Below are 72089 nucleotides of genomic sequence, written 5' to 3' on the forward strand. Positions count from 1 at the left end.
CAAGATGCCTACATGGAAGCCGTGCTACACATAAATATTGTTGTGCTCATAGCCAATAGATATGCTGGTTGTTTTCCTTGACAAGGACGGTGCTAGTTGCCTTGCTGAGACCAGTTGTCCTGAAATTACAAAGGAAAAACTGCCCAAAACTGGCTCCTAGCCATATTTACTAGCAAGTGAGAGCATATTCCAAAATGCAAGAAAACCTTGCCAAATACGAAGGACCAAGATCATAAGGAAATCCTTAACCGTAAGTATTTCTTTTTCTCCATGAGATCTTGGTCTTGGCATGATAATTTTCCTATCGCGAGTGTGGTTCGTAGCCACCGAGCGTCTTACGCGAGCGAGAGAAAATTCCATAGTGCAAATATTATGAAAGAAGTAACACAACATTAAACTACACAAGCCTTGCTCATTAGAACCCTTGTACGGAGCCTTGCTCCCTTAGAATACAAGGCACATGCCACCCATATCTGGCCTTTATTGTCAATTTGTATTAGCGATGATTGAAAGCAGCAGATGAAAAGAATAAAAGAAGTTACCTGGATTCCATTCTTGCTGGAGCTTATTACTTGCCTCAAATTTTCCAAAGTTTCTCTGACTAGCCTTACCGTTGTACCATTACATCTATTATTTGTCAAGGGATGTCCTACTTCCTGGTGTCAAGGGCCTTGCCGCAGAGAGAGTTCCACTTTCTGGTGTCAAGCAAGGTGTCCAAATTTGCCATGATTCTACCTTGAACACCTTGGAGCTTTCACTTCGACCGTCCGCACATGCACCTTGCATGCCAGTGGTGATTGCTTGTTGAGTCATAACTCCAAGCTATGTGTGAAATGCTGGCAACCATGGTTGTGTGCAAGGCTGTGTTCCTTGAATAGCTTGAGGGTTGCAATCGTGTCCAAATGTCGAAGCTGCTAAAACTATTTGGACTGGAACCGTGGGCCAAAGCCCTTAATTGGGGGGTGCCCAAAATTAGGGTTCCACCTTAAAAAAAAACGTGAGAAGCAACCATGGATGCAGTGCAGTGAGCGAGAGAGAAAGCAAGAAGATACTTCCATCTATACTGGTTGAATCCATTTGTGGTAGAGACGAAAAATAGTGTTCTCCCTGTTGCGCATCCATCAAGCCCGGCTGTGCTGATTTTCGTGCAGGTCGGTCTTGTCACCGCCATGTATATAAGCGGTCCTGCACACAGCCCGGCCCCGATCCTCTCTCATCCTTGCAAGCAATCATTCCTGCCGCCATCTCCTTTCGGCTCTACAGGGGACCGTGCCCACGGGCATGCCTCATCCTTGCTCCTCAACATGCAAAAGCATACAAGCACATTCTGAGAGATAGATGATGACTTAAGGAGAGAGAGAGAGAGAGAGAGAGAGAGAGAGAGAGAGAGAGAGAGAGAGAGAGAGAGAGAGAGAGAGAGAGAGAGAGAGAGAGAGAGAGAGAGAGAGAGAGAGAGAGAGATAACATGCAAGATCATGCAAGTCTTTCCCCTCTCCTCCATAGCTACATAATGAAGATTCTTTGCCCAACCCCCCATTATATAGCCCTTGGCGACTGAATAGAATCTCCCTGTCCACCTTTAGCAGTCGGCCCTTGGCCCGAGTCCTACTCGCCTGGGTTTGCCCTTGGCATGACAGTAAGATGGAGATATGATAAGATTCTTCAAACCAACAAATGTATAGACAAGCAAATGAAAGAAATTTTGCTTATTTCTCCGTCAAGGCCACAATCAAAGGTGAAGATTGTGGAGGTCACCCATGATGGGAATACCAGGCCCAAAGCTGAGCAGGAAAATCGTCCTACAGAGAAGATGAAGAAATTGAAAGAGAAAAGAAAGCAGCAAATTCTTTTAGAAGAGGAGATTAAGAGCTACCACACTGTCACACATGAAATCGCTGTCAGCAACAATGAAATATTATCATCTATGAAGTCAAGATTAATAGCAGTATCATATGGTTCAAGGAAACTTGCAATAGATTCTTTTGATATTAATATATTCCATGATCCAGATGCTCAAATAACAACTTCAATTGTCTATATATGCCTAAAGTAAAATGCTTTGACTAGCTTCATCATACTTTTATTCAGTCTTTAGATTAGAGAATAACTTCTCATAATTGTCTTGTAGTTTGATCTAGAGATAGCTACCTGCACAAAGTCAACGAGAAATATATATCATGGATCCTCAAATGTCTCTCTTTCTATAAAAAAAAACACCCCTCAAGGCACATTCGAGAAGTGGTTTGCCGATTTTAAGTTACAACCATAATTTTTCCATACGAGAGCAACCACCACTGTAGCATGGTTTGCATTGAGCTTGACAAGCCAGTTGTATGGATTCTAAACTCAATTCGAGTAACACATCCAAGATTAAGACTGTGAGTATTGAGAATTAGAATCTGGATTGATGTGGAGTAAGGTATGCATACAATGATTATGTTGGTTTCATACCAAACTTGTCTGCTGGCAGCTGCATAAAAGGACAACTCCTCAAATATGGCAAGCTGTGCGAAAGTTACAAACTGTATATGTCAGAAATTAAACAAGTCAGTACATTTACTAAACAGACAGATGCCAACCTGTGTGGATGGACGTGTCTCCTTCATGCTAAGTACATACTGCAGAGATTCTTTGCACTACAGCCATTCGATCATGTCAATGGTAGGCATTTTGCAAAGCATTACTTTAACATGGTGATTGTAGAGTGCATTGGAAAAGTATACACTATTGTATTTGCACCGATCATGCCACCTTGATCAAGCATCTGCTTTCTATTTCACATCCTCAGAGCATGGATGTAGAAGACACCCTTTTAGATAACCATATTGTAGAGATAACAATGATGGTAGAGGGACACAATCAAACAGATTTTGACATGAGGAAGAGGACGTACGAACTGATGAGAAGAGAAATCATGCAGAGGGAGGGTTTGATAGGGATGTTGGATGAGGGAAAGGACAGTGCAAGTGCAGAGCCAGATCATGCACATGGAGGGGATGCGGAACTCTCTCTGTTCTTGGAGGGTTTCAGAAGGAAGAAGATAGTGCAGAGGGAGGGGCTAAGGAAGAACACCCCAACCCTCAAGCAGAGCATACCACTGCCACGATTCCATTAGTAGAGCATGAAAATCATCAATAGTCAACGATGCATGACCCACAAATAGAGCATAGCATGTTAGAAGCTAATTCATCTGCTATGGACCACTCTACACTGGAGACACAAGAGTCTCGGACAACACAAGAACAAGGGAGTGGTGAGAAAAAGCTCAAAGATGTCAACACTGGATTGGAGAACCTCCACAGCTACCAAACCCAATATGGACCTTTGCTATATACATTGACATGATTGTTCCAGTAATAACCAATGTGAACAAATATGAAAGTAATCCTATCGTCTAACTACTTATCTATTTTACAAAAGGTTTGCAGAGACTAATTATTTTAGACATCAACAAATTGTTGATGTTTTGAGAGGCATATGATTCAAATGTAGAATCTCTTAACGTGTGCAACTTCCTGAAGCCGAACACAGAACCATTTTATGGCTGGGCACCAAGGAATTTCTGCAATTTCTTTTTCCAAGGTGATATGGTCTTCTATGTAACCTCAACCCCCTCGTAAGCCATAGTTTGTAAATAGCCAAAATGGATTATTGGCAATGTAAATTTGTGTATTGCCAAACACAGTGTGTTGTCAATGGCCACTACCATCCTACAAAACCAAATGCCCAGCTTTATTACAAATTACCTTTTTCTCAAATCCATGTCCCATTTGATGTTGACAACACTTTGTTGATAGACGACACACCACATAAGGGATTACTTAATTTATCGAGCATAACTCCCTCCCCGCCCTCATTTGAAGGGCATGAGCATGACTTCTACCTAGAGGAAAAAATTAGATTCCTTATCTGCAAAATTTGTATTTACAAATACTCTCCAAAATGGTAACTATGTATATTATTATAATTCTTTGTACTTGTCAATGTGGTGCCATGGAAGTAAGTGTGTGTGTGATATATATATATATATATATATATATATATATATATACACACACACACACACACACACACACACACACACACACACACACACACACACATATATATATATATATATATACATATATATATATATATATATATATACATATATATATATATATATATATATCGAGAGAGAGAGAGAGAGAGAGAGAGTAGACGTCAAACAATGCTTATGTTGTACAAAATGTAAAGATATGACACAAACTTTCACAAAAGGAGAGAGATAGGCAGACAATTTCATCTTACTATTGAAATAAAGATACAAGCAAATGGTCGGAATCATCTCACAGTTGGAATAGAAAAAACATTACAATGGAGGTCATGAATACATATTTCAATTAAAGAAGAAGTTACACCCAATGGAATTCATCCAAGTTACATTGGCATGATTTGAACTTGGCCAGTTATCTCTCTACACACAATCTGTTTTTCCCTTCGTTCCATTACTTTGTGTCCACCTGGTAAGAAATAGAGCTACGAGGGCTCGTTGTCCACGGTCTCGTCCACTATGTCGTGCTGGAGCTGCATAAGGTTGGATTTCTCCCTTATAGTGACCATTGTCACAAGGTTGAGCTCTTTGTCCAATACCTCCACATCTATGACATCATTGTTCTCTAGGCTTGCCGACTCTTGATCAATATACACAAACTGAGAGCAGCTTGCAACAATTTGAGAGCCCTTGTACCAGAAGGAGATGAGAATTGATTGTGTGCCAATCATGTACTTGGCCACCAAATTGTCCAGTGCAACCTCACAACGTACGCTGCCCACCTCTTTAACATACCACCCTCTATCTCAAGAAGGTTGTCACAGAAGCAAGTGTCTAGAGATTTACATAGTAGCATTGTCTTTGCAACATGTATATGGTAGGTGTGATATAGTTCAAGAAATAAATTTATAGGATAAAAATTAGCAATCTTCACCAATTTGGTGGGTACATAATTTTGTATGGACCTCTGCAAATTCCTAAACAGCTTGCTTTGCACACATAGTGGTGTCCGAGACTGGCCAGTCAATACAGCCCCAATTTGTAGTGAGAGGGAGTTTAACCAAAGTACCTTTTTGATTTCTCTAGTTGAGCTGGTAGAAGTGCTCGTAGAAGAAAATTCCCTCATCTGCAAGGCTCTTGCTAGTTCTTCCAACATACTGTAAAGCACCAATGTCAGTGTGGATTACAGATATGAGACCTACAATACACTCCACTAGCTCCTATTCCTTCTATGATGAAGGATAGACATGTGCAATCTCAATAACTAAAAGTAAGCATCCACTTAGTCTAACAACTAAATATAATTTAGGAATACTTTAGAGAACTAGATCTACCTCTTTTAATATAGTTCTACCTCTTCAAAAAGAAAAGAAAGTAAGAGACCAACAAGGTATGAAAGGAAGAATACAAAAGGAGGGCTAAGTAAGCACTTATAGTTGCATCATGGATGATAAACAATGAGACATCTCCAGCATTTGCAATCACGTCAGAGTGACAGCAGACATAATGAACCAAAACCTCCTTAACCGTTTTCTTGCCGACCTCCACTTTGAAATCTAGCCACTCGTGCTTTCCATGCTGAACAAAATAGATTTGATGTAAAGGATCTTTTCGTACTTCTTGGTTGCATAAGAACCCAAGAACCTCTCTATATTGATGAGTTTGAGATGGTGATAGAGCATATGGTGCTACTTGGAATCGTTGGTGGCAGACTAATGGTGAGGCTAGCTGGGGAGAGAGTACAACAACCCCTAGAGCTATTAGGATGGGAAGAAGAAGAAGAAGAAGAAGAAGAAGAAGAACAAGAAGAAGAAGAAGCCATGGCTCTTTTTAACTGGAATAAAAAATCTTGAACTTTCTTTCAATGGAGGGAATTTCAATTTTGAACGCTTGCTTAATGGAGCTAGAGCTTTTGGTGGTGGGAGTATGATAGATTTTTGTACCTTTCTTTCAGTACCTTTACAACTATTAGACTTTGTTTATAGCGAGTCCACATATGGATACCGTAAACCCCGCTAAAACATGATGCTACCTCATGTTTGTTCATTTTTTTGCATTTCATGATTTATTTCTTCTATTTTCTACGTTATGTTGCCTTGCTGCTCATTAGACGTGCCTCATTTTCTCTCTCCTCAATAAGGACTTCTAAAAGGCCTCTGAAATATCCTAATGATACTATGCAGTTATCTTTTAGACAACTCATTTAGTATGTAACTTTTCACATATATGGTTCATCTATGGTTATTGTTCAGCTATAACTTGAGATTTAAAGTGGTTGTATGTTATAGTTGTTTATTTCTTCCTTTTAAATCAAAGCACTTTCAATTTTGCAAAGTAATGGAGCCAAAGATATTGGGTATACTCTTTGATTACAAAGCCTTAAATTCTATGTGCAAAGTAGGTGGCACATATAAAATATAAAAATTGGTCTCTATACAAAAGATACTCGGGCAAAATGTTTTCAAGGAGTTCTTGGAAATTCCTTTAATCTATTGAATCATTTGTGCATATAAGATAGCATGGGGTTGTGCTAATACTACATATATCATATGTAGGGGTTATATTAGCGCTTTAATGTCCATAGATAGGGGGTTGGGGGTTACCACGTAAGGGACCGTATATAGGGGGGTTTTCCTAAGGGATGCACACAAGTGGTATCTTCTCTCCGATATTAGTGAATCCCTCGAGAAAATAATATTGCAATATCAACAACAATAATTTTTTATGAAAACATCATTTTCAAATCCTTGAGGATGCCCATGGAAATAATCTCAAATCAGGGTACAAGAAATGAAGTTGATTGTAGTTTGTAGATTTTTTTTTCCATAGGACTGTTTTTATGCTATATATGCTATATAATAGCTCAAATAGGATTCCATGTATTCATAGCAATTTGTTTCAGAATTAAATTGGCAAGGTACGTAGTTGATGTTTATCCATTTGGAATGTTCTCAACATAAATGTTTATTTGCAACCAACTACCGCAATCAATGCTTGACGATTTGGGATAAGTGATTTTTTTTATCTTGTTCGGTGAACTTATCTTACATCAGTTACATTTCTCTCAAAGTTAGAGACAAATTGCACCTTCAATTCAACACAAAAGGCTAAAAAATGTAGGTTAACTAAACCTTATAAGTATTCTCTTTGGTGTTGTGTGTAAAGCTCTAACTATACATGGATAAAGTTTAAAATAAACATGTTATGTTTCCAAGTGTTATTATTTAAAAAAATGAAGCCTATCTTATGGGGTGCAATATCATTAATTTTTTTATTGATATAGTGAATATGCATTTGCAACACTTTATAAGGAGTCGATACATTGGAGGCAATGGAAAAGCCAAGTTATGGTTGCTTTTTAGCTTTTACTTGTGCATGAACGCATCAATGCTTGTGGAAACACATATAGATTCAGTTAGCAATAATTTTTTTTTGTTTAAAAACACATACAAATATTTCAACATGATAAAATAATTATACGATATTCTTGCTTGTAATTTGATCTTTCTTTTGTTATTCAATACAAACATAGAGACTTTACATTCATATTGTTGTGAGAGTCCTTGACAAAGTGACGTTCCCTATGATGAGAAATCGTTTGTTTCTTTTTACAATGAGAAATCATCACTATAGAAAGTGAAAATTCATAAGTTGAAAGTGTATGCCAAAAAGTGCATATTTTCATCATGGAAAAGTGTTTTTACTACAAGGCAAAGTAAAATTTGTTATCATCATTTTCATATGAAAACATCATTGATGTCCATTGAAATCATGTCAGATCAGGGTACACACGTTTAATGAATGAAATGATTTACACACTGATAGGTGCAATGGACACATGGAGAGCGGTCTCAAAACGATAAAGACGATTCTGGAGCCACATCAGTGTGGCTTATCAAACTACATTATGGGCTTATCAAACTACTTACAAAGGCGCCACCGGAATGATATCTTTCAGAATGGTCTATGGCACATAAGTAGTGGCCTGATGGAGTTTGTAGTCCCAAGTCTAAGGTTAGTAGTTGAGCATGGCATGGACTTCAACACGAATCCCAAGGAACGATTAGATAAATTATTGCACTTAGATGAGATTAACTAGCATGCCACGCTGAAGCAAGAAGTGGTCTAGCAATAAAGAAAGCATTGGCATGACAAAAAGATCAAAGCTAGGGAATTTTGACTTGCAAGTTGATCAAAATTCTTAGAAGGTAAGTCTGAACCGATTGAAAAATGTGCAAAATAACTCTTTAAAATTGACATAGATTTTTTTTTTTGAAACTTATGAATGTGATTCTATAAAGAGAGAGAGAGAGAGAGAGAGAGAGAGAGAGAGAGAGAGAGAGAGAGAGAGAGAGAGAGAGAGAGAATTAAGGAGAGATAGAGAGACTATAGTCTAGAAAAAGATGATTGTTCAAATGGTACGCGGGGAAAACCTAAAGAGACTCAAAAAGCCACCCGCGTGCCATAATGCCACTTCTTGAGAGAGAGAGAGAGAGAGAGAGAGAGAGAGAGAGAGAGAGAGAGAGAGAGAGAGAGAGGCTATAGTCTTACAGGGAAATGGCAAGAACAAAGGTGACTGCTAGGAAGGCAAGCAAAGGTCCAAGTTTGGTTGCTAAAGCAGGGGGAAGGTCTGCCAATAAGATGAAGAGACGTGCAAAGCCCACGAAGGTTTTGAAAGCTGCAAGGATGAAGAGGCTACAAAGACACATCAAGTTAATGTTTAAGGAAATTGGGAAGGCTAAAATATGCATTGAGCTTCTTGTACTGGAAAGCTTCCATTTCAGAGGCTAGCTAGGTCAATATGTGAAGAGGCATGTTTTAGCACAATGAAGTGGAAACTTGTTGCATTGTTGGCACTTCAAGAGGCAACAAAATATTTTTTGCTTGAATAGTTCAATGATAACTATTGTTGCAGCACATGCATGCACACATTGTAACCATTATGGGCAAGGAAAGCTAAACCTAGAAAAGAGTGAGATGGAGATATGATAAGCTGCTTCAACCCAATGAATGTATAGACAAGAAAATGAAGGAAAGTTTTCTTATTCCTCCATCAAGGCCACAATCAGAGGTGAAGATTGTGGAGTTCACCCATGATGTGAATACCAGGGCCAGAGTTGAGCAGGAAAATTAGTGTGCAGGGGAGATGAAGAAACTGAAAGAGAAAAAAAAGTAGCAAATGCTTTAGAAGAGGAGATTAAGAGCTGCCACACTGTTACACATGAAATTGATGTCAGCAAGAATGAAATTTTATCATCTATGAAGGAAGGATTAATAGCAGTATCAGATGGTTCAAGGAGACTTGCAATAGATTCTGCTAATATTAACATATTGGAATATCCATATGGTCAAATTACAAATTCAATTGTCTATATATGCCTAAAGTAAGCTGCTTTGAATAGTTTCAACATACTTTTATTCAATATTTAGATTAGAGAATAACTTCTAGTAACTGTCTTGTAGTTTGATTAAGAGCCAGCTACCTGCACAAAGTCAGTCATAAATAAATAACATGGATCCTCAAATGTCTATGTTCTTAGAATGAAAAATACATACCCCTTAGGGCACATTCGAGAAGTGGCTTGCCCATTATCCGATGCTCCAAGTCACAACCATAATTTGTCCATAAAAGAGCAACCACCTCTGGAGCATGGTTTGCATTGAGCTTGACAAGTTAGTTGTTTGGATTCTAACTCAATTTCAAAAACACATCCAAAATTAAGGCCGTGAGTATTAAGAATTAGAATTTGGATTGATGTGGAATAAGGTATGCATATACATTGATTGTGTTGGTTTCATACCAAACTTGTCTGCTTGCAGCTACATAAAAAGATCGTTGCTCACATATGGCAAGCTATGCGAAAGTTACAACCTGTACAAGTCAGAAATTAAAGAAGTCATAGTTCCTAAACAGATGGATTCCAACTTGTGTGGATGGAGGTGTCTCCTTCATGCTGAATACATAATGCAGAGCTTCTTTGCACTACAACCAATCATGTAACTGTAGGCATTTTGCAAAGCATTACTATAACATGGTGATTGTTTCAATAAAAGTATATCTCAGTTCCTTTTTGTTTTCATTTTTCTTTTGTAGACTGCATTGGAAAAGTATACACTATTGTATTTTCACCGATACCGTGCCACTCTGATCAAGAATCTTTTTTCTATTTCACATCCTCACAGCATGGATTTAGAAGACACCCTTTTAGATAACCATATTGTAGAGATAACAATGATCGTTGAGGGACACCAGCAAAAGATTTTGTAAGATGAGTTGAGAAGAGACAGGAGAAAGAGGAGGGATGGACTGATGAGAAGAGAAATCATGCAGAGGGAGAGTTTGCCAAGGAGGAGATGCAGGATGAGGGAAAGGGTAGTGCGAGCACAAAGGAGCCAGATCATGCACATGGAGGGGATGAGGAAGATATTAAGATTGAAACTCCCTCTATGCTTGGAGGGTTTAACCAAGAAGAAGATAATGCAGAGGGAGGGGTTGAGGAAGAACCACCCAGCCCTCAAGCAGAGCATACCACTCCCACGATTCCATCGGTAGATCCGGAAAATTATCAATAACCAACGATGTCTGACCCACAAATAGAGCATAGCATGTTAGAAGCTAATTCATCTGCTATGGACCATTCTACATTGGAGATACAACAGTCTCAAACAATAGAAGAACAAGGGAGTGGTGAGAAAAAGCTCGAGGATGTCAACACTAGACTGGAGAACCTCCACAGCTCCCAAACCGAGTATGGACCTTTGCTAGACATTGACACGATTGTTTCGGTAATAACCAATGTAAAAGAATATGAAAGTATTTCCTATTGTCAAACTACTTATCTGTTTTACAAAATGTTTGCAGAGACTAATTATTCTGGACATCAACAGATTGTTGATGTTTTGAGAGCCATATGATTCAAATGCAGGATCTCTCAACCTACGCAACTTCCATGTCGCTGAATGTAGAGTTATTTCATGGCCGGGCACCAATGAATTTCTATAATTTCTTTTTCCAAGGTTCCGCATCACGATATGGTCTTCTATGCAGCTAAGAAACTTTAACCCCCTCGTAGCCATAAATTGTAACAAAGCCGAAATTGAGTGTTGGAAATTTAATTTTGTGTATTGCCAAACGTAGTGTGTTGTCAATGGCCACTACGACCCTACAAAACCAAAAGTACAATTTTATTACAAACCTTTTTCTCAAATCCATGTCTCATTTGATGTCGAAAACACTTTGTTGATAGATGACACACCACATAAGGGACTACTTAATCCATTGGGCAGAACGCTCTCCCCACCCTGATTTAAAGGGCATGAGCATGACTTCTACCTAGAGTAAATTTTGATCCCTCATCTCCAAAATTTGTATTTTATCCCATTGACTAGTTCAGATTCTGTACTTTCAAATACTCTCCAAAATGCTAACTATGTACATTAATATAATTCTTTGTACTTGTCAATGTGGTGCCATGGAAGTAAGTGTGTGTGTGTGTGTGTGTGTGTGTGTGTGTGTGTGTGTGTGTGTGTGTGTGTGTGTGTGTGTGTGTGTGTGTGTGTGTGTGTGTGTGTGTGAGAGAGAGAGAGAGAGAGAGAGAGAGAGAGAGAGAGAGAGAGAGAGTAGACAAACTCTGCTTATGTTTTACAAAAGGTAAAGAAATGATACATACTCTCACAAAGGGAGAGAGATAGACAGACAATTTCAACTTACTAGTGAATAAAGGTAGAACCAAATGGGCGGAATCATCTCACATTTGAAATAAAAGATCTCAATTGAAAGAAACGTTACAATGGATGTCCTGAATATAGATTCAAAATTAAAGAAGAAGCTACGCCCAATGGAATTCATCCAAGATACATTAACATGATTTAAACTCGGCTAGTTCCAGTCAATACAGCCCCAATTGGTAGGGAGAGGGAGTTTAACCAAAGAAAATGCTGGTTGAGCTAGTAGAAGTGCTCGTAGAAGAAAATGCCCTCATTTGCAAGGCTGTTGCTAGTTCTTCCAGCATACTGCAAAACACTAATATCAGCATGTATTACAGATATGACACAGGTACAATACACTCTAGTGGCTCCCATTCCTTGTATGATGAAGGATAGACATCTGCAATGTTGCAATAACCACAATTAAGAGGCAACTTAGTCTAAAAACTTAATATACTTTAGGAATACTTTAGAGAACTAGATCTACCTCTTTTGATATATTTCTACCTCAAACTTCAAAAAGAAAAGAAAGTAAGAGACCAGCAAGGTTTGAAAGGAAGAATACAAAAGGAAGGCTAAGAAAGCACTTACAGTTGCATCGTGGATGATAAACAATGAGACATCTCTGCCATTTGCAATCACGTCAGAGTGACTGTAGACATGCTGAACAAAAACCTCCTTAAAAGTTTTCTTGCCGACCTCCACTTTAAAAACTAGCACTCATGCTTTTCATGCTGAAGGAAATAGATTTGTTGTATTGGATATTTTCCTCCTTCTTGGTTGCATAAGAACCCAAGAACCTTTGCTTATTGAATGTTGTTGCCATTGAATATCTATATTGATGAGTTTGAGATGGTGATAGAGCATGTGGTGCTACTTGGCCTCCTTAGAAGACTAATGGTGAGGCTAGCTCGGGAGAGAATACAACAACCCCTAGAGCTATTAGGGAAGGAAGAGGAAGAAGAAGAAGAATCCATGGCTCTTTATGAGTGGAAGAAGAAATCTTGAACTTGATTGCAATGAAGGGAATTTCAGTTTTGATTGCTTGCTTAATGGATCAAGGCTTTTGGTGACGAGAGTATGATAGATTTTTGTACTTGTCTTTCAATACCTTTATGACTAGCAGACTTCGGTTACAGCGGGTCCACATATGGATACCATAAACCCCGATAAAATGAGATGCTACCTCATATTTAATCATTTGTTTTGTATTTCATGATTTATTTCTTCTATTTTGTACGTTACGTTGCCTTGCTGCTCATTGGACGCGCCTCCTTTTCTCTCTCCTCAATAAGGCCCTCTAAAGACCTCCGAAATATCTTAGTCGTACTATGAAGTTATCTTTTAGACAACTCATTTAGTATGTAACTTTTCAGATATATATGGCTCATCTATGGTTATTGTTCAGCTATAACTTGAGATTTGAAGTGGTTGTATGTTATAGTTGTTTATTTCTTCATTTCAAATCAATCACTTTCAATTTTGCAAAGTATTGGAGTCCAAAGATATTGGGTATACTCTTTGATTACAAAGCCTTAAATCCTATGTGCAAAGTAGGTGGCACTTATAAATTTGAAAATTTGGTCTCTATACAAAAGAAACTTTGGCAAAATGTTTTCAAGGAGTTCTTGGAAATTTCTTTAAGCTATTGAATCATTTGTGCATATAAGGTAGCCTGGGGTCATGTTAATACTACTACAAAGATCGTATGTAGGGAGTTATAGTAGTGCTTTAATCTCCATAGATAGGGGACTGGGCTACCACGTAGGGGACCGTATATAGGGGGGGTTTTCCTAAGGCATGCACACAAGTGGTATCTTCTCTCCGATATTAGCGAATCCCCCTGAAAATAGTACTCCAAAATTGACGACAATATTTTAGTATGAAAACATCATTCGTAGATCCTTAAGGATGCCCATTGAAATAGTCTCAAATCAGAGTACCCACTTTGATGAATGAGAGGATTCCTATATTGATAGGTGCAATGGACATGTGAAAAGAAACTCAAAAAAATAAAGGCGATCCTGACGAAGATAGATCAGAAGTAGCCACATTAGTGGGATGCAAAACTTCAGACTAATGTAGATTGGAAACTTTGGAAATACTTACTTTTAAATTTGTGTGATCTAGATTGATTTTGTAAAATTGTACTAAGAGTTATTATTTAGAAAACTCATTTAGTACGTAACTTTTCACATATATGGTTCACCTATGGTTATTGTTCAACTATAACTTAAGATTTGAAGTGGTTGTATGTTATGGTTGTTTATTTCTTCATATTAAATCAAGGCACTTTCAATTTTGCGAAGTATTGTAGATATTGGGTATACTTCTTGATCACAAACCCTTAAATCCTGTGTGCAAAGTAGGTGGCACATATAAATTTGAAACTAATTTGGTCTCTATAGAAAAGAAACTTTGGCAAAAGAATTTCAAGGAGGTCTTGGAAATGCCTTTAATTGGGGGGTGAAATCATGGAATGGTTGCTCAAATGGTTGAGTCTATGGATACCTGCTAGCAAAATTTGAGGCCTACAATTAGAGACGATTTCACGTAAAATTTCCTTGATGATATATGTCAATGGATAGCTCTTAAAGAATACAATCTAGGAGTACATCACCAATAAAATTGATTTTAGTTTGTAGATTTTTCACAAGACTGTTTTTATGCTATGCTATATAATAGCTCAAATAGCATTCCACGTATTCATAGCAATTTGTTTCAGAATTAAATTGGCATGGATAGCTCTTAAAGAATACAGTCTAGGAGTACAATCACCAATAAAGTTGATTTTAGTTTGTAGATTTTTCACAAGACTGTCTTAAAGAATACAGTCTAGGAGTACAATCACCAATAAAGTTGATTTTAGTTTGTAGATTTTTCACAAGACTGTCTTTATGCTATGCTATATGATAGCTCAAACAACATTCCACGTATTCATAGCAATTTGTTTAAGAATTAAATTGGCAATGTACATAGTTGATGTTTATCCGTTCTGAATGTTCTTAACATAAATGTTTATTTGCAACAAACTATTGTAGTCAATGCAAACTATCTTTCTTTTGTCCTTCAATACAGGCATACAAACTTTACATTCATATTGTTGTAAAAGTTCTTGACAAAGTGATGTTTCCTATGATGAGAAATCATTTGTTTCTTTTTACGATGAGAAATCGTCATCATAGAAAGTGGAAATTTACGAGATGAAAGTGTATGCCAAAAAGTGCACATTTTCATCATCCAAAAGTGTTTTTACTACAAGGCAAAGTAAATGTCTTATCATCCTTTTTGTATAAAACATCATTTGTACATATGAATGCCCATTGAAATAGTTTCAAATCAGGGTACATACATAATTTTCACGAATGAAACAATTCAGACATTGATAGTTGCAATGGACACACGGAGAGTAGTCACAGAATGATAAAGACGATCTGGGAGACACATTAGTGGGATGTGTACATATCCAACTACTTACAAAGTCACCACCGGAATGACACCTTTTAGAATGGTCTATGGCACATAAGCAGTGCTCTCGAGGAGTTTGCAATCCCAAGTCTAAGGGTAGCAGTTGAGCATGGCATGGACTTCAACACGAATCTCAAGCAATGATTAGATACATTATTGCACCTAGATGAGATTAGCTAGCGGGCCATGCTGAAGTAAGAAGTGGCCCAACAATGAAGAAAGCACTGGCATGACAAGAAGATCAAAGTGAAAGAATTTTGACTTGCAAGTTGATCAAAATTCTTAGAAGGTAAGTCTGATCCGGTTGAATCATGTGAAAAGTAACTCTTTAAAATTGACATACTTTGAGTTATTTTTGAAACTTATGAATGTGATTCTATAAAGCGAAACAATATTTCATGTGATGCAAATAGCTAGCAGCAAATCTTTCATAGTCTATGGTGAGAATGTGTTGGAATTAGGGTTGCATAGAAATGCACAGAGCTTGGAGAAGAGGAAGGAAGCTCAAGGCACACAATAGAGAGTGTATTACTTAGTGTGCAATGGAAAGATAGATAGCCCTAGAGTCATGGGCGTATATACAATGCTCGGGGGAAAAAACCTCCTAAAGAACCAAATGGTCATAATCATCTCACATTTGAATTGAAAGATCTCAATTGAAAGAAACGTTACAATGGAAGTCATGAATATAGATTCAATTAAAGAAGAAGCTATGCCCAATGGAATTCATCCAAGATACATTAGCATGATTTAATCTCGGCTAGTTCCAGTCAATACAGCCCCAATTGGTAGGGAGAGGGAGTTTAACCAAAGAAAATGTTGGTTGAGTTAGTAGAAGTGCTCGTAGAAGAAAATGCCCTCATTTGCAAGGCTGTTGCTAGTTCTTCCAGCATACTGCAAAACTAATATCAGCATGGATTACAGATATGACACAGGTAAAATACACTCTAGTGGCTCCCATTCCTTGTATGATGAAGGATAGACATCTTCAATTTTGCAATAACCACAATTAAGAGGCAACTTAGTCTAACAACTTAATATAATTTAGGAATAGTTTAGAGAACTAGATCTACCTCTTTTAATATAGTTCTACCTCAGACTTCCAAAAGAAAAGAAAGTAAGAGACCAGCAAGGTTTGAAAGGAAGAATACAAAAGGAAGGCTAAGAAAGCACTTACAGTTGCATCATGGATGATAATCAATGAGACATCTCTGCCATTTGCAATCACATCAGAGTAACTGTAGACATGCTGAACAAAAACCTCCTTAAAAGTTTTCTTGCCGACCTCCACTTTAAAAACTAGCACTCATGCTTTTCATGCTGAAGGAAATAGATTTGTTGTATTGGATATTTTCCTCCTTCTTGGTTGCATAAGAACCCAAGAACCTTTGCTGATTGTATGTTGTTGCCATTGACTATCTATATTGATGAGTTTGAGATGGTGATAGAGCATGTGGTGCTACTTGGCCTCCTTAGAAGACTAATGGTGAGGCTAGCTTGGGAGAGAATAAAACAACCCCTAGAGCTATTAGGGCAGGATGAAGAAGAAGAAGAAGAAGAAGCCATGGCTCTTTATGAGTGGAAGAAGAAAGCTTGAACTTGATTGCAATGAAGGGAATTTCAGTTTTGATTGCTTGCTTAATGGAGCAAGGCTTTTGGTGACGAGAGTATGATAGATTTTTGTACTTGTCTTTCAATACCTTTACGACTATCAGACTTCATTTACAGCGGGTCTATATATGGATACCATAAACCCCAATAAAACGAGATGCTACCTCATGTTTAATCATTTGTTTTGTATTTCATGATTTATTTCTTCTATTTTGTACGTTAGGTTGGCTTGCTGCTCATTGGAAGTGCCTCCTTTTCTCTCTCCTCAACAAGGCCCTCTAAAAGACTTCCAAAATATCCTAGTCGTACTATGAAGTTATCTTGTAGACAACTCATTTACTATGTAACTTTTCACATATATGGCTCATTTATGGTTATTGTTGAGCTATAACTTGAGATTTGAAGTAGTTGTATGTTATAGTTGTTTATTCCTTCATTTCAAATCAAATCACTTTCAATTTTGCAAAGTATTGGAGTCCAAAGATATTGGGTATACTCTTTGATTACAAAGACTTAAATCCTATGTGCAAAGTAGGTGGCACTTATAAATTTGAAAATTTGGTCTCTATACAAAAGAAACTTTGGCAAATGTTTTTAAGGAGTTCTTGGAAATTCCTTTAAGCTATTGAATCATTTGTGCATATAAGGTAGCCTACGGTCATGTTAATACTACTACAGAGATCGTATGTAGGGAGTTATAGTAGTGGTTTAATCTCCGTAGATAGGGGACTGGGCTACCACGCAGGGGATCGTATATAGGGGGGGTTTTCGTAAGGCATGCACACAAGTGGTATCTTCTGTCCGATATTAGCGAATCCCCCGTGAAAATAGTACTCCAAAATTGACAACAATATTTTTGTATGAAAACATCATTTGTAGATCCTTAACACTAGGTTGGTAACCTAACAGGACATAAAAGTGTCCTTTCAGGGTTTTGAAAAAAACCTCCAAAAATGAGGGTTTTGATCCACTCATTTTGTAAAATCCTTTCATGAGGTTATAGTTCAAGGCCTACTACACATGGGAAAAATAAGAAACTTGTAAAATTTCTCATCTTTTGGTCACACCAAGCCTCCAAAGTTGATGAACCAATGCATTTTCATCAAAACAATCATTTCTTACGTTTTGTTGCATAAAAATAAGATTAGGGATTTTTGTAGGACTTGATATAAATTCCCTAGTTAACTTCAATGGCTTGGTGATCAGAACATATGATTGCTTCTCACTCACTATTTTTTGTTTTGCCAAAATAAATAGGTACAAAAAAGTTGAATTTTTACCATTCCGCAAACCTATCATCAAAGTTTCTATTGCCACGCTCAATACAAATAATATATGCATGTTTTCTTAGTTCCCTATTGTCCTTTATGTTCATAAGGAGCCATGGAGCATGTCAAAAGAATAATACATCTCTTACCAAGGGGAATCTTGGGGAAAAAGATGAAGTGCTAAATACAGCAAACATGAAAAAACTCGGCTCAACATTATGAGTTGTAGAATCCCATAGAAACTATTCAATATATATCTAGCCAAATTTGATCCTTATGACTAGAGATTGTTACTAACTACAAAATGCATGTAGTTGTCACAAGAAACTAACAATATTGAAAAAGCTATAATTGATATACTAGAATGTTTCGTTTTCTTATATAATTGAAAAAAACAACCATCGTTGTGTACCATGCAAAATAGGGTATTAGGTGCCTCAAAACTTAAGGAATATTAGCTTTATGTTACAATATGTGACATAGGAAATCAAAAATGGATTTGGATATCATGAAATCCACCAAAAAAATCATAGAAGAGCTAAAATTGGCTAAAAAACAGGATTTGGCAATTTTTGTAATTTGGTCATAACTTACAACTTTAATATTTATTTCTCCCTAGAAGCATCAGAACATGTTGAGGACTACTAAAGATAGTTCTCTAGCATTATAGACCTCACAAACATGAATTCTAAAGTGGTATAGTTTCAAAAAGTTGAAAAAAGGCAAGAACAGGACCCGTTTTTTCACACAGTTTAGGTTGTGAAATGTTGTGCAAGGACAAGGTTAAAGATGGAATTGATATTCCAAAAAAATGTTTTTTTCAGATCATGCGACAACTTTCTAGATAGATAGCACCTCAAAATCCATTTTGAAACTCTTGACCTAATTCAAGGAAAATGGTTATTTAACAGGACATAAAAGTGTCCCAGGACATAAAAGTGTCCCATTACCAACGTAGTGTTAAGGGTGCCCATTGAAATAGTCTCAAATCAAAGTACCCACTTTGATGAATGAGAGGATTCCTATACTGATAGGTGCAATGGACATGTGAAAAGCAGCTCAAAAAAATAAAGACGATCCAGACGAAGATAGTTCAGAAGTAGCCACATTAGTGGGATGCAAAACTTCATACTAATGTAGATTGGAAACTTTGGAAATACTTACTTTTAAATTTGTGTGATCTAGATTGATTTTGTGAAATTGTACTATGAGTTATCATTTAGAAAAGTCATTTAGTACGTAACTTTTCACATATATGGTTCACCTATGGTTATTGTTCAACTATAACTTGAGATTTGAAGTGGTTGTATGTTATGGTTGTTTATTTCTTCATATTAAATCAAGGCACTTTCAATTTTGCGAAGTATTGTAGATATTGGGTATACTTCTTGATCACAAACCCTTAAATCCTATGTGCAAAGTAGGTGGCACATATAAATTTGAAACTAATTTGGTCTCTATAGAAAAGAAACTTTGGCGAAAGAATTTCAAGGAGGTCTTGGAAATGCCTTTTATTGGGGGGTGAAATCATGGAATGGTGGCTCAAATGGTTGAGTCCATGGATACCTGCTAGCAAAATTTGAGGCCTACAATTAGAGACGATTTCACGTAAAATTTCCTTGATGATATATGTCAATGCATAGCTCTTAAAGAATACAATCTAGGAGTACATCACCAATAAAATTCATTTTAGTTTGTAGATTTTTCACAAGACTATTTTTATGCTATGCTATATAATAGCTCAAATAGCATTCCACGTATTCATAGCAATTTGTTTCAGAATTAAATTGGCATGGATAGCTCTTAAATAATACAGTCTAGGAGTACAATCACCAATAAAGTTGATTTTAGTTTGTAGATTTTTCACAAGACTGTCTTTATGCTATGCTATATGATAGCTCCAACAACATTCCACGTATTCATAGCAATTTGTTTAAGAATTAAATTGGCAATGTACATAGTTGATGTTTATCCGTTCTGAATGTTCTTAACATAAATGCTTATTTGCAACAAGCTATTGTAGTCAATGCAAACTATCTTTCTTTTGTCCTTCAATACAGGCATACAAACTTTACATTCATATTGTTGTAAAAGTCCTTGACAAAGTTATGTTTCCTATGATGAGAAATCATTTGTTTCTTTTTACGATGAGAAATCGTCATCATAGAAAGTGGAAATTTACGAGATGAAAGTGTATGCCAAAAAGTGCACATTTTCATCATCCAAAAGTGTTTGTACTACAAGGCAAAGTAAATGTCTTATCATCCTTTTTGTATAAAACATCATTTGTAGATATGAATGCCCATTGAAATAGTGACAAATCAGGGTACATACATAATTTTCATGAATGAAACAATTCAGACATTGATAGTTGCAATGGACACACGGAGAGCAGTCACAGAATGATAAAGACGATCTGGGAGCCACATTAGTGGGATGTGTACATATCCAACTACTTACAAAGTCACCACCACAATGACACCTTTTAGAATGGTCTATGGCACATAAGTAGTGCTCTCGAGGAGTTTGCAATCCCAAGTCTAAGGGTAGCGGTTGAGCATGGCATGGACTTCAACACGAATCTGAAGCAATGATTAGATACATTATTGCACCTAGATGAGATTAGCTAGCGGGCCATGGTGAAGCAAGAAGTGGCCCAACAATGAAGAAAGCACTGGCATGACAAGAAGATCAAAGTGAAAGAATTTTGACTTGCAAGTTGATCAAAATTCTTAGAAGGTAAGTCTGATCCGGTTGAATAATGTGCAAAGTAAATCTTTAAAATTGACATACTTTGAGTTATTTTTGAAACTTATGAATGTTATTCTATAAAGCGAAACAATATTTCATGTGATGCAAATAGCTAGCAGCAAATCTTTCATAGTCTATGGTGAGAATGTGTTGGAATTAGGGTTGCATAGAAATGCACACAGCTTGGAGAAGAGGAAGGAAGCTCAAGGCACACAATAGAGAGTGTATTACTTAGTGTGCAATGCAAAGATAGATAGCCCTAGTGTCATGGGCGTATATACAATGCTCGGGGGAAAAATCCTCCTAAAGAGGGAAAAAATGCCCCGGAGGTCCTAGTGTGTTCACACACATCACTACCACATATATATGGTAACAAATCCCCCGTGGAGTGATGCGGTGAATGAGAGCTGGCACATGAGTAAAGGGAAGTGCCATGCCCTGAGGACATGGTCAGTCCACAAAGGGGAGTAAGCCCAAAGCTTTGCGGAAAGATTCAAGCTTCTCACGAGACAATGACTTTCTGAAAAGATCTGCAAGGTTTTCCTGTGTTGGCACATAAGCCAAGCTGATCTCTCCTATTGAGAGCCTCTCCCTAACATAGTGGTAATGCACCTCAATGTGCTTTGTGCGAGCATGAAAAATTGGGTTCTTCGCAATTGCCAATGCGCTCTGACTGTCAGTGTAGATAGTGTTGGCAGTGTCCTATCCAACACCCAAATCAGCCATAAGGCGTCTGATCCATAGACACTCAACTGTAGCTGTGAAGACTGCCCTGTACTCAGCCTCACAACTCAAAGTGGCCACAGTAGGTTGCTTCTTGCTCAACCATGATATACATGAACTGCCAAGCATGAAACAGAAACCACTTGTGGACACTCACATGTCGAAACAACTAGCCCAATCTGAGTCCGAAAAAGCATGTAAGTCTGGTGGCAATGATACCCCCTTGGGATAAAACAAGCCAAGATGTAAAGTGCCACTAAGGTAGCGGAAAATACTCTTGATAGCCTGCCAATGCTTAGACCCTGGGCTATGCATAAATCTACTGACCTGTGAGACTGCAAACTGAATATCTGGCCTCATGTTGCATACATAAATGAGGCAGCCAACAATAGTTTGGTAAGGAGTGACATCAACAAGATCGCCAGCATCATGTAGACTGAACTTCAAACTTGTTTCCATGGGAGTGGCAATAGGTTTGCAATCCTCAAGTCCAAACTTACATAGTAATGTCTCTATGTAACTTTTCTGACACAAGGCAATACCACCATCACACTGCTTAAACTGTATACCCAAGAAATGATGCAACAACCCCAAATCTTTCATCTTGAAAGTAGCATTCAAATCAGCCTTAAATCCAGCAATATGTCTCTCATTTGGTTTAGTGATGAGAAAATCATCAACATAAAGAACCACAATGAGAAGTACATCACCCTCACACTTTACATACAATGTGCTTTGTGTTGGACTGTTACGAAAGCCTAGTTTAACCAAATGAGTGTCAGCTTTCTCATACCAAGCATGAGGAGACTGCTTCAACCCATACAAAGCCTTCTTACATTTGCACACTTTGTCCTCTTGTCCTTTTATGAAAAAACGGCGAGGCTGTGTTACATAAGCTTCCTCAAATATGTCACCATTCAAGAAAGCAGTAACAATCTCTGATTGATGTACATCCCAATCAAAATGAGCTGCCAATGCACATAGAAAACGCAGTAGTCATACGACAAGTGGGAGCAAAAGTCTCTTCATAATCTATTCCTTTTTGCTGTGCATAACCCTTTGCAACAAGTCGAGCCTCATGGCGATTGATCTCACCATCCGGCTTGTGTTTCAACTTGTAAACCCACTTCGTACCAATGGCCTTTTTGCCAGGAGGCAAATCACATAACATCCATGTGTCATTTTCTATAAGTGCATCATATTCTGATTGCATGGTAGCCATCCAATTTTCTGAATTCTGTGCTTCATCAAAAGACAGAGGCTCATCAACATCATGTAAGCTAGACACAGCCAAAGCATAACAATCTGATGCATAAGATGCATGGCAAGATCCTCAACGAGTACGACTAGACAAAGGTGCATCCAATTTACTGTCACGCAAAGTGTGCACCAGCCATTTTGGCATACCTCTAGCGTGCTCATTTTCAGCCCTTTCCTAATCAAGTACATCATGTACATCTGCATCAGTAATAGACTGATCTGTAACATTTTCAAAAACCCCCATACCCTGTACATTTGCCTCATTGGAACTTACATTCGTATTTCCACCACTGAAAAGAGGCAAAAAAGTGTCATAAATGTCCCGTGAGCTTACATTACAGTCTCTAGTACATGACAGCAAGGGATGAACAGAATCTTCCACAAACACTATATCCCGTGAAACCAGAATATGTTTTGTTTGCGGATGATACAACCTGTAACATTTGCTTTCAGCACTATAACCAACAAAAATACATTTTATAGCCTTATCATCCAATTTTCTGCGCTGCACTTGTGGCACCAAAGCATATGCCAAATAGCCAAAAACACGCATGTGCTCAATAGAAGGCTTTCTATCATACCATGCTTCATATGGAGTAATAGACTGCAAAGCTTTCGTAGGACACTTGTTAAGTACATAAGTGGCACACATGATGGCCTCAAGCAAAAAAGAATGTGGCAAAGCTTGACTTTTGACCATACATCGTGTCATTTCCATAAGTGACCTGTTTTTCCTCTCAGCAACACCATTTTGTTGAGGTGTATAAGGCACTGTACTGGTGTTTTATCCCACGACTAGCCAGAAATGCATTAAATTCATGAGACATATGCTCCCCCCCTCGATCGGAACGGAGGGTGTCCATACTATATTTCGAGACATTTTCAACCATAGCCAGAAATTGTTTGAAGCACATAAAAACTTCGTACTTCACTTTAAGCGGAAATACCCATGCATGCCTGGAGTAATCATGAATGAAAGTCACGAATTACAGGTAATTGCCCAAGGACGGAGTTTGCATGGGCCCACAAACATCACTATGCACAAGCTGCAACCTGCATGTGGCCCTAACTGAACCATCCTTTGGAAACTTAGAACGGTGCATTTAACCCAAAATACAGCCTTCACAAACATGTTTGACAGGTGCTTCAAGAGGCGGCAAAGAAGCAACCACATCATATTTCTGCAAACGCAGCAAATTGGCAAAATTCAGATGACCAAAACGTGCATGACAAAGTTTTGCATCTGAAATAGCCCTTGAATCTGCAACAGCATTTGCAAAATTATGTCCACACTTGTCATACAAAGTGAGCTTATACAGCCCATGGCACAAAAGTCCAGATGCAATAATTTCATCACCAAAACTGAGATCATGAATTGTACATCTGTCATCCACAAATTTGACTACAAGTCCAAGTCTAGCAAGTGCGGATACAGACAAGAGATTCTTCTTGATCCCAGGTACATAAAGTGCATCAACAAGTGTGAAGGAACTGCCATATGCAGCAGTAAGCACAATCTTTCCAACTCCCTGAACTGGATAAGAGGCATTGTTGGCACAAGTGACAGAATTCCCATGAGGGACAGACGAGAGAGAGGTGAACAATTCACGATGTGACATAATGTGCTTTGTAGCACCACTGTAGAAATACCACACATGTGAATCTGTAGCAACTGACAAGCATGCATCATGGACAACAGGTTCTAAGTGCACTCTACGCTAAAAGCCCATTCCGCATCAACATCGGCAACACAGTCTCCTTTCACAAAAGACTCAACAATGGCTGCATTTGTAGTGGAACTAGCATTTGCAGTGGAACCACCCTCTTTCTTCTTAGCCTCTTTGGCCTTCAACTTAGGACACGACTTGATCAAGTGATCATTAGCTTTACAATAATGGCAACGCATCTTCTTTCTGCCCTTATCATCAGAATTTCCAGACAAATTGTTGCCAGCAGAAGCATTGGGAACAGAATTTTTGCCACTCGTAGTAGAACCATAAGAAGTGGTTGCATTGCTGTTACCACCCTTTCTTTGAGAAGCAATAAAAGCTTGTTCAACAGCACGCTGCCTAGTCCTGTTTTTCCTAGAAAGTGACTCTTGCAAGAGCAATGTGCATAATGCATCAAACTTGACAACTTCATGATTTCCTTGGGTCATCAGTCTCCAAGTACTAGCAAAAGTTTGGTAGGAATCTGGTAAGGCATCAAGAACAGTCTGCACAAGGGAAGTGTCTGAAATGACTTCACCTGCAGAAATAAGTTGCTCATTGATATCCTTGACACTAGCAAGGAAAGTGTCCATATCATCTTCCTCATGCATAATCTTCGACTCCAGCTCTTTACGCAGCAAAGCAATTTTAGCCTCATTGCGGCTTGTATAAAGACCAACCAAAATATCCCAATTCTGTTTTGCATATTTTGCAAAACGGAAAAAAAAAAAACAATGGTATGCTTCACAGACAATGCACTCAATGCATGAGCCTGCGCATTCTTTACATCCCAACAAGGTTGTTATGCTGTAGGCAAAACAACTCTAATAGCAGCAATCCTTGTAGCAAGACCTACAACATCCTCAACATCGCCTACATCGTCAGAACCAGGACGTACATCAATGCCCTGCACAATGTTCCAGACGCCCTTTGACACAAGAACATGTTGCATCATATAAGCCCACATAGGGTAATTGTCCCCATCCAACCTGTCCTTAGCAGACAACAAACATCTTGAACACATCTGTGTTGTTGTTGTCAGCCATGGTAAATGTTGCACCTGATGTGAAAACTGCCCGAAAATAGGAGATACAGAGTGGGAACAACATGTGCTATATAGCGCAAATCGTCGAAGACTCTAAGGCACCTGTTATGCAGAAAATGACACTGACAAAAATTCTGCACAAAATGACAAAATAGCCTGTGCAGCACTGCTTGTAGTGAAAACGGAGCCAGAATTGAGCCCGAATCAAAAATCTGAGCAGACCAAGCTCTACGACTTTTCCCGAAATATTTGTCGACCTGTGAACGCTCGCGAAAGCTCACTGAAATCGGAGAAAGTGAGCAGGCATGTACTGGAGCAGCTGGCGACTAAGCTCGGGAGGACGCAACCTGCTTTGATACCAATTGTTGGAATTAGGGTTGCAGAGAAACACACACAGCTTGGCAAAGACGAAGGAAGCTCAAGGCACACAATAGAGAGTGTATTACTTAGTGTGCAATGGAAAGATAGATAGCCCTAGAGTCATGGGCGTGTATACAATGCTCGGGGGAAAAAACCTCCTAAAGAGGGAAAAAATGCCCCGGCGGTCCTAGTGTGTTCACACACATCACTACCACATGTATATGGTAACAGAATGATCATAATTGGACTCCTTTTTGTTTTCTTTTAATGCTCAATTTTGGTATACTTTAGTAATTTTTACATAAGAGAATCATTTAGACCATACCTTGCATGATGCACTTTTGAGTATTTGCCGTGAAATTGTGAGTTGCATTATAGAGAAATGTTAATGAACTTTATTAATTTGGTAAAATAAAAATGTTTCTTTTGAAATATAGTTCAATTGTGAGATACATTAATGCACTTTGTTAATTTGGTCAAAGAAAGATGTTTCTTAATTTGAAAATATACACTTGATCAATTGTCAAATGTGAGTGGAAGATCGTAAGATTTCTTCTCGAGTATAAAGTTTAATTTTGTTAAACGGTAGCAATGTGTGGCAATCTGTGTCACCCACAAAGAGGAAAGATTTAAGCTATAATCAAACTATGTAGCCACCCATAGAAAACCAGATGCAATTTGTTTCAGAATTAAATTGGCAAGGTACGTAGTTGATGTTTATCTGTTTTAACCTGCTTATTTGCAACAAACTATCGCAGTCAATGCTTGACAATTTGAGTTAAGTTGCTAGACGTTGAATTTATCTTGCATCAGCTACATTTCTCTCAAAGTTAGAGACGAATTGCACCTTCAATTCAACACAAAGGGCTAAATAATACAGGTTAACCAAACCTTATAAGTATTCTCGTTGGTTTTGGGTGTAAAGCTCTAGATATACATAGATACGATGAAATTAAACATGTAGTCATGAATATGTGTTGTTTTGGGTGTAAAGCTCTAGATATACATAGATACGATTAAATTAAACATGTAGTGAATATGTGTTTGCAACACTTTATAAGGAGTCAATACAGTGAAGGAAATGGAAAAGCCAAGTTATGACCGTTTTTTAGCTTTTACTTTTGCATGAACACATCAATGCTTGTGGAAACACATATAGCTTTAGTTAACAATAAAACATTGTTGTTTAAAAACATGTACAAATATTTCACCATGATAATAAATAAATAATTATACGATTATTCTTGCTTGTAATTTGATATTTCTTTTGTTATAATATTCAATACAAACATGTAAGAGACTTTACATTCATATTGTTGTAAGAGTCCTTCAGGAAGTGACGTCATTTGTTTCTTTGTACGATGAGAAATTGTCATCATGTATGCCAAAAATTGCACATTTTCATCATGCAATAGTGTTTTTACTTCAAGGCAAAGTAAAATTTCTGATCATCACCATCTTTTCCAAGTAAAGTATGACTTGTGAATGTGCCTTTCTTTGTTCTGCAACATGAAAATTTTACACAACGTGCTAGGGTAGAGGGGCCAATAACGGGACGAGGGCCAAAAGAAACACAATTATGAGACACAACCCAGCTGTATTAAAAGTTCGCAAAAAACCCAAAACAGGGTATTTTTACGTGGCATTCTCTTTCTCTCTCAAGAATAATCAGTGCCATATAGTTTCCCACGTAGAACTACTTGCATGGGCGCGCGTTCTCCAACTAGTACTCGATCAACTTCATCCTGGAACGCACTCATGGCACGTATAAGTCACCTTCCTGCTCTCCTAGTAACCAATGCTATCCTTCAATACTTGCATTAAACAACCTGATTTTCAGCAATCAAGAAAAATTTGAAAAAAACATGATATAAATACATAGAAATCCAGAATTAAATCATAACCATGCGTGCAACTCTCAACTCACGCTACCAACACCTCTTTAGCATAGTAACAACTCTTCAATGAAGTAAAATCATAATCCAGTGTGTATTAGATCCTTCACTCATAGTTCCGACGAGCATCAGCTAAAATGTATCGATTACAACAAACGTGAGAAGCTCAAACATGCTATACAACCAGAATCATTTAAACAAGAGAGCACAGAAGAGCACAGAACATTCTGTCTCCTTCCACACTCCTCCACATCCCTCCCTTCAACAAAAATACCCTTCTTTCATAGCCAAACCATTCACAGCAAGCTAGAAAGAACACCTGCACATCAATCCCCTTGAATGCACACATATGAAACACTTACAAAACCAAACTAACCATATCGACTCCAAAGATCACCAACACATCTATCCCATTGCATGGACAGTTCAATTCTGATCTGCAAGAACCTTCATTCTCAATGCAACCAACCAGTCCAACAAAAACAGTTCAACAATTATGCTCTACATCCCTGAATGGCTACTATAAAAGCTCCTTGTGAATGCAAGGCATGCCTACTAGAGAGGCACCCTCAGCTTGAAGGTTTTCTTTGCACGTCATTGTTATTACACAAGAATGGTGGCCGTGTATGCTGTTGCGGAAGAGTAAATGTGATTCCCATCTTCCTTTGAAATATTCCACGCAAGAAACCGCCTTTTATCTGTCCGAAACCAAGCACATCATCAAATTCAATACAGAAGGTGGAAAGCCCTGAGAAGAGTCCTCCAAAACCAGCGCCGAAGAGGAAATTTTCACTCAAGGAATACTCTTACCTGCTTGAAGACAATCGAGACTAGCTTTCTGCATGTAAGACGATTTCTGTGTTTTGCTTGGGTATATCCACCAATTAAATTTATTTACAGCTATTGTTCGATTTACATCAGTTCAAATTGTGCTCTATAACTTTTTAGAACCATCTTTGCACTTCTTTTGAGCTTAACTTATTCATTGCTTTTTGCTAATGTGTAAACAGCATGATGAAGAGAAAACAAACCTCGCAATCACCACGGAGAACAAGAACAAGCAGACCCAAAAATCTTATTTCAAAGAGATGCTTGCCTCTAGCATCCCCCTCTAAAGAACCTGATGACAACATTGCTGCTACATTTGCACCTCGAAAGCGCTCTTCGAAATTCAACAAATCGTCAAAGAAACCTCCCCTTGCTCTACAAGCTAAACCCACCTTCCCTAGACCAAAAGCTCACAAAGAACCCAACCTTGCTGCTACTCCAACAACCCTTTTGAAACCTCTCTCTCAAAATATTGAAGATGCACCAAACACACCCCAAAGAAGTAAAAAGTGGACACAATTATCATGGACAGAAGAGGATATGGCCAAAGCTTTACAAGCTAGAAAAAATGGCCTCTCGTTAGAGCAATGCTCACTTCAATATGGAATTAGCAGAACAACAATCTCTAATTGGGAGGAAGGAAGGACTCAATCTAAGAAGAAAGGCCCACCTACACAATTACTGGCCGAGGAGGAAGAAGCTTTGTTACAGTGGATTTTTTTAAAATGTGAATCTGGGCATGGCGTTTCGGTATTGGATGTCAAATTGAAAGTAGCAGAGCTATGCCAAACAAGACATACCTTATTTACCAATGGCATACCGGGCAAAAGCTGGTGGGAGAGCTTCCGCAAAAGACACCCTAAATTAGTTTTTAGAGTTTCAGAGGGCCTAGAACAATCAAGAGCCAACCGGTTTAGACCAGAGATAGTAAAAACTCTCCATGATAACCTCCAAAAGCTATATGCTGAAAATAGCTATCCTCCTACAAACATATGGAATGCAGACGAAACAGGCTTTCAAGGCTCACGCGACAAGGGCATGAAAATTCTTGCCAAAAAGGGTGCAAAGGCAGTGTACAGCATCACATGTGATTACAGAGAATGGATGACAGTTTTGTGTTGTGTGAATGCAGCAGGTAAGGAATTATTCTTCAAGCAACATTTGAATAAGAACAACCAATTGGCAAATACTTATATTTAGCATTCTATTTTAGTAGATTGTGTTGTGACATTGAAATATTGCAGGCAAAGCAATTCCTTCACATTACATCTTTAAAGGCAGACGAATAACAAGTAATCACATTCAACATTGTGAAGATGGTGCAGTGATGGCCATGCAAAAAAAGGCATGGATGACAGGCGAGCTATTCCAAGCCTGGCTTCAACATTTTGATAAAGAAATTAGTGAGAGCATTGGAAAGGAAAGCATACATCTTCTTATAATTGATGGCCATGGAAGCCATGTTTCCCTCAAGGTTGTTGCTAAGGCCTTTGAAGCAGGTATAGACATTCTCACATTACCTGCCCATACCTCTCATAAACTTCAACCTTTGGATGTTTCCGTCTTCAAATCCCTGAAGGTTCAATTTCGAAAGGAGAGGGCCATTTGGCAACAAAGAGCTTCATCAAGGCAAGCAAGCAAAACAGAATTGGCATCTATTGTGGCGAAGGCAATAAAATCTTCCTTCACAGAGGCAAATATCAAGGCAGGATTTAGAGGCATAGGTATTTGGCCATTAAACCCATCCGCAGTCAAATTCGAAGGGATGCCTTGCAATCATATCAATGTTTTAGAGGACACAACTACAGTAAATGAAGACTTACCCCAAGTATCGACTACACCAATGAATGACATTAATGAGGATGAGGCTGTTGAAGCCTTAAACCATATGGCAACTCAATTTGAAGAAGAAATGTTTGCTGCTCATGAGAGCACTTCTTATGGTCTGTCCTTCACTCAGCTCCTAGAAGAAGATGAAGCTACTGGTCTTGCCTATAGATCGAGCATTCAACTAGAAGTGACTACAGCTGAAAACCAACAAGATTTTCTCCCCTTTCAAGATAGATCAGTACCCTCACATTCTAGCCCATCATTAGAAAGAAGACTACAACATTCTAGCCCATCATCAAAAAGAAGAACACAACATCAGCAACTTGAAATTGAAGAAGTATTTACTCCAATCATGAGAAGGTCAAAACTCTCACATCCCACCCCATTGCAAAATATGTCGCGACTCCCACATTCCATAGAAACACTAGCAACAAGGAACCCAAAGCATAAAGAGAAGCAAATGGGAAATGAAATGCTCCACCCCTTGCAACGAACCAGGTAAAAGGGTTAGAAGACAACAATCGAATTATTGACATGCTACGAGTGCCGGCTACAGAAGTCTGCATTAGACAAGTCAATCGTGAGGCCTTCGTTGATTACACAAACAATTTAATTCTAACATCAGATCAATATATTGAGAGTATGAGAGCAAAGAATGCAAAGAAAGAGGAAGTAACAAGAGCAAAGGAAGAAAAGCGGCTCGAAAAAGAGAAGAAGAGGCAGCAGGCAATTGCAGAGAGAGATGCAGCCAGACAGCGGAGGATAGAAGCTCAACAAGCAAAGGTTTTAAGGAAGAATTGGGAGGTACAGCAACAGTTTTTTGAGAATCACCCACGTTCTATTTTATGGGAAGGTGGTTCTGTACAAGGTCTGCATTTTAAACCACTCCACATCGATACACCCTATCATGCTTATGCACGAAAGCATCGAATGGAAAAGTTAAACCAATCACGTCGACCTTTTCAAGATCCTTCATTTCATATCTGACCTCTACTTGCAGCTCACCTCCACTCTTAAGGATTTTTCTATGGCTCACTAGGCCTATACCTAGGATCCTTTCATATAAGGCATGAACATCTTTAAACCCTTATTCCTATCTACCTCTTAGCCATTTCCAACAATTTTGCTTCTGTAAATTGCACCCTTTTTTGTATGTCCCTTAGTCAGTTCCAACATTTTTGGTATGGCTCATGTATTATCCGCAATCCGATTGTACTGGTCCTTCTTAAAACTTAAACAATACCTTTCCATGCTTCCTTCATCTATTGCAACCTTCCAAGGGTACATAAGTTTTCAAAAGAATTTTTTAAAGTATTTATCAATAACCTAGCAACAGTCTTTAAATTGCTGTAGAATGTTTTTCAAGAAATAAATGGCATGCAATTTTTTGAACTGATTGCGAGTGAGGTCATAGATCCTCACCTGTGCACTCACGTAGTCATTAAAAACAGGCCCAACGAATAGATATGCATCTGTTGACTCCACAATCTCCAAGCAAAATGGGGAGTTGACAGCACCCCAGTATGTCCCAATGAAATGCGAGTGCGTCTCAGGAAACAACCCTTTGGCTGATGGCATCAGAGAAACCGGATAACCAGCTGCATCTGCAACCTCTAGAAAAGCTTTTTCTGCTTTAGAAGCTCTCAATTTTGGACCCCCCCACTAGTATAGGCTTTACCGCCATATTTAAGAAACCTGCAGCCACTTCTACTGCTGCCTCTAAACTTTGACAGTTGCTGAGCCTATGGCATTATAAAGATACATTAGGATTAGAAAAAATCATGTAAGATTCGTGTTATAATAAGCTTCCAAGTACTGATTCAGAGCCAAAATAATGTACCTGGGTGAAATTGCATAGGGTTTGAATGTATGAAACCAGGGTCGTGCCAACCAAAATTAGCAGACTGGACTAGGGATTACCCTCTGCCACAAGCAAATTCAAACATGAGAACTTGACAGACACTAGTACTAAGCACAATGTCACACATCTCCAGTGCATGCAACCAAAAACCATCACATTCACACAACCTAACCAGATGCACTCGAGACAGTGTGATATGAACCTAAACATAGACATGAATTCTAAGACAGAACTTGGCATACAAGTGCTCCAAAAGTGAACAGTCTGAGGCTTAGAGTCTCCACTAACCCATTTGAGTTTGACCTGAAAAAAACGTACAGAAAATGAGACTAAACATAAAAGTTGGAGAGGAAGCCCTGCCAAATTGCAGCTCACACTCATATATACAGATTAATTTCTTGATCTGCTCTCATCTCATGAATGTTGGCGCAAAACACTTGTGCAAAGCCATCCCGCCTTCACTGTCTTTGTCTGCAAGAATGCAAAGCAAGGGCCAGACGATGCCATGCATGTAGAGGGGAGAGCTGAGTTTCAAGCAAGAAACGTCCATTGAATGTCTAAATTCAATGGAGGGAAACTTACCCGACGTAGCTCGTAATTAACAGTCCATGCTCGCATTCGATGGCTTGTACCTACGTGCTGGTAGCCACAGGACGGAGTGAACGGGACACCAAGGCAGGTTGGACGAGGAGTTTAAAAGGAGGGCAAGCCGTGCGGTCTGCAGAGGGAGAGGATGGGCCGGCTGAGCCAGCATACTTTGCGCATTCAAAGAAGGAAAGGTCTTTGATGGGTGCCTGGCGTAATCTGCACAGTCCAGAGAACGAGAGCCCTGCTGAAGCAAAGAGCAGACATTGGCAACGCCTGCAAGAGCTAGCTTTGCTCGTGTGGAAATGAAGAGTGTAGGTAGGTGAGGGGCGACTGTCAAGGATAGCACTCGATAGCTCGTATCCATGTGCATGCGAGTCAATGGCCCCAAAATGAGCACCACCCAACTTTGGATTGGGTAGTTACCTCTCTAGCACTAATCGGGTGTCGACACATCCAAGGGGAGTGACCATCCCGGCATTCGCGCTTATTTTTGTAACAAAGAAATTTTTAAAAGCCAGAATTGACCCACCTACCCTCATCAAAATCCCACCATCTTACCCTCCCTTGTAAAGCAACACGTGGCGCTCCTAGCCAAATTTCAAAATTTGACCCCCTAAACCTTCTCGAGACCTTAGGTGTTCCCCTATTGGCCCCTCTACCCTAAAGGAGGTGCAAAAGTTCCATTAATGTTTCCCATCATCGTGAGAACAAATCTAAAACTCCAGGTGTTAAGAAGTTTTACTCGGTGGAAGGAAAAGTCAAGAAAATGGGAGCGGCGTGAATTTGTTTCTTTCAAACCTTGGCCAAGTATAAGTCAACAGATGTATTTATAGCTGGCTTGGGCTTGGTCTTTTATAAAGCTGGTGCCGAGCCGCAACTGATCAGCATCTCCCCGCACACCTCTGATCAGCACCTCTCCCCACCTCTTTCTCCCCTCCTTCCATTTTTTAAGCTCCGCGTACGTAGTACAGCTAGCTTGCTGCTGCGTCCATACTCCCGATCATCAGCTCGTCCACGCCTAGAGCGTAGCCTATATTGGCCATGAGCTATGGAACTCAGCTTCTGGCATGCGCCGGCGCCGTAATAGCCCTACCATAAGGGCCAGCTGCTGCAGCGTAAGAGCATCAGTACTACTACTTCCGCTGTTGCTTTACGTCGTTGCAGCTGCGGCGGCTCTTTCTTATGGCGTCGTCGGCGCCGAGGCGCAGCTCACCATCTCCGCCACCACGCCATCGGCGGCCGCTTCGTCCGCCACCCCCAACACCTTCATCGGCACCGTAGGCAACCAGATCGCCGCGTCGCTCTTGGCCAGCAACACGCCCGTCTTGCTATGGGGGGCCGTGTCCGCCGACGACATCAACACCGCTTGCCACTACATCGTGGACACCGGCAGCCTCACCCTCACCGCCAGCGTCTCCAACGACTGCGGCGGCTCCGAGGATCCACCATGCAGGTAATTCTTGTTCTTGCTATGTTGTGATCTGTCTTCTCATTTTGATGCGAGAACCAGAAAACTAACGGGTCATGCACTGTACAGGTCCAAGCAACCGGGGGCTGCCTCGCGGCTAGCGACGCATCAGGGACGGAGTTTGTCTTCACGGACAACTACGGGCGCAAAAGCGCTGTGAGTACAGCAGGTGGCGGCTCATCTGCTAGAATTATATTATAAGTTAATTAAATGATCGCTCCTTGTACTCGCCCCTAATGATTGAATTGGTGCAGGTGGTTTGCCCAAGCAACGCTGGCTCTTCCGGCTGCGGGGTTTACGTCACCGGAGACGACGTCAACAACCTCTACAACTCCTTCAACAACGGCGGCTCCAAGCGCAGGCTGCTAGGGATGAACACTCGAAGAAGAATGCTTGCAGACGATTGTCAGAGCGGCGCTGCAGAAGGCAAGCTTGTAGCTACTAGTATCCTTGATGATATGCCATTCAATACTACGTATACTGCTGATCGACTGGTTGCTGATTCAACCCTAATTTTCTACGTTATGTCCATATGATTATACAGGCGCCATCACTGGTGCCGTCACTGGAATCTTGGGTACCGCCGAGTGCTTGGCCTTGGGTCCTTTGGCACCCTTCTGCATCATCGGTGTGGTGGGGGTGAGTGCGGAGCTAGGGGCTACCGGCGGACTCATCGCCAGCTGCTTCCCAGGCGATGCAACCGTCCAAAGTCGTCACGGTCCTCTCAAGCACATGTCCCAGCTCGATGTTGGGGACGAGGTACCAGCGACTCATCTTATTATTGCATGTCGTGTCATGTTATATCCATGTCCACTAATTATACGGTAGCTGGCGTGCGGGCATCGGCAATTGCCACGTCGGTGCTATAAAAGCTGACCCTGCCTGTGTGCATGATATGCAGATAGTTGTTTGGGGCGAGGACAACCGTCTCACATACCAGCCTGTATATGCATTTGGCCACAAGGATGCCACTGCTATCGCTAAGTCTACGTCAGACGTCACCGCAGCTACTAGGACTCTTCGCCTCACTCCCATGCACTTTCTACCCAGTTAGCATCAACCACATCGACGCATTGTATAAGCGCTCATTGTGTGGGCCGCTAAGGAGCAACAAGAACCTCTCAGTCCTTGCTTGGTGAAAGGTGAGTGCGTGCAAATGCCATTTCAATATTACAACACTTGTGGTGGACTTACCTCCACATCGAATGACACTTTCCTCATTGCAAAACACAGTCACTTTCTTGCTGCCCTTCTTCTTTTGCAGAGATATCCGTGACGAGGAGCCAAGGCCTCTACAACCCCCTCACTATGAGTGGCACCATAGTTGTGGATGGGGTGGTGGCTTCCGTGCATAGCGAGTGGTTCCTCGACCCCTTTCTAGATGCCATGGGTCTTACACACTGGCTGCCATCTACGTAGCAGATCCTTCTCTCACCGGTGCAAATGCTCTACCGCATCATTGGAGACCACACATACATTGCCACATACAAGTGGCTTGATGATCACCTTGACATCCCAACATTTGGAACCAACTATGGGGTTCATGTCTCCATGGCCACATTGGGTGCCACAACTATACCTCTTCTGATGGCCCTTCTAAAGATGTGCTCTAGGAAAAACGTTCACTGATCGACTTTACCTACTCGTTTGTTCACGTATACTTGGTGTGTCCATGAGCCAACCTTATTCTCTTACACCACCCATAGCCAATCCCGGTTTACTTCCCAATGAAGTCCTTAATCAGCTCCTTCTCCCTCTTCCATTTTCTTTTTAATTTACATAAAACATACCGATGTCCTTCTCCCATAATCATTGCTCACTGCGGCAAACTCGTCACCCATAGAATGTCTAACATTACACACACATGTGTGTTGTAAATAATTATTTAATGATTACCTTTTCTGTTTGAATAAGCTCTATGCATCATCCATAACTTTCTTAATTCATAGCCAAATCTACGCTCAATATTTTATTGTCCTCAACATAGTGTACCTAATGCAATCATAGTTTGCACTTAGAAAATGAGTTTTTTTTTTTTTTTTTTTTTGGGGGGGGGGGGGGGGGGGGGGGGGGTTGTAAAGCTTGAACTCAGGAGGAATATGTTCAGTTTATTGGCCCCTTCACTACTGAGTATCTCACTAAAAAAATTGTATATTGGGGGTACCTTGTGTATATACCTCAAAGGGTGTACTATGCAATCATGTTAATGTATCAAATGAATTCAGTAGGAGGGGTTTTATTGTTGGACATAGCATTGCAAGAAAACACACACAGCTTGGAGAAGACAAAGCCTTAGGAAGCTCAAGGACACAATAGAGAGTGTATTACTTAGTGTGCAATGAAAAGATAGATAGCCCTAGAATGATGGGCGTATATGCAATGCACGGGGGAAAAAACCTCCAAGTGAGGAAAACAATGCCCAGCGGTCCTAAGTGTGTCCACAGACATCACTACCGCATGTATATGGTAACAAACCCACCCCCCCCGAGAGTGATTCGGTGAACGAGAGATGGTACATAGAGTAAAGGGAAGTGCCATGGCCTTAGGACATGATCAATCCACAAAGGGGAGTAAGCCCAAAGCTTTGCGGAAAGCTTCGAACTTCTCACAAGAGAATGCCTTTGTGAAAAGATCTGCAAGGTTGTCCTGTGTTGGCACATAAACCAAGCTGATCTCTCCTACTGATAGCCTCTCCCTGACATAGTGGTAATGCACCTCAATGTGCTTTGTGCGAGCATGAAAAACTGGGTTCCTCGCAATTGCCAATGTGCTCTGTTTGTCACTGTAGATAGTGTTGGCAGTGTCGTGTCAAGCACCCAAATCAGCCATAAGGCGTCTGAGGCATACACACTCAACCGTAACTGTGAAGAGTGCACTGTACCTAATGCAATCATAGTTTGCACTTAGAAAATGAGATTGTTTTTTGGGTGTTTTTCTAAAGCTTAAAAGAAGGAGGAGTATGTTCATTTTATTGGCCCCCTTCACTACTAAGTATCGCACTATAAAAATTGTATAATGGAGGTACCTTCTGTACATACCTCAGGGGGTGCACTATGCAATCATGTTAATGTATCAAATGAATTTAGTAGGAGGGGTTTTTTACTACAAACATCTTAGGTTCATTGATAGACTTCACCCACTGGGTTGTTCATGTATACTTGGTTTGTCCATGAGCTGCCTTTAATTTATTACACCACCCATTGTTGGAATTAGGGTTGCAGAGAAACACACACAGCTTGGAGAAGACGAAGGAAGCTCAAGGCACACAATAGAGAGTGTGTTACTTAGTGTGCAATGGAAAGATAGATAGCCCTAGAGTGATGGGCGTATATACAATGCACGGGGGAAAAAACCTCCTAAAGAGGGAAAAAATGCCTCGGCGGTCCTAGTGTGTTCACACACATCACTACCACATGTATATGGTAACACCCATAACCAAACCCTAATTACTCCCCAATAACATCCTTAATAAAATCCTTCTCCCTCTTCCATTTTCATTTAATTTTAAACAAAACATAGGGACATCCACAAAGGAACTCCCAACCACGATATTGGCTTACTAAAACCCCTACACCACAATCACTACATGGATATCTTTCCATATATCCATGGCACCAATGGCCGCATAGGAACTTACAATGCATGAATAGGTCTTCAACCTGAGAACATATGCTAGATGATTGGATCATATCCATGAAACCAATGGCTAGGATCTCACAAACCATGAGTAACAATGTCTGGCTAATGTACATCCCAACCAAAATGTGCTGCCAAAGCAAATAGAAAACTCACAGTAGTCATACGACAAGTGGGAGAAAAAGTCTCTTCATAATCTATGCCTTTTTGTTGTGCATAACTCTTTGCAACAAGTCAAGCCTTATAGTGATCAATCTCACCATCCAGCTTGCGTTTCAACTTGTAAACCCACTTCGTATCAATGGATTTTTTGCCTGCACGAGGAAAATTCAATTCCATGTGTCATTTTCTATAAGTGCATCATATTTTGATTGCATGACAGTCATCCAATTTTCTGAATTTTGTGCTTCATCAAAAGAGAGAGGTTCTTCAACATCACATAAGCTAGACACAACCAAAGTATAACAATCTGATGCATAATATGTATGGCGAGAACCTGAACGAGTACAACTAGACGAAGGTGCTACCAATTTACTATCACGCAAAGTATGCACCGGCCATTTTGGCATACCTCTAGCCTGCTCATTCTCAGTCCTTTCCTCATCAAGTACATCATGTACATCTGCATCAGTAATACGGTGATCTGTAATATTTTTTGAAACCCCCATAGGTTGTTCATTGGCCTCATTTGAATTTACATTTGAACTTCCACCATTGAAAAGAGGCAACAAAGTGTCACAAATGTCCTGTGAGCTTACATTACTGTCTCTAATGCATGACAGCAATGGCTAAATAGAATCTTGCAGTAGAACCTTGGCAAGGATAAGAAACCTCCAGAGGGTGTGCCTAAAGGGATGGTTAAACCATGTCAAAACTAGTCCTTGACAAATTTTCAAATGGCCATAACTTGCACTTAAAGCCCTGAATGGTGATCCGAGAAGACCGGCATCCTCCACAATTTGAGCTCTTCAATACTATATGCTGACGTCAACTCTAACCATTTGGCCCCATCTGCCTTGCCCATCGGGGATCTGCAAAGGCTTCTAAACTAGAACTTTGATATCTTTCACACCAGGGCTCTGTTTGACAAGTCATCTGGACCACTCGACTCAGCATCTCAAACTCTACATCCTCGAGCAAAAAATGAGCATTTCACACCTTTGGAACTTCCATCCTATGTAGATAATCATGGAGCAGTCTTGGCATAAAAAAGGCCATCAAGCATGCATGACAAAGCACCCAATTGCATATGCACCGACAACTCCGCTTCCTTACCGTAAACCAATGCAAAAGGTGTAAAATTGGTCTCCACCTTGTAAGACGTCCTGTACGCCAGCAAAAAAATTTCGAGATTCACTTTCCACTCTGCCTCCTGTTTGTAAACATACTTTGTCAGCATCTTTATGATTCGGCCATTTGCACTTTCTACCAAACCATTGCATTGAGGATGATAAGGTGAAGAAAACCGGTGTCGAATACCCAACTTCTCCACTAAAGCCTTCATAAGTTTACTCCTAAATCCCTATCCTCTATCCGACAGAGCACCCATGGCACTCCAAAATGACAATAGATGCTCTAAAAAACAAACTGAGCGACCACATGAGCATTTACCTCCTTCATAGCTTTGGATTTGACCCACCTATTAAGGTAGTTAGTTGCAACTACAATGTACTTTTTCTCGCTTGCCGACTTTGTGCATGTGCCACCCTCCCTTATTCTCTTACACCACCCATAGCCAATCCCTGTTTACTCCCCAATGAAGTCCTTAATGAAATCCTTTTCACTCTTCCATTTTCTTTTTAATTCACACAAAACATACCGATGTCCTTCTCCCATAATCATTGCTCACTACTGCAAACTCCTCACCCATAGAATGTCTAACATTTACACACACATTTATTTTGTAAATAATTATTTAATGATTATCGTGGTTGGGAGAGGAAGGTTTGTAGGGAGAGCTCATGGTTGAAGATAATATGGGGAAAAAAGGACCTAATGTGGTCAAAAGATGAGCACTCAAGTAGTGTGTGGTACTCACTCTCTCACACTTGATGAGGGCATAAGGTGCAAAGTTGATGAGACTCCTCGCCAGTGCCCCAACGTCCTATCTCACAGCGTAGAGAATGGGAGCTAAGATGAATGGAGGCAATGGTGCAGATCACACTCAATGGGATGGGCTCAAGGATGTAGGGATGCGTTCGGTTACCTCATTCCAAGAAGAAGAGAGATTTGTAGTTTGGGGCAATGTGTGTGGTGTGATGGCTGAAGCGAGACTCTCTGAATTCCTCCCAATCCGTGATACATTGGCATTGTAAGAAGGCCACATTAACTTGGGAGTGGATCCATGCGTCCTTGACCAAGTGACATGTATCCCATCTTCCAAACCATTTCTGGATGTTAAACATCCACCCCAAACTTAGTATTTTTCTTTTGCGTGTCTTTTGGACCTTTTGGCTTGCTTCATATGCAATTCTAGGAAGTCGATACAAAGGGATACGTTGTGTCACACACACACACACACACACACACACACACAGACTACAACTCTATCTCAAAGAGGGTCAAAACTGAATCCCATGAGGTTAGATAGTCCAAACGAAGGTCTTGTTGTCCTTCACAGTAACTCAGAGGCTACATTTACTTGCAAGTATGAGAGAGAGAGAGAGAGAGAGAGAGAGAGAGAGAGAGAGAGAGAGAGAGAGAGACACTATAACATATGTGCGATATTATCGCTCACATTACCGCAAAAAAACAAACAAACTTGAAATATAAAAATTCCCATATGCGAAAAACACTGCGGAAAAGTTTGCGATAATGGTCTAGTGGTAACTTCCGCGGTAATGATCGCGGAAATATAGCCGCAACAGTTACCGCGTTTTTTGCTGCAAAAATATCCACAAACATTACGGCGTCAGACTTATCGCGGGCATTACCACGGCGGGATTTATTATAAAAAAAGAGATGACCGTTTGGATTGTCCTTTGCAGGACCATCCAAAAGGTCATCTATTTTATTTATTTTTTAGTTATTTTACAAAATTATTATTAATTACAACAAAATATCACAATTGGACATTACATTGAGCCAAAAAAAGATTTATAATTTCATTTACATAAGTGGAATTACAATTGGGGGAGGTATTGAGCCAAAAAATGATAGGTATTGCATTTACATAAAGGGCAAAAAAAGCCCGCGTGTACAAAATAGAGTATGGTCATGTGGGATAGGGCAAACGGGACCCGCATATACAAAATAGAGGATGCTCATGGGGGAGTTGGCGGCATTTCGCATGGAACTCCTTGACTCTGCAAAACCATAAAAAAGAAACAATTAACACTTTGTTATTTAATATTTGATATAAAATCAACAATTTGATTATTTAAATAAGATTAAACTTACATGTTGCAGACTTCTGCACGCATTTTCGAACTCCTCTCGAGAGATCATTTGATTTTCAAACAACCAACACCAAGTTTGATACTCGGTATGGTTCTCTCTATATCTCTGCACATCTCTGGTCGGGCGACTCATGGTAATGTTATACTGACAAAAAATAGCAACCAATTAATTAAATAAAAAACAATAGATTTTTTACAATAAAACTAATATTTTTACTTACATATTTGTCTTTCCAAGCCGTTTTTCCTCCCGAACCATAATGCATAGGAGTCTGATGGGATCTGGCCTCAACTTGACGCGTATACATCCTCGCACCCGTTGCCCTTTCGTCCTCTTTCTCGCCCATAGCGGTCTCCCACTCCACATCATGGACATTTCCTAGCCGATAGCTATGCTCTGGAGACTCCATTGTCTTCTTTGCAGCTCTCCTCACACTAGATTTTTTGTTCTTCAAAAATGTTTTCACATGCTCTTGCAACCATTGCCTTGAGAATTATTGCCCCTCAGGGTTGGGGAAATGCATGTGCATGGTTGTCTATATATATGTGAGGTTGTAGGGATCTTGCTGATCAAATTTGAGAAAACAATTGATATATGTGGAGTGGATTAATTGGTTGACGTGTATGCGGAATCTCCTGCCCTGCGCTGTCCCGAGATCCACCATACCTCCTCTATGAACCAGGTAGTATAACCCGCGAGCATCGGGTGAAGGCATGTCATGGTCCTCATCTTCTGCTGGAGCAGGGAGCGGTGACTGTGGAGGAGAATCTGTAGTACTCCCCCCCCCCCCCCAAAACAACAACTAGCTCCGCTCCCTCGTCAAGATCGACCGGCGCTAGCGCGTGAGCTGCCCTGACGCTGTCTGCCAGAAGAGCGCCGATGTGAATCTGGGGCAGAAGGTGGGATAGATGATGGATAGGTGGATGCCCGTGGCGTCGGACCCTGTGGCGTCGCACCCAACGGCGTCGGATCCTGGGGCGTTGGACCCTGTGAAGGAAAAGTTGAACCTGGAGTTGTAGCTGGAAAACTCTGCAGGTATGGAGTGCCACCAGTCGGAGTAGAGACCTCTGATAATCCAAAAGCTGCTAGCTATGCCGGTGAATAGCGTTGCGTAAGGGTCTGCTACGAACCTAACCACTCAGCCCGAAGACGCAATGCTCTCTCCACATCTGGATCGGTCATAGGTACGGCAGCGGACCCACCTAGAGCGTCCCGAAACCAACCGAACCCTAATGATGACTGCTGAGGCGATGGCTGTGAATGATAAGCAGAGAGAGCGTCGCGATATGACATCCCGTCTGCCATGAAATCCTCAATGCTGCGAAAGCGTGGTGTGGAAGAAGAAGACATGGTCTGCATTTATTAGGACAAAGATTAAACTAGGGTATAAAATTTGAATATATGATTAAAAATTTACACATTGATTTTTTTCAAACATTGGATTTTTTAACATTGGATTCTCTATAGTATCCAATGTTGAAAGAATCCAATGTGGAAAGAATCCAATGTGTGTCTACAACCTATAAAAGAGTCTTGCAAAGCCTTGAGTGCTAATAAGATATTAGTGTGTGTATTGACTAATAAGAGATTATTGTGTTTATGATTAGTGTGACCGATTGCGTGATCACTTGGACGGCCATTGGGGCCTAATACGTCACCTACGACTTAATCATGGAGGTATGTTTCTGTTTTTGTGTTGATTGTTGTTTAATTTAACATAATTAGTGTGTGTTTTAGTGTTGGCCAATGTAATTGGCTTGTGCACACACTAATTAGTGTGTGTTTTAGTGTTGGCTTGTGTAATTGGCTTGTGCACACACTAATTAGTGTGTTTTAACATACACTAATTAGTGTGTTTTAACATACACTAATTAGTGTGTGCATTGTCTTGTGTAATTGGCTTGTGCACACACTAATTAGTGTATGTTAAAACATACACTAATTAGTGTGTGCATTGGCTTGTGTAATTGGCTTGTGCACACACTAATTAGTGTGTGTTAACACACACTAATTAGTGTGTGCATTGGCCAATTACACAAGATAATGCACACACTAATCATACACTAAATAGTGTGTGTATTGGCCAATCCAATTGACCAATGCACACACTAATTACACACTAAATAGTGTGTGTATTGGCCAACCCAATTGGCTTGTGCACACACTAATCACACACTAAATAATGTGTGTATTGGCTTGTGCACACACTAATCACACACTAAATAATGTGTGTATTGATCAATAATGTGTGTATTGGCCAATCCAATTGACCAATGCACACACTAATCCAAACTAATTAAGTGTGTGCATTGACAATCACATTGGCCAATGCACAAACACTAATCACACAAACTTAGTGTGTGTTCACACACATACTAATTAGTGTGTGAATTGCCAATCCCATTGACCAATGAGTGCAAAACTAATGCACACACATAAACTAGAGTGTGTGCATTGGCACATCAATTGACCCAATGCACACACTAATCACACACTAATTAGCATTGACAATCACATTGGCCAATGCACACACTAATCACAAACTAATTAGAGTGTGCATTGATCAATCATATTGGTAAATGCACACACTAATCACACACAAATTAGTGTGTGTTTAGGGTTACTAATTAGTGTGTGAATTGGTCAATCCCATTGACCAATGCACACACTAATCACACACTAATTAGTGTGTACATTGGCCAATGCACACACTAATCCCAAACTAATTAGTGTGTGCATTGACCAATCACATTGTCCAATGCACACACTAATCACAAACTAATTAGTGTGTGCATTGACCAATCACATTGGCCAATGCACACACTAATCACACACAAATTAGTGTGTGTTAACACATACTAATTAGTGTGTGAATTGGCCAATCCCATTGACCAATGCACACACTAATTAGTGTGTACATTGACCAATCATACTGGCCAATGCACACACTAATCACACACTAATTAGTGTGTACATTGACCAATGTGATTGGTCAATGCACACACTAATCACACACAAATTAGTGTGTGTTAATGAGCACTAATTAGTTTGTGAATTGGCCAATCCCATTGACCAATGCACACACTAACCACACACTAATTAGTGTGTGCATTGACCAATCACATTGGCCAATGCACACACTAATAACACACTAATTAGTGTGTGCATTGACCAATCACATTGGGCAATGCACACACTAATCACACACTAATTAGTGTGTGTTAACTAGTGTGTGCATGGCCAATCCCAAATTTAACATATTAAGTTATGCAAGTAATAAATTTAACAAATTTGACAAATCTAACAAGTTTATATTTTGTAAGTAACTAATAATTAACAAATTTAGGTTTTGGTGTGTCTTTACTTACACTAATTAGTGTGTGCATTAGAATAATGCACACACTTATTAGAATAATGCACACACTTATTAGTGTGTGTAAAGAACACATGCACTAATTAGTGTGTGTATGAATGTGTGTGCATGCGTGTGTATGAGTGTATGCATGTGTGTGTATGCGTGTGAAAAAATCAAAAAACATAACAACAAAACTTACATGGAACTTGGAGCGTTTATTGGGAGAGGGTAGGAGAGGGTAGGAGAGTGGAAGAGTAGAGATGGTGGAGAGTAGAAGAGTAGAGATGGAGGTAGAGCTCAAGGTTGTGAGGTTCGCGCTCTCGACTTCTGTGGAGAAGACGATGAAATTTGAATTCTAGGGCTTTGAACTTCGCGGGGCACGCGGGTGCCCTTATTTATAAAAAAATTTGAAAATTGATTTGCCGCTCCTATTACCGCGAGCATTACCGCGTGTCTTGTCGCGCTGATTACCGCACCTATTGCCGCTGCGCAAATTCGGGCCATATACACAGAGCGCCACATTCTGACATTATTACTATTGATCCTCAAAATCTATTGGTACTATGTTTTTTATAAACTATATATAAAATGAAAGTATTCCTAGTACTTTGAAAATGACATTTTTACCTAAAAGTTTAATTTTTACTTTTTATTGATATTTTATTAACATTCTTTGGTAATTTGATTTTAATTAGTGTATGTAATTTATTAATGTAGGGTGCTTGGGATGATTTTGACCCGTCCACTGAACCGGATAGATCATGGTGGTTGGCCGAGCGATTACCATGCCCATGCGTGCGGTGCAAATGCGCCATTGCTCGACTTCGACGGATATGCTTGAGCCATGTAGAAGATTATGGACTATGGGACGATCCTCGCAAACGTGCATGGATGGTTGAGGATCTCTTTGCACGAGAGGAGGAGCATGAACCAGAGTGTGCATGCGAACAAGCTTCCGAAAGAACGAGGAGTGAGCTACTCGATTCATCACACACCGCACTATATGATAGATGCTCTTACTCCATTTAAGGGCATCTCTCGAAGTCCTTAACCTTCAGGCAATGTTTGGATAGAGAAATGCTAGTGTCGACGCACTTTTGAGGTATGTATACAGCTTGTGAAGGATGCTTGTGGAGTGCATAAATTAGCTTCTAATGTACTTTCTTCTTGTGATAGGTTGCTAGGAAAGATGATGCCAGCTGGCAATCACATGCTAGAGAATAGACAAAAAGACCGCGAAGTGGTGACTGCATTAGGGATGGATTATGATCGCATTCATGCTTGCGTGAACGATTGTGTGCTCTTTCGTAATGAGCATGCCGATTGTGACACATGTCCATCGTGCGGGGAGCTTAGGTTCAAAGAAGGAATGCAAAGCAACAGAATTCCACGTAAAGTTTTGAGGCATTTTCCACTCATCCTTCGCATCCAACACATGTTTAGATCGAAGGGTACGAGCGAGCTTTTGAGTTGGCATGCAAAAAATCGCTCCACAGATGGTATTATGAGAGTGCCAGCTGACTCACTAGCGTGGAAGCACATAGAGGACACATGGACAAAGTTCAGGGATGAGCCTCGTCACTTGAGGATTGAGTTAGCTAGTGATGGAGTGAATCCATTTGGAAAACACTCTACTTCATGGAGCACTTGGCCGGTGGTGGTTGTAAACTACAATATTCCGCCTTGGGAGGCAACAAAAAAGGGAAACATTTTACTATCACTTCTCATTCCAGGAAAGCAGAAGGTAAAAAACATGGATGTATATCTGCAGCCTCTTATTGATGAGCTTCAAGAACTATGGAGAGGCATAGATGTCATTGACATTTCACGGCCACCACGAGACCGCAAAGCCGTCATCAAAGTGCATCCTCATGTGGACCATGCATGATTACCTAGGATTTGGAGAGGTATCTGGTAAGTATGCACATGTTAATTGTACTCTTTGCTTTAGGTTTATCATCTCATGTGTAACGTTTGTTTACCTCTTGGCAGGATTGGCACCATCTGGACATAGTGCGTGTCCCACGTGTGGCCCTTCCCTTGTGAGAGAGAGACCTCCTCTTCTTGGGAAGGTGATCTATCCCAACAACCATCGCTTCCTACCTCCTTCACATCGTAGATATGCTCCCCCTATCAATGGAGTGCAGCCGTTCCATTGGAACATGGCTGATTGGGCGAAGCATTGGGAGGAGCATCATGATACCTCCCCGCCTCCCAATGGGTTGCCAAAGGGTATGTCGAGGTACTCAATCTTCTTGTCGCTCCCCTATTGGGCTTTGTTGAAAATTCAGCACTTATTGGACCCTATGCATGTATTCAAACATGTTGGGCAAGCTATATGGGATCACATAATTGGCAAGAAGGATTCATTGGGTGATAGGGAAATTTAAGAGCCATTAGACATCTCCCCCCTTCAGCCACGCCCCGCATGGGGGAGCGGGGAAAGATGATTCTCCCAAAAGCACCGTGGATAATGTCAAAGGCAGACCAAGAGCGGTGTACAAAGCAAGTTATTGCATCCATCAGAACTCCAGCAGGAAATATGCGGTCACTCAAAGGTGCTTTCACAAAAACCAAAAAGGGTGGCTCCACTCAATTGTATGGATTGAAATCCCATGATTGGTATAAAATCCTTCAGGTAAGAGTAGAATAGTTTGTGGTGTCTATGTGTCCTTATATATAGGTTGGCATTCACTAAGATGTTTTATTGTTTCTAGTTTGTACTTCCCATAACTATTCGTGGTTATGGGACACTAAGGTGAAGGCTGCAATATTCAAAGTGGGTGAGATTGTGAGGTAATGGGTTTTTTTCAAGTACTATATCATGTTGTGCATGCATGAACTTTGGAATTTTTTTTCATCTACTATATAACGTTTGCCCTGTAGATTTGTGAGCTCCAAGGAGATAGAAGTAGAAGCCATACCAGTAGCCCATCAGCTAGCAGTAGAGGCAGTGTGTGCTATTGAGGATGCATTCCCACGTACAATCCTTGTTAGCCAAATACACCTATTGCTTCACCTTGTTGAGGAGATTGCCATTTGTGGGGTGGTTCACTCTAGATGGATGTTCTTCTTGGAGAGATTCTTGAAGACTTTAAAGGATTTTGTTAGATTGAGGTCACAACCGGAGGTATGCAAAATCAATACAATATAGATAGCATTTATACGCTATGGAGTTACTAATAAAAATATGTGGTTTTAATGTTTTCAGGCGAGCATGGCAGAAGGTTGGGTGGTGCAAGAGGCATTTGTGTATGTCTCACAGTATCTCATCACAGTGGATCCATCATTGCCTCGTCTGTGGAGTGAAGAAGAGGATCCTAGGAAGCACTCAACCATTCCCAGTGGAAAAGGCTCACTCTTGGTCATGGATAGAGAGTTTCATGCCATAGTCAACAACTAATCTTTACTCAATGCCACTATCATGACCAAATCGGTCAATATGTACTTGGAAGCCCGCGCAGCTAGAGAAATGGATAGAGATGCATGGAAGAGGTCCCATGGAGGTAGACGTGCACCTCCTTTTCCTAAAGAGCTTGCAAAATATCCTAATTTGATTCAAGTAGAGTGGATCCATAATGCCATGACCAATGCCAAAGCACAAGGAGAACAAATAAGCCCTAAAGAATGGGAGTATGCACGAGGATGCTTGCGCAAGGTGAGTGTGTATATGTTATGTATGCATGTATGCAAATCACTTAATGAAATGCGATGAAACCTCTTATGCATTGTTATTGTAGGGTCTCATTTTCAACTCCATTTGGTTCGAAGGCCGACATTTTCGCACCCGCAAGATAGAGGAGCGCTGGACCACTAATGATTGTGGTGTGATGGGAAACTTTGACACAACAACAACTGAGGTCAGATATTGTGGTACTATAGAGAGAATAATCAAAGTGGATTTCAGATCTTTTCACAAATTCCTCTTTGAGTGCCGATGGTTTGCGAGTGAGTTCAAAAGACATGAAAATGGGCTCATTATGGTGGATTCCACCCAATTCCATCGGGGAAAAACTGACAACTTGGTGTATCCTAGTAGTTGCGAGCAGGTAATTTAGGCTATGTGCAATTAACTTAAATTAAAAATTTAAGTTATGTATATTAGCTTATTCTTTGTGTGTGACGTACAGGTCTTTTATGTGCCATGTATATATCAAAGAAGACTTTGGTATGTCATTCCAGTCACACCGCGGGGTAGATCTATCTTTGCAAAGACGGACATTGAGCCAGTAATTAATCCCATCATACCATCACCACAAGATGCAGAGGAAGATGTAGTAGAAGTTGAAGAAGGTCAACCAAACCTTGCAAATAGTCATCTTGAGGAGGAGGAAGAGGGAGAAAGCGATGATGATTCTACAGGAGGTGATGGAGAGGAGGAAGAATCTCTAAATATGTTTATTGATTTGAATACTATGGGTCTAAATATGGATCCTAGTGCTTGTAGAGATCTTATACAAGATGAGAATTAATAAAACTCTCCATTCTTTCACTTGGTGTAGTATATGATTAATTTGCAAATGTTTCGTTCTGTGCTTATGAATAGTATTTGTAATGGTTTTGTTGTGAGTTCAATGATTTATGTATAGAATTTTTAGAGTGAAAGAGAGATTAAGTGAAGTGAGCAAGCATTCTGGAGAGTGTAGGAGTTGTAGTGTGTAAATACATTTTGAGTTGTATTGAATTTAAATGGAAACCCGCGGGAGAGGGAGGGGGAAGGGGGTCCAGCCTTAGCGGTAATGTGCGCGGCAATATGCGCAGAAATGCATGCGGTAATATTTGCGGTAAAGTGCCGCTTGAGCATCAAAAGGATTTTCTCTCCTCATTTTGAATTCCTCTCTCTTGTTTTTCGGTAATGGCCCGCGGTAAACACCACGATCTCTCATAGTGAGAGGTGGAGGGAGGAAGGGAGAAAGAGAGAGAAAGCTTGATTGTCGCAGGAAGTAGCACTATGGTGCATGGGAAAAACTCTATCGATCACAAAAAAGCCACTCACGCGCCATAGTGCTACTTCCTAATATATATATATATATATATATATATATATATATATATATAGAGAGAGAGAGAGAGAGAGAGAGAGAGAGAGAGAGAGAGAGAGAGAGAGTTCTATTATCATCCTCGGAGGTCAAATATGACCTATGGGACCAAATGAACATGTCACATGGTGTGAGTGGAGGTCATAAGTGAATCTCGATGCTCAAAAATGGTTGAAATGAGCGTCGCAATAGAGAGTCCACATCGTGGTTGGAAGAGGAAGGTATGTAGGAGAGCTCATGGCTGAATATATGGGGAAAAGAGGACCTAATGTGGTCAAAAGATGAGCACTCAAGTAGTGTGTGGTACTCACTCTCTCGCACTTGACGAGGACGTAAGGTGCAAAGTCGATGACACTCCTCGCCAGTGCCCGAACGTCCTGCTGCGCATCGTAGAGAATGGGAGCTAAGACGAATGGAGGCACTGGTACGGATCGCACTCAATGGAATGGACTCAAGGATGTAGGGATGGGTTCGATTACCTCGTTCAGAGAAGAAGAGAGATTTGTAGTTTGGGGCAACGTGTGTGGTGTAATGGCTGAAGCGAAGACCTCTGGATTTCTCCCAAGCTGTGATACATTGGTGTTGTAAGAAGGCCTCATTAACTTGGGAGTCGATTGACGCATCCTTCACCAAGTGACATGCATCCCATCTTCCAAACCATTTCTTGATGTCAAGCATCCACCCCAAACTTAGTATTTTTCTCTTGCATGTCTTTTGGAGCTTTTGACTTGCTTCATATGCGATTCTAGGAAGTCGATGCAAAGGGCTACGTTGTGTCTTAAGCATGTACTCCACAACCCTTTGCATGCCCAAGACCTCAATGGGAAGCGATCTAGACTCAAGAAGTAAGAGCATGTAGGGTGTTTGTGTCTTGACTTGGAAAAAGTTGGTGAGAAAACGTTTTTGGACATTCTCAAACTCTTTCCAAGTAGACTTCACGATGCTTCCACCCCACACCTCCACTCCATAAAGAAGCACCGATGTCACCAATGTGTCAAAGAGGTACTTTTTGAGAGCCCAACACTTGATCTCTCCAGCATTGCACATGTTCTCAAATGCATAATAATCCCTCTTTCCGGCTTCTAAGTGACGCATTGCATAATCCTTCCATTTATGATTGGATGGGACCTCAAGGCCAAGGTACTTGAAGTGATCTACCACTTCAAGTTTCTCATTGTTGTATACAATACATGGACTTCATCATTGAGGGTCTTTACTAGGATAACCTTGGTTTTGGATCCATTCACGATGATCAGTCCGCTATGTAGGCAAAAGCGTTCGAAGACACTCATAAGCTTTTGTGCATCTTCTAAGGTATGTGCCAAGAGCACTACATCATCGGCATAAAGCAAAAGCATGATCACCGCATTTCCGATCTTAACCTCTTCTATGCCTTCTTGCTGCATAAAATCAAGAACCATGCATTCCAATTCATCAACGAGTAGCCCAAAGAGGGTTGGGGAAAGTGGGCATCCTTGTTTGACACCAATGGTGCTTGCAAAAAATTCTGAATTTCCATCTCCCATACGTAATTGACATATCACTTTTTGGTAGATGTGAAAGACTTCATGCATAAATTCTCTCGGCACTTGAAGGCTTTGCATACGTCTCCAAAGATTTCCTCGCGGTACCATGTCAAAAGCTTTCTTGAAATCCACAAAGCAATAATACAACTTTTTTCCTTTCAATCGAGACACTTCCATAAGAACTCAAAGAGTGACAAGGTGATCAATAGTGCTATGATTCTTTCGAAAACCTACTTAGCCAAGCGCACATTTGCCATTCTTTTCAACCCATTCACTTATCTTCATCTCCATAATACATCCAAATAACTTTGCCAGCAAAGAACCAACCATTATAGTGCAATAGTTGTTCACATTGTTTACATCTCATCCTTTGGGCAAAGGTTTGATCCAGTTTGCACTCCAATCATGAGGCATGCCATGCTGAAGTGCAAGGTTAAACATATCGCATATCCAATATCGTGTTTTCTTGCTTGTCCATTTCATCATTTCAACCTTGACACCTTGAAGGTCCCCTACCTTGCGAGTAGCAAGTGTCTCAAGCGTGCGGCATACATCTTCAATGGTAAAGAAGGGAGACATAAACGGAAGGGAGCTACAACACTCCATCTTATCAACATCGGGTTTCTCATAGAGGTTCTTGCAATGCATATACATATCCTCAAGAGTCAAGTCACCAAAGCTCTCAACGCGCTTGCCTTTTAGATTTTGCCAAAACTTGCCACATGTATGTGCTTTCTCTTGCGCTAAAAGAAGTTGGTTTTTTCCTTCCCACCTTCTCCTCTTCTTTTGAACGGGTGATTTGTATGTGTGTGAACACTCCAAGTAAACTTCCTTGTCTTTGCTTACATCCAATCTTAACAAGTGTTTTCAGGCTTGACTACATTCTATGTCAAACCATTCCTTCTTGGTGCTACCCTTCTTAGACCTTTTGCAAGACGCGTGTTTCATGGAAAAGCATTCCTTCGCACAAGAGAAAATTAATTCTTTGAAAACTTTCCACTTGCATTCTAATGTTGGGCTGTCTTGGTGCTCTATCATGCTTAACATTTGGTCCACCATATCAGCATATATATGTGCTCGTTTGAAGTTTAGAAGTAGGTACAAATGATTCACATCATGATTGGGGGCTACATGCTCGGGCCGTTTACCACACTTGAGGTCAATACATAACATCCTATGATCCGATTCCGGATTCCATTCACCAAGTGTAAAGCTTTGTATGTATTGTAGAGTGGCTTTCGAGAACAACATATAGTCAATCACGCTATCACCGTTGTGCTTTCTACATGTAAAGTCATTGGTGCCTTGCCATAGAGATACACCATTTGTAATGAGCATTCCGGTACTATTGCACATATGTAGAAGTGACTTTCCATAGTGATCAATTTCTTTTGCATCATTAGATCTTTGATTGTACATGTATGAGTCATCCATTCTTCTTGAGACATGCGGAATGTCGACTTGTGTGTCGTGTTGTAACATATTTGTGCAAGCATTCATGTCTCCAAAAACAATGACTTCACCTTGATCCTTGTAATGAGCAATGTCTTCCTCTAGTTTAACAAAAGGCTGATCTCTATCCATATTCAAGCGAGCATAAAAGTTGGAGTCATAGTGAGGAATGTAGCAACCAACCACAAACACGACTTGACCATTTGGTGGGCTGATTTTTAACCATAAGTAGCGTTTATACTTATCTTCTTTGAAAATGGAAATAACTTTCAAACCCTTTTTGGTCACAATGCTACGCCTCCTGGGCCTCTTCGTTGCTTTGCATTTTTGGCTCACATCAAAGAATGCACACTGTATTTGTCAAATCTAAGAATTCGTTGCGCATCATGCTCCTGTTGGAGCTATATATGGCTCACTCTACTCAACTTGGTCTCACCTATATATTTGTATCTTGTCCTCAATATGAATCAGTCTTTGGGAGCGTATATGGTGTGTCTCTTGTCTCGTCTCTCTCTCTTTCTCTCTACATCTCAACATGGTATCAGAGCAGTAACGATCATGCGCCGATTCAATTCATGGTGACAAAACAGTATGTGTATGCGATTTGCATGTAAGATTCAAAAATTGCTACAAATTTTATTTTTGAGCATTGATTCTTGTTAATTGTGGTTGTTTTGTGTTAAGAAGAATATGATTAGTGTTTTGTGTGACGTTTATTGCTAATCAATCTAATCGTTGATTACGTTTTCTTGTTGATGACACCCTGAACTTCATCTCAATTTTTCTTGCTGTTCTGCTCAAAATTTGGAGAAACGGGAAAAGCGCAATGGTTTTTTTCATCCAAAACTTGTTCGTCTCCTCGAGCTCTTCGATTTGAGTTCTAGGTTTGCGTCAATCGGAGTTCGCAGCAGAAAGTTATGTTGTTTTTACTCAATTGAGCTTGACGTAGCTTTCTTCGTCCTACTTCTTCGTGAAGCGTCCGCGATCGTTTTTCTTATTTTGGCGTTAACTTTTTCAAGAAGATTTAGCTTTTTGCTATTCATATTGTGGCCGTCAATCTTGCATCTCACGCCACTCTATTTTGAGGACTCTTTTATTATTAACGTCTCCTTTACCCTGCCCTTTTTGGGTGACGTCTCTCACATCTTTGGAAGTTCCTTGAGCATCCTTCTTACGTTTATCGTTGACAGAACGCAGTCCTCATATCTCTCTCATTCTCAATTGCGGCCTTCACCATATATGGTGTGCAAATTCTGCGATCTTATCTTATACGTCTTCTCGCAACAAGATATGGCTATGAATATTTTCGTCAACTGCTTTCCTTCTGGCCAGCGTTCTGTTCCTCCTTTCCAAGGTCAAGGTTTTCCAAGCTGGAAAGCAAAGATGTTGTTAATTCTTGAAGGCGATGAACTCTCCGATGTTGTTCTTGGAAATCGTGATTGTCTACCTCAGCTTGTTGATACGGATAATGATAACGTGCTTATCACTAAAGGACCTATATTTGAAGATTGGAATGTTGCCTATACGGATTGGCAACGACGTGATAAAGCAACTCGTCGGTATATTCTTTCTGCTCTTACTGATTCCCTTTTTCTTAATATGTACGAACTGCCTACTTCCCACGATGTATGGAAGTACCTTATTGCAAACTTTCAGAAGAAATCTGTCACAGAAATACTTTATTTGAGAGGGTTGCTTAACAAGTTACAATATGAAGTTGGTACTGCCATGACGGGACATATTGAATCTTTCAAATCTATTATTAATCAACTTGCTGCTGCCGGTGATCCTGTTCCACAAAAGCAACTGATTACACTTCTCCTTGATACGGTGAAGGACTCTTCTTATGATAACATTGTTACTATTCTCTCTAATAAAGATGGTCTTGATTTCGACCAAGCCTGCATGTCTTTAATTGAATACTCTCAACGTCAAGAACGTCGTAATGCTAGTCATGATACAACTATGATTTCACACGAGGAGACTGAGTCACAACAGATGGAACGGGCTTTTTATGCTCGAAGGCGTCCATTTCAACGAGGAAACCGTAGAGGTGGCCGTCGCGGTAATATTTTCTCTCGTCTCAAATTTCCTAATAAGCAATGTTCTTACTGCAACAGAAATGGCCATACTGAAGATGATTGTTGGGCACGTCAATATGATGAAGAACACAATATTACCACAAAACAACCACATTTATCTAGAGACTCTTCTTCTTCTTCTTCTTGTGAATATTGTGGACGATCTGATCATCCCACTCATATGTGCTATAAGCGTCGATTCGACACAGATCGGAATAGAGCATATGCTACTGAACATCGAAACAACATTGTACCAGAAACAAGCTGCTTCCTATGTTCAGTTGCTCCAGATAGAATACTTTATGTACGCGATGGATCACTTTTTATTGTCGATTCTGGTGCTACAGGAAATATGACATATCAGTCTAAGTGGCTCCATAACTATCATCCACTGCCAGTTCAACGTGTTGTTTATCTTGCTGATGATACTACTTGTCAAGTAAAGGGTATTGGAGACTTATATCTTGGTACCTTATCTTCTTCCACTCAAAATTTGCGAGGAGTATTACATGTACCAGATCTTCAACGTAATCTTCTTTCAGTTGCTAGACTTGTTGATCTTGGTCTGTTTGTTGGATTTGATCATACCAAATGCCAAATTGAGAAAGATGGACAGACTATAGCCACTGCTCCTCAAAATGGTAATTTGTTTGAACTCTCTCTCAACGATGCTGTAGAAAATGTTGTCACTGCTCCAGGTGATCATGATTGCAAAGTATGGCATCACCGTTTTGTTCATGCTGATTTCTCAAAACTCCTTGATCTTCAACGTCGTGATCTTGTTCATGGCATGGATCTTAAAGCCCATCCTCATATGGGAATTTGTGAATTTTGTGCTCTTGAGAAACACAATCGCAAACCCTTTCCTCTTTCAAATACAACTCATTCTCATGACATATTGGATCTTGTTCATACTGATATATGTGGACCTCTACCTTCTTTGAGATCACAATATCGCTACTTCATTACTTTCTCCATTTAGAACACACATGAGTATGCAAAACAAATTATCACACAAAGATGTACCCTAAAAAGTACCTCTTTTCACTTTCCATGAAAGTAACTTGCTAACATAACTCATCAACCAAGTTTAAGTCCTTGACTTGTTTTCCAATTTTAGTAGTAAACAACCCCACCATAATTAGTGTTTAAGGTTGAGAACTTGATTTATACATGAAGAGACTACACCTAGTCGCAAACATGCTTTACTTATGGTAAGCAAACTCCAAGTAGAGAAATCGTTTGGTGCTAACGTACACACTTTGCATATCCTTTAGCACAAGATTACACTTTGTAATCTACCTATCCCCTTGGATAACTAACAGTATTGAGGTGTGTTTCCCCCATGCTTTACAGACAGTTTTCCCAGATGACTGGTAAATGGAAATCACAATATCGTATAACATTGCTGAGGAATCGACAATGTCTGGAATAACCATCGTGGTTAAATTGAAAAATCCACAAACACCCAAACCGAGCCATGACCTCTATTGGTGATTAGTAGACCCAGAAGTAATCTCATAGAGATATTGCACACAGAGTGCAAAATGCTGCATAAGCCACTAATGTTATGAATATGCATGCCACTCAAAATCAGCCTTTGCTAAACACTAGGGTCCATAACACCTAGTGTGCATGCATTTAGCAAAAAACAGATCCGAACCTGTTTATCCATGATCATCCTTGCCAATACTTATGGCGAATGTATGTGCGTAGCACATAGTAAAGAGGAATGCATATCGTTCTGAAAAGAAACTAAAGACTTTCAGTGGCCATCATTTTCAAGGCTTCCTGAAATGTTTGAACCATAATGGAAGATGAAACATTAATCACTTCTAGGGACAAACAATGAAACTTTTTCATTAACAACTCAGAGCCTTGCTATATGTATAAACAGCCATCTGTAATGTTGTTTAGTAGTACTTGTACCTAAACAAGTCATTCTAAGTATCTGACAGTTTTTCACCACCGAAATTGCTCCTGATACGTCGTGCTGAAAATAGTCTAGAAAATAAATTTGACTAGCACCTAGGGACTTTGTCGTGACACATATTTGAAATAGGGGGCGCCAGTGTCAGTCCCAGAGACTCATATTTTCCACATGTGTAATATGTCTCAACTAAGGATGGTTGAAGAAAAAAAGAACATCCTACAAGTACAAGATGTACTTGTGTGTGGAGGTAGCTGCAAACACTCTACGATGGGAGTGAGAGGGACCCTCATTAGCATTGCTCTACACTAGCTAAACCGAACTCCTTGAGTCCCTAGACCATGTTGTATCCCATGTGACAACATGTGCCAAATCGAATCCGATAAGTGGGTTTAATATAACACCATAATGTATATAGGACACTACGGCCCAAAATACTTGTTCTGATATGCCCTTGGCATGGCCCTGGGGATTGAACTGAAAGTTTAGATTACCCGTATTCCAATGCACAGGAGCACGTCTCTCACCTGTGAAAAAACCAAGCAGCATTGCACTGGAAACCCTAGGTGTTGCCTTCGCAATCCAAGCCCGTTGGGTAGAATCTACATAGGCAAACCCCTTGGTAAGACCCTTTGTCGAAACTGTTCATCTAGCAGGTAACGATAACCGTGTATAAAAATGATTAGAATCAACTTGAAAAGTTGAATTTTTCCACTACCCCCTGGTAGATTGCGGAATTATTTCCTTGAAAGTACAACTAGGATATATCAAACTATGATCCTCAATGCCTATGGGGTGATTTTAGTAAACACCCACTAGGTCGGACCCCAAAACTATGATTCCATAGACACTCGTAGTGCTATAGAGAGAGTAAGAAATCCACACAAGTGAGATGCCTAGCTCGTATCAATAGCCGTGCGGTGTCATCTATTTGTTGGCTCTAAATTTTGTGGTATAGATCAGCTGATGTGAGTTTAAGATTAAAAACTCAACTTGAGCGTCGTACTAGAAGCATGTAGTGCAAAAATGACACCGTAAACATCCATAATGACAAGACTCTTGCTTGTCCATTAACGTCGATGTGTTTGATGTGTACTCCACTGGGCAGATCTGTTTGATCTTAAGAACAAGCACCCAAGGAATGCCAACAGTTGGGTCTTACCCGAAATCTGACAATGAATCCTAGCCAGCATGTGTGGCTCATAGCCATTATGGAAATTAGTGTTCAATTGTGGAACCGATGAAGACTAATGTGGATGGAATCTTGCCCAATTTCTAGCTGAGAGTTAGAGAACCTTGGCCCAGAATGACTCACCAGCGAAACATGTATCAAAAGGATCTTAGAAAGTTTTCACTATTCTTAGATAGAAAAAAGAAACAGAGAGAAGAAGAGCATGCTGGGCTAAGAACTTTCCTTAAATTTCTAGAGTGTGTGCCCAGAATGTGTGCTCTTAGGCATCTTATGCTTGATTTGCAGCTTATCCTTTAAGCATACCACAGCTTTCTGGTATGACACTCTCATCGAGCGAGGTAACATAAAAACACAATAAATATCCTGACCCACCTACCCTGCAGGGGTCATGTTTTTTAGGTTCCTTGTATTGTTTTTGTGCGTTGACAACAACCAAAAGTATGTGAAACAATCCAAAACTTATCTTCTCCTTGACAGAGTGTCTGGTGTTATAGCAGAAGCGTAATCCATGATATGGTGGAGTTTAGTCCACTTGGCTAGCATGCCTTGCATGTAAGGTTGTAATCCCTTGGCTACTGTGACGGTCTCAAACGCGAAAGCCAAAACCATAAGTACCTTCCACATTCTGCAGTGGTAGTGATACATTATAACGTGATGTCACTACGCCTAAAATGGGAACAAATTTTTTATCGTACTAGTTCCCCAAACTTGCGTGCCCATGCCCTTGGTGCCAAGTCAATGGGCAGTATCTTAGCACGATCTAGAAGCCTTGCTTCATGTGAAACTGGCAAAGCACATTGTTTTGCATAACAAACAACGTAAATATGTTTTCATGAAAAACAAACAAAACATAAATTTGGCTAACCTGGTTGTCCTGGTGTAACCAATTGTCTTGAGACGTCAAGGAAGAAATCGCTCAAATGCAGCTCATAGCCCTACCTGTTGCATTAGGAAAATTTTGAACTCATTTTTGGGCCTTTTAAGAGTGCCACATCATCAAAGTTGTACAAAAGAAAGCAACCCGGTAGACCCCTCTAAATATTGCTTAGAACCCCATGACATGACCTATCATTGGAAAGTTCTTGAAAAATGGATTCTAAAGAGCCAAGGTCCGAAAATTTTGGATGGCTTCTATGAAAGTTATGCCATTTTTTTCAATCAGCCAGGTTTTGTTACCGTTACGGTAATCTAAAATCACCTTTTTCTAGATCTACATGAAGGCAATGTCTGATACATGCATGCTATATATCAATAGACATCATTTGAAGAGTAGATTCTAAATATCCAACCTCCGACAAGTTTGGATCTTATTTGCAAAAAAAATTACCGATCCCCACTTTTTGAAAGCTATGCCACATCAATAATTCTTACAAGGCCCATTTTTGAGTCCAAACTTTTCCTAATGTGCAAGAGAGAATTATTGTGTATATGATATACACCCTTGTATATCATATACGCCCATATGGTATGTAATGAAATAACCTGCAATCATATTGCCAATTTCCACGTCAATTTTGTATGCTCATAGCATAGTCCAATTGCGAGAATCTTCGATGCAAGATTTCCAAATCGTAGTCAACAGATGCCGACGTACAAAGATCATGGCAAGCGAGAATTGACCTTGTGAAGCAATTTCAATTGAAATTGGCTAGTGCCATGTGGCGAGCATCTGTGCCGGCTTCTGGAAGCAGTGACAAGAAATCGGCCATGCCGAGCTCTGTGCACCCTTGATGAAGTCAAGCCATAGGATGTGCCAATCTCCTTGAGATTCCATGGGCATCGAAAATGAACTACTATTGATCCGTGCAGCAGATTAAGATTTCAGATACTCAAGCCATGCTTGAGTCATGTTGGCAGGTTAAGGATTGGCTCGATGTCAACAAAATTGTAATGCTTAAAACAACTATCACAAGCCGTGCTTGTGCTTGGAGTGCCTCAAGTGCACTCCCCTCGATTGCATGTGAGCCTTGCATGAAGGCAATGCAAGCCTTGCTTGCCCAAAATGTTATGTAAATTACAAAGTAAGAATGCAGCATGCACATTATAGGCATAATTCAGTTGCATGTGCAAATGATGATCATCCATGCTAGCAAAACCATGCAAATGAATGATATTGATAACCTGTACAACATCCTTGCTGGGACAAGAATCACTCATCATGTTCAAACAAATTTTCCAAATAACTTCAAAAACAAATGCATACCTCATTACTGACTTGTGCCGACTTACCTTACTAGGTGTGGAGATACCTGAACTACCACTTATCACTTGAGGAGTCAATACAAGCCATGCTTGTAAAAGACAATCAAGCCGTGCTTGTTACATGTCAACAAACCATAATTCAAAAAGTGATGCCAAAATGTAGACAGATTTACCTGTAATCATGTCAAATATCTGTGAAGGCAGCACAGATTTGGAAGGCTCCTGCTCTTAGTCGAGCATGCCGAACATCTTAACTGTCTTCATCAATCCTTGTTGGCATTGCTTTTGCTCTCAAAAGCTTTTTGCCACAAGCATAATCCTTGGTCGAAGTGCAATCGTCGGTGATTTTGGAATAAAAGCACCCTTGAAAATCTCTTATTGATGAGATGTGAAAGCACTTTGCTTCCTCTCTATTGTACTAGGCATGCTGTGCAACCATGGCCCCTTTGCTGAGGCTCGAACATGAGCATGCATGACACGACAAGCATACCTTGGAAAAGCTACCTTTTTCGTCCTTCGAGGCAAAGCTCACATGCATCCTGGAAAACCGGGCAAGGCTGAAAAACCGGGTAGGGCGTCCTTGGGTGGCCCTTCCACCTTTTCAAGCAGTGCATGCATCCGGTTGCCTGGGAGTCGGCCCTTGGTGGGGCGGGACCCTAGGGAAACCCCTTTGGGCACCTTAAGGCGCTTAGAGCGCCCACAATCAAAAAGAAAAAAAAAAAAAACGGTGTGAACCTGTTTCGCCATGGCTAATTTTATCGGGCAGCGCAGAGAAGGTCGATTCCATTCCTAGATCACACAGCAGGCCTCCATGGCACTCGTGCCAGTGATGAAAACGCCTTGGCTCTGCAGCACGACTCCATCAAGGACACATATATGCAACTGTGATACATGTTTTGCTCGTGAGTCAGCTTGAGCCAAGGTGCTCTAACTCTCAGCTAGTAAGTGGCCAAGACGCCACTCCAATTATTCTTCATCGGTTTCTCGATTGAACACTAATTTGTTATTCGCATAAGGTCAATGAGCCACATAGGCTAAGAGCCATTGCCAGACCTAGGGTATGACCCAATGCTGGTATTTCTTGGGTGATTGTTCTCCAGCTTGAACAGATCTATCCCATGGAGTTCCTATTGATGTTAATGGCCAAGCAAGAGTCTTGCCATTACAGATCTTTTGGGTGTTCTGGGACGCACTACATGTTTTAGTGCGACGCTCGAATTGAGTTTGTGACAATCTTAAACTCACATCAGTTGATCTCTACCACGGAGTATAGATGCAGCGATTAGTTGAGACAGCATGGCTATCCATAAGAGCTAGGCATCTCCCTTGTGTAGATCTCTTGCTCTCTATATAGCACTACGAGTGTCTATGGTAGCACAGTTTTGGGGTAAGACCCAACGGGTGATTTAGTTTGATCTATTTCCGTTATATTTTCAAGGAACGAAGTCTGCAATAAACTACCACGCGGTAGCGGACAAACTCAACTTTTTAAGTTGATTCCAATCATTCTCTACATGGTTGACTATGTTGGTTATCGTTACCTGCTCGTTGAGCAGTTTCTACAAAGGGTCTTACCAAGCGGTTGGACTATGTAGATTATAACCAACGGGTTTGAATTGCGAAGGCAATACCCAAGGTTTCCAATGCAATGTTGCTTGGCTTTTTCTCAAGTGGGTGACGTGCTCCTTTGCATTTAAATACGGGTAAGTGACCATTAAGTTCAAATCTCCAGGTACGCATCTATTGATTTGGTGTTACTCCACTTGTTAGTATGCTTTGCTTGATTTCTTCAAGTCGTATAAATCTGCTTGAATATTACTGAGCCATGCCAAGGGCATATCGGAACAAAGTATTTTGGGCCGTAGTGTCCAATATACTGTAAGGTCCCCAACCCGCCTATACCGATATTGGGATGGGATCCTTGACAGGTCTCTAGGTCTAATAAAAATCAGAGTCTCTAAACAAGAAAAATCCAAGGAATAGACCTTTACCATTGACAATGGCTTGGGTCTTTAGCCTTAGAAGAAGACCTAGTCCTATCTCGCAGCGGAAACGGGACAACGTATTAAAAGTCCAAAAAACTATTTCGGCCCTATAACTGTCACAATTGGGCTAAGGTATCCTCAACCAACTCTTTTTCCCCCCTAACAGATGTGAGGGCACCGCCGCTGGTGGACTCCTCTTCCAAGTGAAGAAGTTTTCTAAATGTTTTAGTGCGTAGGGATGGATAGTTACCTGACTAATCAGGTCCAACCGTCCATGGTTGACAACCTTAGTCAATCCCCACTTACCACCCCGCGCGCACTCACACAAGATTCATTTATCTTATTATTACAATGTTTTAATATTTAAAATAATGGTCTCTTTTAACGTTCCATCACAGTAATTCCTTGAAGACAGCATTGAAAGCATTCTTTTAGAAAACAGACATCTTTAAACTTAAGACATGGTACTATCAATCAAAACATTGTCCATAATAACCATGACCAGTACTCTTCTTGTCTCAAGACCACCTAAGGGTGAAAAACGGCACCCATTCCTTATTCAAATCCGGAGTGGATAAACCCCCACCCAAGGTTCCGGGTGCCCATACACCAAACCAGTTGCCCATACAACCGGGCGGCTCCCCTAGGATAAAAACGGTATCCTAACTTATGTAGAAACATCAAGACATGACACGGAGTAGAAACTCATCGTTCATGGGGGTAACCGACTTAACCGTGGCTAGAAAGCCAATCATTATCATCAATTTATATCAAGGAGTCGGAGGTGTCTTGAGACAAGCTGTCTTAAGGATGATCAAACATATCTTTTCTAATTCAAACAGTTTTAACCCAAACAATTCTTTCCTATATTATAAACAAATGTACATTGGAAGTTACCTTCCGCTTTCAGCCAGTTTATCCCTTCTTACGTATGCAATGCTAACTTATAAAATAACTTAAAATAATTAAAAACTTAATTGAACAATGGGACACCCACCTGGGATTGATTGGCCATCTGCTGCTGCGCTGGCGCCTGAAGACTCTCCTCCGTAGGCCTACTACTAGGCCCGGCTTCGTCGTCGTACGACGCTCTAGTTTGTTTTGGAGCTACTTCCTCATCATCAGATGTAGGATTTTCTCGGGTTCTTTTTGGTATCATAACTTCTTATCCTTATAAAAAGGACGTCTAATTATTAGGTAAATAGTTCAAAATCTAGACTTTACCTTTGTATTCAACCGTAACCCATCCAAGGTTAAATTTATAGTCTTAATTGGTAAATTCTTGACCTAGTAATTTCTTATTTGTCTATATAGGTATGATAGCTTTTTCCACCACTTCCCTAAGGATTTTCTTTTTCTCTAATTTTCCCATTGACTTTTAAGCTAATAATCTACTTATTTTGGGCTGAATATTTATTGTGATTAATTTCTCTTAAATATTTCATTTCCTCAACTTGATATCATAGGTTTACACTTACTATAATTTTCCTAAAAACTTTTGACCACAAATTCTATTTATTTTAATTAATCATTTGCTAAAAATAGGACTTTTGGTCAATTGTAATTTTCTAACCTCACCAATTAACTATGTTATAATTACCACAAGTAGATAAGAATATTTTTGACCTCTGGTAATTATCTTATTATTTTATAACTTAATTATATAATTTCCATCTTCAATTTTCAGCTAGAATTAGAATAATTTGACTTAGATAAATATCTATACTACTTTTTTAACCTTGGCATAATTATCACGGTCTCTTTATCCTATAATACAGCTCTGATAAATAGCATGTAATTATAAAACATGATTTACTAATTTCCCTCTTTAGCTTTTAGCTAAAAATAGTGTAATTTGACTTAGATAAATATCTATACTACGTTTCTAGCCTTGACATAATTATCACGGACTTTTTACGCTTTAATATAGCTTTGATAAATAGCATGTAATCATATAGAATGATTTACTAATTTCCCTCTTTAATTTTTAGTTAAAAATGGTGTAATTTGACTTAGATAAATATCTATACTACTTTGCTAACCTTGGCATAATTATCACGGCCTCTTTACCCTATAATATAGCTCTGATAAATAGCATGTAATCATATATCATGATTTTCAAAATTCCCTCTTTAGTTTTTAGCTAAAACTAGTGTAATTTGACTTAGATAAATATCTATACTACTTTTCTAACCTTGGTATAATTATCACGGCCTCTTCACCCTAAAATATAGCTCTAAAAAATAACATGTAATCATATAGCATGATTTACTAATTTCCCTCTTTAGTTTTTAACTAGAAATAGTGTAATTTGACTTAGATAAATATCTATACTACTTTTCTAACCTTGAAATAATTATCACATCCTTTTTACCCTAAAATATAGCTCTGATAAATAGCATGTAATCATATAACATGATTTACTAATTTCCCTCTTTACTTTTTAGCTAAAAATAGTGTAATTTGACTTTGATAAACATCTATACTAATTTTCTAACCTTGGCATAATTATCACAATTTTTTTACTATATAATATAGCTCTGATAAATAGCATGTAATTATAGAACATGATTTACTAATTTACCCCTAAAAACAGCATAATTTCACTAAGATAATTAGTTAAAATAATTATCTGAGATCAGCATGATTATCACGAGTTTTATAACCTCTAATTAACCTCTAATAAATAAATCAATTCAATTTGAATCTATTTGCTAATTTTCCCTATTTAATTTGTCTAAAAATCAGAGTCTTTCTACTAAAATAATTATCTAGATTAATTATCTGAGCTTCCTCTAATTATCACAAGTTCCTTAATACTTTATTAACGCTTGATAAATATATCACAGCATTTGAATTCAATTTACTAATTTCCCCTATTTAAATTACTCAAAAACAGAGTATTTCTGCTAAATTAATTTTCTGAGATTCTCCTAACTATCACGGGTTTTTGAACACCTAATAAACCACTGATAAATATATAACACCATTTGAATTCCATTTACTAATTTCCCCTATTTAAATTACTCAAAGAATAGAGTATTTGTGAAAAAATAAATAGCTAGATTAATTTTCTGAGCTTCTCCTAATTATCACTGGTTTTTGAACATCTAATAAACCACTGATAAATATATCACAACATTTAAATTCCATTTACTAATTTCCCCTATTTAAATTACTCACATAACAAAGTATTTCTGCTAACTTAATTATCTAGATTAATTTTCTGAGCTTCTCCTAATTATCACGAGTTTCTAAATATCTAATTCACTACTAGTAAATATATCACAACATCTGAAATCCATTTACTAATTTTCCCTATTTAAATTACTCAGAAAACAGAGTATTTCTGCTAAATTAATTAGCTAGATTAATTTTCTGAGCTTCTCCTAATTATCACGAGTTCTTGAACTTCTAATTAACTACTGATAAATATATCACAACATTTGAAATCCATTTACTAATTTCCCCTATTAAAATTTCTCAAAAAACAGAGTAATTATGCCTAATTAATTAGGAAAACTTCTCAAGAAATTATAGGATAGTTTTCCTAGATTAATAACTATCTAATGCATCTCTGATAATTACTTCAAATTAATCTAATGTTAATTAATATATTTACCATTAATTCATGATTAATTTGGCTAATTTCAGCCCTATTATAATAGGATAATTAATTAGCTTAGTATTACTAAGCTTAATTCTAATAATCAGCAGAGATTAATTAATTAAGAGAGGTTTGAGGAGCATACATAGGCCTAATCTTTGATTTATTAACAAATATCTTAATCTAACCTTGCTAATTAAGAAAGGTTAGACTAATTACCGTTTAGGTTAATCAATTAGAGATTAATCTCTAGTGATTTCTGTGTAGTGTCCTCTCTAGATGAGAGAGAGAGTATCAAGGCTCCGAGTTTGTGTAAAATGTGAAGCTAGGGGTCCTATTTACAGTTTTTTGGCACTCATAAGCTCTCACCGGCTGAAAAAGGCAGTTGCTTGAAGTTCAAGCAACCCCCAGCAAGTCAGAAATCGCCCCCTGCTGCTAAATGAGTCCCTGGCAGGTCAGTGATGACCCTCCCATTACCTGCCAGCTTTTAAAATGTCAATTTGCTATAATTTGACCTATTTTTTCTTGATTGGTAAATATATTGTAAATATCTGGGAGACCTTTAATAAAGTCTATGCTTAAATGATTACTGCAACCCTTCAATTTTACCTATTTTACTCAATTCACAGTGTAAACTTCCAGGGGTCATAATTATGCCAGTTTTTATCGGAATTCAATTCTGAAAATTTCTAGCCCGGGGTTTGCTGTGCTTAATATTCCAAAAATACCAATATTTGCCATGGTCGGACAATCTACATTGCTTTTTCAATAATCATATCAGTTTGATTAAGCTTTATACAACCTTTAAGGTTTCAGAAACTGGAAACCTTACATATACATTATGCTGTTATGAACCCACTTGTCGGGTTCGATTTGGCACATGTTGTCACATGGGATACAACATCGTCTAGGAACTCAAGGAGTTCAATTTAGCCAATGTGGAGCAATGATAATGAGGGTCCCTCTCACTCTTGTCGCAGAGTGTTTTATAGTTACCTCCACACACAAGTACATCTTGTACTTGATGAATGTCGATATCTCGGCCATCCTTATTTGAGACATATTTCACATGTGGAGAATATGAGTCTCTGGGACTGACACTGGTGCCAAATTCGTAATGATGTGTTGCAATGAGGTCCCTACGTGCAGGTCGCATCCGTTTATTAGACCATTTGGAGCACACCGTATTAGGAACAACTTCAGTGGTGAGAAATTGTCGGGTACTAAGTACAAACTCGTTCCGATTACAAGTGCTGTGAAACCACCTTAACAGAGGGCCGTTTCTACATATAGCCAAGTATGCTATGTTCATGAGAATGTCTCATGGTTGGTACCTAGGTGTGACTGGGTTGTCACATTCTATTATGGTCCAACTTTTGTTGCCAGGCTTTCCCGTATGTATCGTGGAAAGTCTCGTCATGGAATTGCGGTTCGGATATGTTTGTGATAAACGCATGCAAACTAGGTGTTATAGGACCTAGTGTTTAACACAAATTTATATGGAGCGGCATGTGAATACATGAAATTTATTCTTCTGCACCCTTTTGCACTGCCCGTGCAATCTCTCTTGCAAATTTAGCATGCGTTTACACCTTGCCATACAAGGAAATGGCTCAGTATGGGTGCCTAGCGTTGGATAGTCTAAACTCTATGAGCTTACTCCACTCCAACCCGCTTTCAACCTAGTTGGTTGTCTCCACTCCATATCAAATATATGGTTGGATACTCAATGGTTGAGTCCTAGTTTATCATCAATCGTGCAAGACTGTCTGTAAGTGGTTGGGGAAATGCACCTCACTCTTACTGTTGCTATTTTTTGCTAAAGGATCTGCTACGAGCATACATTAGCACAATGCATTTTGAATGGGTGATTCTCTCCCTATTCTAGAATTTGCTTACGTAAGGTTTTCAATTCTGAACACCTATTGTGGTGGGGTTGGATACCGTTTCCATAGTTTCATAAGTCAAGGACTTAATAGGTGTGCTGACAAAGTATGTTGGCAGGTAACCTTCATTAGGGGTGAAACATGTAGTTTTGTGTGTTGCAAAATGTTCAGAAGTCTGACATAAGGACACACCCTATTCTACTTCTTAGTAGCTATGAGCTTTTTAAGATACACGCGAGTTGGAAATCTGGCTCACAACCATGGAAAGTTGTGCCAAGTTTTTCTTGCATTATTCTAGTACCTTCAGAAGATCTAAAAACTGGTTATGCCTTTGGACAACTCTTAGTTGTGGTTGCTCCTTTACAGTACTCAAGTGAGTTATAAATGGACTTACCATTTAGACCCAAGTGCTTGCAAAAGGACAACAATGTTGAAAATCAAGAGGTTGCTCTCGGTTTCATTGAACCTCCTCACTACATAAAGTATTAGTTGGCTGCGTATAGGATGTCAACACGGAAAACATTAGTGTTCTTATGAAGATACTACCACTTGTGTTTTTGTCCTGACATTAATCCCCTCTTAAGGAAGAGTTTTTGTCCTCGAAAACAAAAGTGGGAAACTTCTTCTTAACAACACTAATGTTTTCCCAAGTGGTACCTTCCTCAAGTCAATATTTCCACTTGATTAAAGCATGTCACCGTACATGATGACGCATACATAAATCATGATGGTCGTTAATTCGGTAAGGTTCATGCGGTAAGGTAGGAGGTTCAACGACATCGACCAGAATCTGTTGGCCAGAGACATTGTCGTCCCCATGTAACCGATTTTGTAAATGGCTTACATGAAAGACCGGATGTATACAAGAATGTGTAGATAACAATAGTTTGTAGGCACGATCACCCACTCTCTTGAGTATTTTGAAAGGCCCACAATATCGTGGAGATAATTTAGGTGTTGATCCAGTTTTCAGACTTTCTGAATGCTCTGGAACACATAAAAATATTTCCTCCCCTTCCTCAAGGTAATTTGTCGACGTTTCTCATTAGCATACTTCTTATACCAATCCTGTGCTTGTCGGACGTTTTGACGAGCGAGTTTCAACATATCCATGTGGTCTTGGAGAAAATCCTTAACCTGTTGGAGTTTTTCGGTTTCCAACCCTACTGTAACAGTTGACCTAGGTTGAAAACCATACATGAGCATGAAACGACTAAATCCAGTCGTGACATGCTTAGCACTATTGTAAGCAAACTCAAGAAGAGGTAGATATTCTTCCTAGTCTGTTTGTTTCTTGCTAATGTATGCACGTAGCATATCCTCTAGCACTTGGTTAACTCATTCAGTTTGACCATCCGTTTCTGGATGATCGGCTGTACTGAGGTTTAGTTGTGTACCCAATAGTTTAAACACATCCCTCCAAAAATGACTGTTAAACTTGGGATCACGATCACTGACAATGTTACTTGGCAAGCCATACAACTTGTATAGGTTGTCCACAAATAACTTGGCTAATTCTGGAGTCTTAATCGTCGATTTGGTTGGAATAAACTTACATAGTTTAGTTAACCGGTTTACGACCACCCATACTGAGTCACGAACTCGTCTAGTGGTTGGTAAACCCACATTGAAATCCATAGAGATACTTTCCCATTTACCATTGGGAATCTCCAAAGGATGTAAGTGTCCTCCTGCTTTCAGGCGCTCTGCTTTGTTAACCTAACATTTTTGGCAATGCAAGACATAATCTTGAACAAAGCCATGTAAACCTAGCCAATAAAATTGTCCTCGTATGAGAGCATAAATCTTTCTAATACCCGTGTGCCCTACACTTGGACTATCATGACATTCATAAAGAATTTGGCGCCGAATGTCTGTGTCCGTCGGTACATAAACTCTCCCCTTTTGGAGTAGGTACCCGTTGTCGATGATAAAATTCTTCCATCGCTGTAGTTCATCACTCGACAGAGGAGATCTGTGTGTGGAGGTTAACGCTACACTACCATCATTGTACTGAGAAGGATCCCTCATCTGTACATGGCTCCACACTTTGGAATATACGTCATCTTGCTCATTTTCCCTTTAGAGAATTCAAAAATTCACTACGAAGTTCCATGAACAAGAGAAAATTGATCTCTGGCATACGACTAAGAGCATCAGCCACCACATTGTATCGTCATATTCCTGAAGAATCTCAATCCACCTGGCTTTTCGACCCTTCAAATCGGTTTGTTGTATAAACCATTTGATGCTTTCATGGTCAAACACAATCTCAAACAGAGCACCATACAAATAATGTCTTCATGTTTTCAAGGCACAAACTATTGCATAGAGTTCACGTACATAAGCAGAGTAGTTTTGTTGTGCTGCATCAAGCTTCTTGCTTTCAAATGTAATTGGCCGCCCGTCTTGTAACAGGACTACTCCAATAGTACGGTCACTGGCATCCGTTTCCAAAACGAATGGTTTCAAAGGATCTACAATATCTAGTACTGGAGCTGTAGCTAATGCATCCTTGAGCGTATCAAAACTATGTTGTTGAGCGGATCTCCCCTGAAAAGCTTTGCCTTTGCCTTTTTGTTGGTCCGTCATGGGAACAACAATATTAGCATAGTTTTTAATGAACCTTCAATAAAAAATTGCAAATCTTTAAAAAAAATGTAACTCTTCTAGATTTTTAGGAGAAGGCCATTGCCAAATTGTATCCACTTTGGATCGATCCATATGTAGGTCAATAGCTGAAATAACATACCCAAGATAGTGAATTTCTTCCTTGAGAAAATCACAATTAGATTCCTTGGCATATAATTGATTTGTTCGTAACAATTCGAATACGTGCCTCAGATGTTGTAAGTGTCTTCTTCAGAAGCACTGTATACTAGAATGTCATCGAGAAAAACAATGACAAATTTGCCCAAGTACGGCTTCAAGACACTCTCCATAAGTGTCATGAATGTTGCGGGTGCATTGGTTAACTCAAAAGGCATAACCAAAAACTCGTAGTGTCCAAACCTTGTTCAGAATGGAGTTTTGGGTATATCAGCAAGTCAAATACGTACTTGGTGATAACCGGACCGCAAGTCTATTTTTGTAAAAATACGAGCATGAGTGAGTTTGTCGAACAACTCATCCACGCATGGCAATGGGTACTTGTTCTTAACAGTAACCGCATTTAAGCCATGGTAGTCTATGCACATACGCATACTACCGTCTTTTTTCTTCAATAATAGATAGGAGAAACCCATGGTGAAGAAGTGGGTTTGATAAACCCTCTGCTAAGATAGTCAGCAAGCTGACTTTCCACCTCAGCAGCTTCAGAGTAACTCATGTGGTAGGGTGGTTTACTGATAGTTTTACTGCTTGCAACCACATTGATGCTATGTTTCACCGATCGTGTCGACGGTAATCCTAATGGAAAATCTTTAGGAAAAACATCATGAAATTGCTTCAATAAATTTTTCTCATGCTCTCTGTATGTCAACAGCCGCATTAGTTGGCTATTAGAACTAACAGATTATGGTGAAGCAAGGCTTCAATTTAGGGATCTTGCATTGCGGCTTCTCCCGTTTGGCATATGCTATGTGCATACGGATTTGGGAGGGATTAGGCAATGGGCTTGCAAGTTATTTTATTTCGTGCCCGACGGGCATATATGCGCAAGAGGGCGAGTGGTGTATATGACAACTTCCACTCGTTGTGTACGACCACTCCCACTCGCACATCAGATATGGCTATGAGCCATCTATGGGACAATAGATATGGCTATGAGCCATCCGTTCCACAACCAAATATGGCTATGAGCCATTTGTGAGCAAGTTTCTTTTACAAACTCTCAGGACAACTAGTTACAACAATGGCCAATTTTACATGAAGCACGGCTTCTCCCTTGTGCCAAGGTACTACCCAATGACTTGGCATCAAGGGCAGTGGCACACAAGTTTGAAAAAACTGGCAAAATAGGGAATATCACCTTACCAAATCCCTACCAGTTTCGAATGTGCAGGTCACTGCTGGTTTTGGCTCTCACATTTGCGGCCATCACTTTTGCCAAGGGCTTAAAATTATGTATGCACGGCATGCTAGCTAGGTGGAAAGTCTGAAAACTAGGCCAACACCTAAATTATCTCCACGATATTGTGGGCCTTTCAAAATACTCAAGCGAGTGGGTGATCGTTCCTATAAATTATTGCTACCTACACATTCTCATATTCATCTGGTGTTTCATGTAAGCCGTTTACGTAAGCGGTTACATGGGGATGACAATGTCATTAGCCAATAGATTCTGGTCGATTTTGTTGAACCTCCTACCTTACTGCATTCCTGGATCTAGTCTCCTCTAGGCATTACACTAGTATCAGGGCCAAGTTGCTTTTTTGGGAAAGGAGGGCGTG

The 72089-nt window shown here is 39.8% G+C and overlaps 1 protein-coding gene and 1 pseudogene across 1 annotated transcript; both read left to right on the forward strand.

The window, feature by feature from the left end:
• The first annotated feature begins 28844 nt into the window (after positions 1-28844).
• Positions 28845-31478, forward strand: LOC147454181 (uncharacterized). Its single transcript, XM_086517016.1, has 3 exons — positions 28845-29796; positions 29906-30729; positions 30990-31478. Exons 1-3 carry the CDS (start codon positions 28845-28847, stop codon positions 31476-31478), a joined length of 2265 nt encoding a protein of 754 aa, XP_086373142.1.
• Positions 31479-32973: 1495 nt separating this feature from the next.
• Positions 32974-36037, forward strand: LOC147454182 (uncharacterized; annotated as a pseudogene).
• The last annotated feature ends 36052 nt before the right edge of the window (positions 36038-72089 follow it).

This window comes from Adiantum capillus-veneris, chromosome 7, assembly GCF_014529385.1.
Source record: "Adiantum capillus-veneris isolate H3 chromosome 7, ASM1452938v2, whole genome shotgun sequence".
Classification (NCBI taxonomy): Eukaryota; Viridiplantae; Streptophyta; class Polypodiopsida; order Polypodiales; family Pteridaceae; genus Adiantum; species Adiantum capillus-veneris.

Excerpts from the sequence above, each read along its gene's own strand:
- LOC147454181 (XM_086517016.1), top strand. The coding sequence starts at position 28,845 with ATGATGAAGAGAAAACAAACCTCGCAATCACCACGGAGAACAAGAACA. Across the intron at positions 29,797-29,905 it reads GTGTTGTGTGAATGCAGCAG|GCAAAGCAATTCCTTCACAT; the intron begins GTAAGGAATTAT and ends GAAATATTGCAG. Across the intron at positions 30,730-30,989 it reads TCCCCTTTCAAGATAGATCA|GTAAAAGGGTTAGAAGACAA; the intron begins GTACCCTCACAT and ends GCAACGAACCAG.